At 37.3% G+C, this 72,089-nt stretch overlaps 3 protein-coding genes across 3 annotated transcripts; 2 read left to right on the forward strand and 1 right to left on the reverse strand.

Annotated features, from left to right (window-relative positions):
• Positions 1-1,276: 1,276 nt before the first annotated feature.
• Positions 1,277-6,091, reverse strand: LOC139738102 (NHP2-like protein 1). Its single transcript, XM_071648770.1, has 4 exons — positions 5,987-6,091; positions 4,156-4,273; positions 2,709-2,846; positions 1,277-1,901 (listed from the first exon to the last, which is right to left on the reverse strand). The coding sequence occupies exons 1-4, from the start codon at positions 5,987-5,989 to the stop codon at positions 1,777-1,779; spliced, it is 384 nt and encodes a 127-aa protein (XP_071504871.1). The 5' UTR covers positions 5,990-6,091; the 3' UTR covers positions 1,277-1,776.
• A 5,116-nt stretch (positions 6,092-11,207) lies between these two features.
• On the forward strand, positions 11,208-15,154 carry LOC139738103 (uncharacterized). The gene is made up of 6 exons (XM_071648771.1): positions 11,208-11,394; positions 12,170-12,268; positions 12,910-13,056; positions 13,299-13,465; positions 14,301-14,382; positions 15,073-15,154. The coding sequence occupies exons 1-6, from the start codon at positions 11,293-11,295 to the stop codon at positions 15,139-15,141; spliced, it is 666 nt and encodes a 221-aa protein (XP_071504872.1). The 5' UTR covers positions 11,208-11,292; the 3' UTR covers positions 15,142-15,154.
• A 22,928-nt stretch (positions 15,155-38,082) lies between these two features.
• LOC139738079 (sodium-independent sulfate anion transporter-like) lies at positions 38,083-58,346 on the forward strand. Its single transcript, XM_071648742.1, has 15 exons — positions 38,083-38,325; positions 40,195-40,411; positions 41,858-42,023; positions 44,236-44,290; positions 45,068-45,167; positions 45,965-46,116; positions 47,408-47,480; positions 49,672-49,722; positions 51,011-51,071; positions 52,234-52,430; positions 53,190-53,320; positions 55,562-55,735; positions 56,143-56,208; positions 57,445-57,625; positions 58,318-58,346. The coding sequence occupies exons 1-15, from the start codon at positions 38,083-38,085 to the stop codon at positions 58,344-58,346; spliced, it is 1,896 nt and encodes a 631-aa protein (XP_071504843.1).
• The last annotated feature ends 13,743 nt before the right edge of the window (positions 58,347-72,089 follow it).

Below are 72,089 nucleotides of genomic sequence, written 5' to 3' on the forward strand. Positions count from 1 at the left end.
ATACACACAAACACACATCATGCATATGTTTAAACACACAACCGAAAGAAAAATGGTCTAAATAAAAATTGAGATGAAGTTTACAATGCGATATTCATCAGACACCAACATGAATGCACAATGTACTGAAATTAATATCAAATACATTGGAAAGTTTATTTTGTTTATTCAGGCCTTTTTGTGTGTGTGTGTGTTCTTCCTTTGTGTCTGAATTGTCTTTCATACGTAGGACAAAATGATCATGTATTGTATGGTAGGATTCAGCAGTGAGCTCATGTACGTGACTATTTTGTCTTTTTTTTTTCAGAAAATACAGTGTACCTGGCAAAATCATTTGGGTCATCCAATAAAAAAAAAGGGGAAAAAAAAGCTGCACCCGACATTAAAACACGTACAAATTGTATTTTCTTTATAAAAATTCCAGAAAATATAAACTTAATCTCCATGTAACAAGTACAAGAGCATGACCCATACAAACACACAAAGAACTACTGACATACAGTGTTTTGTAAAATAGTTTATTACAAAATTCACACTCTTAAAAACGCAACAAACCACTGGAATATGGTTCAAAACGAGACTGATCTATGTACAATTTGACTGTCGAGTTCAAAGATGCACAGATGGAAATGAAGAAGTCTTTAGCAAGCGAATTCTTGTGCAGTTATTATGATCGAGCACTAGTCATAGTGAGATTATGCAAATCTCTCTCCATCTCACCACAGCAAATCTACTGGCTCAAAAGATAGTATGATGTCACAAACTTCTTGACTTCAGCTAAAATTTATTTAAGTATGCCCTCTGCCAATAGAAAGTCCTACTTTTGAGGATTTTTGACAACTTTCAAAGACCACCTGTACACATGGCCTCTTATCATCCCTCTCTTCTTGTTGAAGTTATCTGTGGGAACTTTCAAGTTTTTTACCTACTGCGTATCTCCAGTTTCTGTGGGAGACCCCTGTGACATTCATTGATTTTAAAACAATGAAATGCCAGTAATTTAGTCTCTTGCAATGATTGACATAAGTCCTTTATCTGGACAACAATTTATTATTTTTTTTTTTTTTGGGGGGGGGGGGAGGTGGGGACAAATGTACATACTATGGTGAAGTGTACACTGACAGGAACAAAAACAAACAAACAAACAAACAAAACATGAAAAAGGAGCTTTTGCAGTCCCTCAATCCAAGATTTAGATATGAAAACTTGAACAAAATTGAGGATGTACGGTGCATCCATCTTGCCTTGTCAGGAGACCCCCCCCCCCCCCAAAAAAAAAAAAAAAGATTGGCACAATTAGTACAGGAATGGCTTATTTAAATCATCTTCTCGCTCATATATTGGCACAATAATCCAACAAAAACGCATTTCTGATGACATACATATAGTGTCTCCTCAGCAAGAACAAAAAACAAGTGTTGAGTATGAATTAAAATGAAATTAATGAAAAAGTGTCCAGAAGATGAACAAGATAAATAAATGCAAAATAGTAAGCAATCTTACATCTATACAGTCATCATTACAGCTGTCACTTCCTCATACATCCTGCAATACGCTGACAGAACAGATTCTGTAATAGTGCAACATAATATCTCATTATGTGAGTGTATGTGAAATTCATTAGCCCTTAGTTACAAAATGGAGATTCTGATTTCAATGTAGAACAGGAAATGTAAAGATATGACTAAGTTGTTGTAATAACCACTGTGTGTAGAGAGAGAAAAAAAATATGAATCTTGTGAGAAAAATAGATAATGTGAGGTAGTAGTTGACTATTTAAATGAGAAGCTTCTCAATGGCCTGTTGAATGGACTGAATCTGGGGTTTGAGCTGCGAGCCGTCGTTGGTGGTCACAGAGCACGCGATGACTGAACGGGAGACACCGCAGGCACGGCCAAGTGCTGTTACAATGACAACAACAAAGACAAAATAACAAAGAGTCTAAAATCAAACCAGCAACTCCAGTGTCCTTTCTTTGTAATCCTTCACTCTGATCATAGTATAAGTAGTAGAGTTTTCAATTTAAAGTTTTATCTGGAAATGGTATTAATGAGATTGAAGTAAAGATATCACTATTAACAGTGAAGATGCTGGAAATGACCAATTATGATGCCAAATATTAATGCTTTTAATCACGTAGAGTGATCCACATCCTACAAGCTTTGCTTTTAAATATGATCTCTCTCTCTATCACCATATCTGTTTTTGTTACAACTGCAAAGTGATCATTGCTCCTTTCTTTTGCTAAATTATCATTCATACACATATTTTGTATTATACTTAAAATGATTTGTCCTTTCAAATTGTTAATGGAATTGATAAATGTGTCACATTGTATAGCATATTTCCATTTAATGATGGAAACAAATACAGTAATTGAATTGATTTGAACTGAAAATTGAAATGAATTAGCTGATACATTGTAGCTTCATAATACATTGTACTATGCAAAGTTTTGTCAAAATTTTCACTTTGCAAGTCAATGGTGAAAACTACTTGTCAGGCACAAAAGTTGATTTCACATCTTTGGCTTTATGACAAAATAGGAGACACACTAAAAACTGCCACTCTCTACTCTTCCACGCAAGTATTATTTGAAGTATCTCAACAAAAATTCTACCCCTGGAGCTCAGAAGTCTTTGCAAATGAAACATTTCTACCCCCATGCCACTGATGAACTTTTAGTTATCAACTGTCCTTTCACTTACCTTCCTTGGATCTCACAAAGACGTAGGGGACGTTCTTGTCTTCGCAGAGGAGGGGAAGATGAAGGAGAATCTCGAGGGGCTCAGCATCTGCAGCCAAGACAATGAACTCTGCAATTCCACGGTTCAGAGTCTTTGTGGCTATATGGGTGGAAAAAAAAGAAAACAACTAAAATCAAAATGAGGAAACAAACACTTTAGTCAGTTTAGAGGACAAGTTCAGCCTCATGTACATGTACAGTTGTATGTGTGGATTAGGTAAATGTAGCAATAATCTTACAAGACATAAGTGAAAGTTTAAGGAAAATCAGACGATCTGTTCAAAAGTTGGAATTTTTTATAGCCTTTTAATTGTTGCCACCAATGAATAAGAACACTACAGCAGTTTGTGACATGACTGCAGGGTGATATCAAGAAAACATAAAGAATTTTTTTTTAAATATTGTTTATATAAAAAGTGCACATTCCCTTGACTTGTTTCTGACACATGGTAGATATAATACTGCTCCCTCTGCTTTCTGATAAGAGGTTAATCAAGTGCTCTTTTATTTTGCAACAAATGTGAAAATATGTTGAATTCTGTTGATATTTTCTTTATATTATTGTCCTCTATCCAGTGACACCAATGACATGAGATCAATATTTCAAATCATAAATTACTATAAAATGTACTGTTATACAACCAATAATATGGACTGGACTTACACAAGGCTGACAGTGTAATCTGTCCAAATATCAGATGTGTGACCACAAAAGCTTCTTTCATGAAGACATTTTCTGAGGTTGTATGTCACAGAAAATGTCAGTCACACAACAACTTCCAATACTGTAAAAGTGCAAATTTTCGCGGTGTTGAAATTTTTGCGCATTCCGCGTAACCAGAAACTAGCGCGAAAATAAAAGCACGCGAATATTTTTGCTTGCCATATGTTCCTGTGCGTGATGTCTTGATTCCGCGGAATTAAAAACGCTCCAAACTCTTCTGACCTGGCCAAGCGCGAAAAATTAGTTGCGCGAAAATATCCACTTTTACAGTACTCGGAGCTCACTGGGTTTCACAAAGCTGCCAAGACAGTGTCTGCCATTATCTTACCCAGGACCATTATCTTACCCAGGACTAACCTGCAAAACTATAGACAGTATCACCCAAAGGGGGCCCTTTGTCGCATCAAATATCATAATAATAATAATAATAAATTCACAATACTTGCAAAGCACATTATCATATTTATAAAAGTCTCTAAGCATTAGCTGCAAAAAAAAATGTGCTTGAGCATGCAAACACAATTTCTGATGGTCTCTGAGACCAACACATTTTTCACTGACTTACAGTCTTGACAAGAGTAATATGTCGAATACACACCCTCTATCACAAATGAGGAATTTTTACTCCAAACGGTGATTCAAAAGACACTCAAAGCCTGTAAGGCTAATATGACCTTCATCTTACCTTCATTTGCACCCTTTCTCAGCTGCTTGTAGTTGAGAGCCTGTTGTACCAGACCCAAAAGCTTCTTGGACAATTCAGCATCTGCCAGTGGGTAGGCCTTGGGATTTACTTCATCAGCCTGACAAACACAAAGGGAAATAAAACAAACAGAATGGTGAGAAAACTTAGTACAAATACTGTGTTTTGGTTAGTCCATGTATCATATGGTCACCACTGTTAGTCTACAAATTGTATTTAAAACACAGCGTTTATCTTGTCTAATCAATATCAGGCCATTCGGATGAAAAAAAAAAAAAAACATTTCAATGAACATTGATTATTTGACCTTCATGTTTGTATAATGTCAGTCCAGCCTTATTACATACAGTAAAACCAGAAATTTTCACATGCATTTTAATTTCGTGAATTTGCGAGAGCCAAGATTAGTGAAATTAAAATGCTCACAAAAGTTCTTGTCTACACTACAGCTGTATACATACTGTATGCATTGAATGCCAGTGGAAATTCCCAAAAATTGTCTTGATTTACGTTGTGTTCACCCAAAACCTTTATTACAGCATGAATTCTAAAAGATTGTCTGTTTGAATATATTTTTCGGCAATGTTACCTCTCATTATTAACCCATTGAGGACGGACTGATTTTGCTACAACACGCATTTCCCATAGACATCTGCCCGAGTGTACTCGCGACTCGTCCTCAACGGGTTAATGTGTTCTAACAGTTCATACTGTATTGGGAGATAATGTACAGTGTACATATGAAACATAAAATAACTGGACATCCTTGAAATGCAGGGCACTACATGGCTACATAACTTTAATTTGCCACTTGACCTGTCGGGCAAGCAGCAGATTTTCAAATATGCTGCAAAACACTTGCCCGAACATTAATTTAATAATGAGAGCCGACGACGGCCTTATTCGCAGCATGAAATTTTCGCGAGTTGCCTCTAACATTCATGTATATAGCGTAGACAAGATCTTTAGAATCTTGTGTGCATTTTGATTTCGCGAAACTGCTCTCACGAAATTCGTGAAATTAGAATGCACTCAAACATTCGTTTTACAGTTTAGTAGTCATGGAATAGCACTGCATTTAAGAATCTAGACAGAGACTTGGCTGCAGATAGTAATTCTTAAGGGTCAATTCAACAGTAGAATCTCCATTCAACCACGTTCTACATAAACAAAGAGTGTTACGGTACTACTGTACTGGTACTCAAAAGTGGTTGGATCACGTTGACAGAAAGATCGGTCCGTATCATCTGGTCGTCGCGTCGGGGATACAGTATGTTTCGCGTAGACTGTATCTCGTTGGCCATCTGGCTTCACGATCCCCTTGTCTCCAGAGGAGAGCGATAACGTCAGAAAAATAAAGACTCCTCCGGACAGACGGATCTTTCTGTCTAGCATTAAGGATCATGTAGCTTTTTTTTTTGAATTAAATTAAAATTCTCTTGCCCGACGCCTCTGTCTTGGTCCGCTAGCACTTGAATTTTGCAATGAAAACAAATATCCATGACACAAAACATACCGTTATTACAGTGTTAAGATTGTCAATCCATGGAGGATAATCATTTGCTATGATGTGGTCAAATTTTGGGCTAATTTCGTTCGTTAGATCGACGAGAGTCTAGTTCTATACAGTGTCGACAGTTACAGATAATAACACGTAAATCTGCACTTCAGTCCCACACATAAGTAACCGGTGCGGTGTGTAGCAAATAAGAGACAGTTACTTAATTAGCTTTAACAAATCAGACTCAATTCAGGTGTAATGATCAAAATGGTTCCAGTCTACTGGTCATTATGATATCAATACTCATCTTACCATTTCTGTTGCAATTTACGATTTGCTAAGGCGGAGAAAAAGGAAGGAGAAAGGTCCTCTCGGCTTGCTGCTTCACTGAGGCCTGTTACACGTTACTCGCACGTGGTGTGAACGTTTTCCACCAAATAAGAGTACCTGGTACAAGCTAGGTAGTAGTACGTGTACAAAGTACTATGCAAAAAGTACTAGTGCGCCCTCTCCCAACGTCATTCTGTACAGGGTACTCGAAGTACATTGTAGGCACAGAACTCTTACACATAGAAGAATCACTCGCCACCCGTTTTGTCGCCGTCTCGCGACTCATTGTCACGTGACGTCCGCCATTTTGCTTAGCGGAACTTTTTTGCGTGCAAATCCCAGCAGACGCTATCCACATACAGTGACTGCATGTTGTACCGTGTTTTTCTGACGTTCCGAGACCCTGAGCGAGGCATTAAAATGCCATATTGTGCGGCTGTAAACTGCACAAATCACTTGACAAAAGGATTTGGAAACAGGTAAGTTTGACACCAAGCCATGATGAGAATAAGAAGTAAATTAATTCCCCAAGTAACGTTACAATTAGGCGGATCGGTCGTATGTTGGCTTTCTTGTGAGCGCAGTAGCAAAGGTAGTCCCAGACACTGGATTTTGTGTTTGCCGTCGACATATCTGTTTACCACCAACTACTATGCAAAATAAAAAAGATCAAGTAGGCCTAATTTAGGCCCTGGGGCTATATTACACTCTGTACGTTGTGTGTTGGGGCAAACAGCTTTGTACATGAAAAAAGTGTAAATTTATGTAAATTTGAGCTTAGGTGTAAACTTTACACGTAGATTTAATATATTCTTGTCTAGCTAGTTAGAGTCACAGTACCAGGGCAGTGGTGGGCCAGTGTCAGTGACAACACTACAGTCGTTTAGATACTAGATTGTCTAGACTGACTGTGTACTCTAGTATTAAAGTAACCCCGGGACATTGCTTTCGCAATATGCAATATTTGTCATACATGTATTTGCGAGACTTGTCTTGCCAACATATTGTTGCCACGTTAACATTTCGTACTATACCATATACGTGTAGTATGTTTTCACACTCATCATAAGGATTTCATTTTGAATTGTGCTTGAAGCGAACAAGTGCAAGTGAGATCTTGGATTATACAGTATTGCCTTTGATATTTTTTTTATATTCTTGCCTGTGTCCATTATTCATGGTTTTATTTTGCTGCCATATTGTATGCTAAGTGATTGTACATGCATTTGCTTTCATGATATACAATACATGTAGTTGTCTTATTTGTGACACTTGTTTTACCTACATGTACATACTTTGAGATGCAGTGTAGTATGTTTTCACACTCTTTAGATTTCACTTAGAATTTCGTTTGAAGCAAATGGGTGCGTGTGAAATCTTGCATTACACAGATGTTCATGTATTGCCTTTAGTTGATATTGTTATGCCAAGAATGCATTTGGTATTCTTGCCAGACAGTGTTCATTCTTTATGGATTTTATGTTGTTGCTATATTGCATGATACATGTAGTTGATTATACAGGCATTTGCTTTCGTGATATACAACATTTGTTGTATATCTGTGATACTTGTTTTGCTTACATGTTGTTACCAAATTATGTTTTCATACTACACAGTGTATGGGTTAGTGTTTGTTAAACTCATTACTAAGGATTTAATTTTGCATCATGCTGAGCTAAGTACAAGTGAAATCTTACATTTACAAATGTATTGCCTTTAATACTGTTGCCAGGAATGCCTTTGGTGTTCTTTTCAGTGTTCATAATTCGTAGATTTATATTGCCATAGGGCATGCGGATCAACACAATATGTTTTCATACTATACCATAGTGCGTTTTTACACTCATTAGGATTTTCTTTTTGAATCACGCTTGAAGCTATCAAGGGCAAGTGAAATTGTGCACTATATTGATGTATTGCCTTAGATAATCTTGCCAGACAGTGTTCATTATTCATGAATTTTATGTTGTTGCCCTATTGCATGTCCATTTTCACATAGATGTATATGCATTTGATTTTGTGATTACAATAGTTGTCACAAATTTGCGACACTGGTGGTCTTGCCTATCATTTGCATAATATGTTCCTGACGCATGTGCTGCCTGTGATTATAGCCGCCGTATTAGGTATGATAATGGTACGTGTACTTCAAGCAAATGGTATATCACTGTACTGTGGTTGATTCTCAGCAATCAATTTTGACCTTGATGAATGTCAAATAAATTGTAAAAAATCAGGAAAATTAACTCTGTCCAACTTAACTTTCTGTTTTTTGTGGAAGACAATCTTGAAAGGAGTTCATGCTTGTAATGTGTGTGTGTGTGAGTGTGTGAATATATATATATATATATATATATATATATATATATATATATTTTATATATATATACATAGATAATTACATATATATATATATATATATATATATATATATATATATATACAGTATATATATATATATATATTGAGTACCAGGTAGTCTACATGTTGGTGCAGCAATATCATGATATCGAAAGTAAAACAGAAACCAATTTCATGTTGATCACCAACAATTTATTTACAGCACACAAATATTTGAGCGATTCGCTCTTTCTCAAGTGTTGTTGCAAATCGCTCAAAAATTGGTGTGGTGAAATAAATTGTCGGTGATTAGCATGAACTCGATTTCTGTTTTATTTCATGTATCCAGATATACAGTGTATACATGCCTATAGGCATATTGCTTCCTATACCAATATGTGCAATAGTGGTAACTACATTATACTACACACTACTAATGATAATGATAACAGCAGGAATATAGATATTTAAGGTGATGTTGTCTTCCAAATTTCTAATATGTTGAACGAGTGTCAGATGGGGAAGATGTATTACATGATCATATCCACAAATCATCGATTTTTACAACTGGACTGACTGGAAATTTAATTTGACCTGTTTAATGGGAGAAAAATCAAAAGCACGAACACACATCTTCTTACAATATCATTGGAGGGGGAAAATGCAAGACATAGGGGTGAGAGGGGTATCAGAAAAATGGCAGGACACAGACAAGGACAGGCGCGCGTCTTAGATTATTTTATACCAAAGCAGATCACGTCTCCGAAGTCAAATAGATCTATCCGAAAGGGGAAAAAACACCTGTTTCAATACAGACAACTTTCAGGGAAGAGTGTGAAATAAATAACATAAATGAGTACATGAATCTGTGGTCAACGCTGGATTGAGAAGTACCAGTTTGACAGTTTACAAGTACAAGTAAATATCAAGGGCTATAGCGGCTGTCATACTGTCCGATCAGTGAGTTGACCGTACCGTACTCGCGAGGAGCTGCGGAGGTACCGCTAAGCAACATGGCGGCGTGTGCACTGAGGCGTCACATCCGGGGTGCGCGGTGGCGACACCGAGCTCAGCGGGTTGTGAATGGGTATGATTCTTCTATGTGTAAGAGTTCTGTGATTGTAGGTCTATCATTATTGTGAATAAAAGAGAGAGAGAGAGAGATAATATTTGGTTTGAAAATATACGTAGGGTGCCCACTGGTGATGATAACACGTTGTTCATGTACAAACTGTATCTTTGCAGAATATTTTGCATGCACGGTGTTTTTAACTTGCTTTCTCGCCTTACATGACTGAGGTTTCATATTTTGTCAGTTAGGATTAGAATAACAAAACAGCATGCAATTTCAGCACTTGCCCAAAAACTTATTTGAGAGATAGTCTACTAACATAATGATTGACTACCTTTTTGGCCTGAGAGATTGTTCAGAAGCCCAATCACAAAAAAAAAACCAAGAAAAACACAAACAAACATAATTCAGAGTATGGTGAAATCAGTTCAGAGTCCGGTAAAAGTTAAAGTTCTGTAGGGCCCTAGTTATATAAGGATTTTATAAAAACTTTGCAGTGGTGTCTATCATGAAGAATTATAGGCCTGCAGTTGAGGCCCTTTTTAGGTTTATTCAATATAATAAAACACTTGAGGAAGCAAGCAACAACAGACCGTAAAGGCAATACAAGTCTTCTCTATCAACTCACAAACATGTACAAACCCAAGTATATAGGGCCTACTCATGAAGCATGCACATATTTATTAACAAGCAAAGGTTTTGGAATTTGGTTGTGTTATGTTTGTTTATTGTTCTTCTGCTAACTGCATTCTATTCTTTTCATTTAATTTCGCACACCCTCATTTTTTAAGTGTGTGTAACATAACCTTTGTCTTTATTCTTTAATGCCTCAGAACATTAAGATGCCATGGTTTCATGCAAACCAGTCCTGTTGCAGCCTTTTTTCTTTTTTTTTGTTTTGTTTGTTTACACGGAAGCCTAAAATTCAGACTACTCTAGGCTCAAGTTGATAGACAAGCACGATAGGTACCTAAAAGAGCAGAAATTTATCATAGTTTCATCGAAAGGAGATATAAAATTTAATGATAAAGCAGTGTACATAACTTCAAGGAAATTGCAAGATTAATCATATTTTACACATTCTATGGCGCACGTAATCACAATAGTGACGTTCATACCAGCCCTCGCAAGTCTCCCAATCATATTACAGTGTTTAATGAACCTTCTGCGTGCCACCTTACATTCTTGTTCATAGGTAGTGTGTGTGAAATTGTGCTTATTTGACTCATTGGCGCAAAAAGGGTTAATTTCCATTTGTAAGGTTTTTTTTTTTTTCAGATAAAATTCCATAGACTCAAACATTTGTATTCTTACTTTTCATACTATCAAACGATTCTCAGGCCCTTGCTATTGTTGGTGAAAACAACTTGATTTAGTACATTCATGTAGGACCTACAAATTAAAGGGAAGAATCATCATTTGATGATAACATTTACACATCATTTTATCTATAGGCCTATATACTTATCATTATTTCATCAAAGCATGAAAGTCCCCCCCCCCCCACAATGTTTTATTGTAGGCCCTATGTAGGCCCTATTGTTAACTTTGAATGAATCATGGCGTTCGTGCCATTTTACTTGCTTATGTTTGTGATGGACCTAAAAATTAAATAAATTATCATTTTTTTTTTTATCTTTTCTTTTTATAGATTACTGATAGGGCCTCGCTGATCGGTGGTGATGACTTCGGAGCGCTTCGGAGACAGTCATGAGGGATATCTTTTTAACGCTTGATGGCGCAATGCAGCATGTGTTTATAGTCTGCTAGTGCCAGTGCGATGCACATGCAATAGTGCATTGTCATTACCCGATATTCTCAAAATTTGCATTGATAATGATATCTGACGACATCAAATGATATCTGTATTGTCACCATGGCTACTGAAGGCGTCTGGAAGCTTGCGTATGGGGGTGATGTCAACATTCTGAAACACAAAGCAACAAGTGATAAAAGTCTGCTCTCTAAACTGGACGATGTATGTATAATCATGGCTGCACTACAATGTGGTCCCATTTACTAAAGTTCGTGTTGGCTAGTCTTTTGCGTAGCGAGGAGGCTGCTGCATGCTGCGCTGCGCTGTTAGTGTTAGCTGCATGCGCGAGCGTGGCTATCCTATATCATTGAGTTTTCTCATGTTAATACCTTGTTGAAATGCCAATATTCTCGAGTCCAGACATGATTTGACGGCCCTAGCCGTAGTCATCTCATAACTTGTCTACCAAATTACTCTGAGTAGATTTCTATTAACTATACACCGTTTGATGATACACAGTGTCACAGCCCACCCAGTCGCTGTATAAATACAGTACTAAATCACTAGAGCGAAGCACGGCGTCTGGTCGGGCTATCTGAGTATCTGAATAATGAAAGTTGAAGTGAAATTGCTGTTTCTGCCCAGCAGCAAGTCAATCCATCAGAGGATTTGTGAGTCATATAATCATTATATGCCGAACCTGTACCTGTCCATGAATTGTAGCTGCACCCACCCAGGCCCCCTTCACGAATAAATGGGTAGGTTATGGAAATCTACCCAGAGAAGATTTTGGTGTGTGTCTGTTAAAACAGTACCCCTTGCGTTCTCCTGCGGTTTTATTGCCTGGCGCGGGGCAAGGAATTATTTTTGTCCATACGTTGTCATGATGTTTTACAGGGTAAAACAGGGCTTGAGTCTTTTTTACTGTTAGTTATAAAATTTGATTATACCTTCACAGCATTATAAACAAATCAAATTTTGTTCTTTTATATTGCAGAATGAGAGAATGCCCCTCCATTGGGCAGCCTCAGGAGCCAAGTTTGAGGTGGTTGAGTTCCTTTTGGAGAAGGGTGTTCCTGTCAATGTTGTTGATGATGTAAGTCACATTTCCAGATTACCATTACAAAATAATAAAAACGTTTGTGATAGTGAATATGTCATTCTTAGATGGAAGGCTACTTGTAATGACCTTGTAATCACTTTTCTTGTTCACGAGTCCCTAATTCAAAGAGGATATTTATACGACAGTTGCAATCAGTATTGTATTGTCACTTTCTATCAGGTTACCCAAGGAAGTGTGATATTTAGTTTATCCCTGAAAGTGATATCCCAATGAAAGTATAATATATTATGTATTTTTTTTTCATTATTGAATACAAATGTATAATGAATAATTGAAATATCTAGAGCATTTCTTGGCTGATGTACCTGCTACATCATCTTTGATTGGCAGTACCAAGTCTTTTTTCTATCAAGTAAGCATTGATAATTCCATATGCTTGACTAGGATAAGCTCTGTATTCTCTGATTTTTAATTGGTATGTATGCTTCCATAGTGATCATGACAAATGTGGACTTAAGATTATTTATCAAATTCATATTCTGATGTTGGAGGGATCAGTTATCATGAAAAACCCGTATACTAGTAGATGACTGTATATCAAATGCATGTGAAATCACCTGAGAAATATGTTTTTCTGTATTTTCTTCTCCATGGTAACCTGGGGTGAAATTCAGTCTGGGTGGAGTCCTCTGCACATCGCAGCTTCTGTTGGTCACGCAGGTATTGTCTCTGCTCTGATTGGTCAGAAGGCAGAAATCAATGTAGTCAACCACACGGGCCAAACGCCACTGCACTACGCCTGTTCAAGGGACAGGATTGAAGTAAGATCTCAACGCAGTTTGACGGATGATTGAAATGTGCATATACTGAATGCAAGCCAATTTTGTAATACTTTGAATATAGTCGGCATGCATTTGATGTTTTTATGTTCACAAGCTTTTTTTGTGTGTCATCAGGAACAACCATTGTAAAGTTATACTTGCTATTTGATGATGTCAATGACACTGTTATATTAAATTATGTGAAGTTATGCGAGTATCATTCTATCTCCATCTGTATTCAGGTGGCAGAACTCCTCCTTGACAATGGTGCAGATCCGAGCATCAGCGATGGAAACGGGGCCACGCCTCTCCATCGTGCATCGTCGAAGGGGAATCTGGAGATTGTCAAGCTTCTTCTGCAGTTCAACTGCCGAGTGGATGCCACAGATAAACAGGGAAACACTCCTCTGTAAGTCTTTTGTCCACTTTTATTTATTTCTGCTTGAATGTTTGTATTCTTTTTAGTCTAAAAACTAGAAAAAATATACCCTCAAGGGTCATTAAACTACAACTTGAAGATGTTTCTTGCTTGTCATACTGATTGTATATCAGTGTAATTCAATCCATTTGAACTGATGAGACAAAAATATAATACGGAAGTACTCATATCAAACACCAAATATTGAAAGTACATGTAATTAATATTACAATAATCATTCACAATCAAACTAAAGAGTGTATTGTTGAGCCTTTACTACTATTTCTCAGCAAATGCAACATTCCTGGCATGTAAAAACTTGTATTTATACCTGCATTTATTTTTGGTATATTCAGTCTTCTGAAAAGAGTTATTTGTAACTTTCTCCAATGATGCAAAAGATGTGAAACTTCTGTTCCCATTTTTCAATTTTCCTAATCATCAAATCTACTATGGTAGATTTGGCTCTACTGCCAATAAGGTCTCACAAGACAATGTTGCTTGTGATTGAATTGATCGTAAATGGCGCTGGCAAAATGAGAACAAATATTTTTCCTCAGAAAGAAAATGCTGGATGCAATATACAATTCATTTGTGAAGTAGAATATGCAGCATATACAATACTAGTATGCTAATTAATGAAGATTATCTAAATTTTTCTTTACGAGTATGAAAAGGTTGATATCAGCTTGTATGTGTAACTTGCCATCTATGTCTAACATTCATTGGAATTGTTCATATTGATAAAAGGTATAATCAAAGTCTTTGAATTTGATTTTTGTTTTTTAATCTGTAATATTGTTTTTTTTTTTCTGTCTACTGTCAGTCACTTGGCATGTGAGGAAGAACGGAAAGAAGCAGCCACCACATTAGTAGAACATGGAGCAAGTTTAGACATCTTAAACAAGGTGTGTACTCATATAAATGTGCTGTAGAACATGGAATGTTTGCGTGCACTTTAATTTTGCAAATTTCATGAGAGCCAACATTCGCAAAATTGAAAAGAAACGCAAAAGTTCTTGTCTATGCTACATGCATCAAATGCCAGTGGAAATTCGTGAGGATTTCATGCTGCAAAAAAGGCTGTTGGTTCCAATTCGTGAAAATTCATGCTGCGAATATGATTTATATCTGGTTTTACAGTAACTTGAATAGAGGTGTCCCTGAAAGCTATGTGATAAGAAAGAGCTCATAAATGTGTACTTTTTGACTATCTTAGATAGTCATCCTGAATGAAATCAAATAAAATCTTTCAGCAATCCAAATGAATAGTGGACACTGACTGTATTTCATACTGTATTTGAGTCTGTAGGATCCTTTTGTCTAATCATGAAAGTTACACAATTTTTTTCATTTTTTTTAAAGTGTGGGGAAAAAAGAGTTAATTGCAATGTCAAGAAATCCTAAAACTAGACTTGATGTGGTCAGTGTTGGTCAGCTTGCTAGAATTGCCTGAACTTTTTGTCTTTATTGTTTCATTGAAGCAAAGGAAATAGTTTTAATGGGAACATTTTCAGTGAAATTCATATGAAACGATCAATATCATCTTGGTTTCGATTATCTGGATCAGAGCTTTTGTGCTCTTTTTTTTTTTTCAGGAGGAGAAGTCACCCCTTTCTCTTGCACCACCAGGATTGGCAAGATCGCTTCAAAGACTGAAAGAATAGCGCCCTCATCCACAGTGATTCCAATGTCAACAATAAACAAAGAATACATGGTCATGCAACTCGCAGACACAATGCAAACTTGCAATGCATGTTTCTTTTAACTGTAAGACATAGCAGTCATATGTTGGTTCAAGTTACTTTGTAGGAGTGCAGAGGTGTCCATCCTTCACCCATGAGAGCATCAGTGTACATGCTCTTTCTTTTCAGTTTACATGCTTGTTACATATGTTTGTATAAAGTTAATCCATTGAGGACGGTTTGATTTTGCTACAACACGCATTTCCCATAGACGGTCACCCGAGTATACTCGGGACTCGTCCTCAACGGGTTAAAGGGACTGTACAGTACTGGTTGAGGTGGGGATTCATGTTTTGAACATACCTAAGTGAATTTATGAGAAACCTCTTATGATGTATGAAAGAGCATGTAATTTTAAGGAGGATACAATGTTTGTTTGATGAAAATTGGTTTTCAAGTGGCTCAGATATCAAAAAAGCGATAATAATAAAAAGGCGACAGGCCACGCCTTTTATTAGAATTTCTTTGTTTCTTCTTGTTTTTGGATATCTCAGCCATTTCAAAACTGATTATCAAATAAACTTCTGATACCCCTTAGAATTGCATGCTCTTTGACATCTCATAGAGTGGTTTCTGAATATCTCGCTAAACGTTTAAAACTAAATCCTCACCTCAGCCAGAGCTGTACATACCCTTTAAAATGTCATGTAATTTGTACATTTACTTATAGTACAGATATTTTGCCATGACAGTAATTGACACCATATCTTTTCATTGTATCCTTCTGACAAAAAAAGTGAAAACATATGACCACTCACCATGAAAGCCTGATAAAGTTACCTAAAATTGATTTCCTGATTTTCCTTATTTTCTTAGTATATCTGGCAGATTAAAGGGGAATTTTGAACCAGCTAAAAATCACTCTGAAAAGAAAGATTAAATCTTTTCTCAAAAACAGCAGTGAAATTTCTATCAAAATCTAATTAAAAGTGTCAAAGTTACAAAGTTTTAAAGATTTGCTAATATTTTTATGAAAAATGTTCTCAAACGGTTGGCGTGGAGAATTCATGAATATGCAAATGAGTGAGCTGATAGGGCCATCACATATTTTGTACAAACTAATGACAAAAATTTAATTGTGCTATAAGAGTGTAAAACATAATGCTAATCCTGACTGAATATCTTCAAAATAATGATCAGTTCAATTAATTGGGATTTGAGATTGGGGCACAATTGTGTTTGAATAAAAGACCAGGAAGTTTCGAGATTTTTGTACAAACTATATTATGGCCAGATATTAGATGATGACATAATCAACTCACTGTTTGCATATTCATGTTGACTGTGTCAGAACCGTTTTGTGAAACATAGTGAAACTTTAAAAATTCATGATTTCCTTATATCTTATCAGATTTCAATCAAATTTTCACTGTTGTACCTCTTCCTTTTTGAGACTACGTAACACATCCAAAAATCCCCTTTTAACTTACTCGTATTCTGCATGTTATGATATTTTGGGGGGATTAATTGGCATGCTTTGTTTTTATCTCATGATGAAGAATAAGCACTCAAACAAGATCTGTTAAATAAATGTAAATAGTGCATAGACAAGTTTTCTGTATGTAATTTGTGTCTTGTAGTTTTTCTTTGAAATGTGTATCTGTGTCTTCAGATTAAGTTTTCATATGTGAAAAGCAAGTGGGCACACTGTGTGTTTATGTGTGTGTATGGAACAATTTCAGTACAGTACATACAGCATAGTGCAACTCTGCTGTAATAAAGAATCACCCAGATTTCCCAAATATGTTGCTCTTGGTTATACTGTAATACCAGATAATGTGAAAGTTTCCTCCTTTGAATATTTCTGGTTTTATAGTAAGCTTTGTATAAGTTGATACATGTATATAATATATATATATATATATATATATATATATATATATATATATATACATATATATATACATATGTGTATAGTATATCTACACACACACACACACACACATATATATATATATATATATATATATATAGATATATATATGTGACATGTATACACATGTACACTAGGTAGATATACTTGTAGATGATTATAGATACATGTATTACCTCTTCTATCTTAATTCTTTGATAACAACATGTAAATAATTTTTCATATCCTAATACACACTTTGTGTGTGTGTGTGTGTGTGTGTGTGTATGTATGTATCTATTCATTTTTATTACTTTCACGGGATGTTGAGTCATTAGTGAGTTGAATAGTGCATTGTGGAGGTCCCGAACGATACAAACATAAATCACAAATATTGAAACAATACAGGATCAAAATAAGCAGATGCTAGTATATGGAAATATCAACATCCTGGATTACATATTACAGAGAACATTTTGAAATAATTCAGTGTCAGAAACCATAGATTATGACAAATTCATGTTGCCATGCTGTAATTGATAATAACCTTGATTTCCTGTAGACATTGGCACTTTTATATGCTTTATGATTCAGGCGACTTCCATTATAACGAAGTCCTCTGGACCGGCTGTTTTCTTTCGTTATCAGTCAAAATTTCGTTACATCCGAACAAATAAAGTGCATTAAAGATATCTAGATGGCAATTTGTGGACCTGAATATTACTTTATTATATCAAAATTTTTCGTTACAACCGTGTTTATTAAAACAGGAATGCACTGTATCATGATAGGTAGACAGCGAAAAGAAAAAGAAAAGAAAGTAAACACCTTTTCCAGTTCATATTTTTCATAGAAGATTTTGATAAGAATCATTGTGTCATATACCATATTAAAGTTTATTTAATTGGCTATCAACCTGGTAGGTTTATACAAAGGGAAACTTTATGCATGAGTGAACACATTCGCTTTTGTCCTCCAAGGCATAAAATTAAAAATTGCAGAAAATGACATTTTGTCATTCATTTGCAATGCCCTTCAAGATATCTTATGATAACAAACTTAACGCAATGAGAGACAGGAATGAAATAGCAGAAATAAGTTTGCGTTCCCTTGTATCTCTTTATATCCTCAAACAAAAACAGTTGGGGAACTGAAGGGGAAACATGACAATTTTCTTTAAACTCAAACTTTAAATGATATAGAAGTAAGCCTCAATTTAATGTGATAAAATGAACCGAATCTCTTAATTTAGGAATTGAAGAGTTCATGAGACAAATTCAAGAACCAAATATAATTTGCAATTTTCCTAATTTGGATTAACATATCAAATTTCTATCATCTTTGTCACTATTGCTAATTCTTCTCTTATGTCTTTTGAATATGGATTTGACAAAGGATTCTTCATTTTCCTCCGTTATTTTTTGCATTTATCTTCGGAGGGCTACGGAGACATAGAAATCACAAGATGACTTTTTTTGCCAAATTAATTTGCATTTCTTATTGTGTTGAATTCGTCTTTTGTTCTCATTGTTATGTGGAAGAACACATGCGGATGAATGACAACTTGTCCATTTATTCAATTTTTACTTTTGTGTCTCGAAGAGAAAATTATTCTGTTCATTCATGCGTAAAGTTTCCCTTTCCATTGATCTACTAGGTTAAAATCAACTAAAATATTAGCTTTAACATGGTATATAAAATATTGATTTTAGCCAGATGATATATGAGAAGATGAATTTGAAAGAGCGTTTTTTTTTTGCTGTGTGTTCATAATCATAATACAAACCACCACAAGATATATATATATATATATATACATATATATATATATTCCTCTATTCAAATCCTCATATTAGAGTGATTAGATATTTTCGATCTGCTATATCGTCTTTCATCTGTGACGTTGATTCACGCGACTGTCGTCTGTTAATGCTGTATCAGTGAGACGGTTGCGAGGATCGAGGCTTGCTTTGAAATTCGTTAACTTTCCACACTTGCAATCAGACATGGCACTTAGGAGAATCGATTATCTATTAGTCATTATCACTCAGTACTGTGGTGAAAGTTCCTTCAATGTCGTGCCGACGGGAATGCTGCGTTTAAAGGCATAATTTACCATTTGCAGATGAAACAAATTAAAAACTTAACAATAGTGCTGAAAAAAAAAATGTGAGCATAGGCATAGAAACAACTGATGTAAAAATTTGAACCAGCATAATTGATGTTGCGTATTGGTAAATATACAAAATAAGAACAAAAGTTATAATAAAAGTGTTTCCAGACTATAAAACCGTTTATAGTTATGGTTTGATGAGAGAAATAGTGAAATCTCCTTGTATTTAGGCTTTATTGCAATATATATATATGGTATAGGATGTTTTGTAATACAACTGACCTCCACATACGCATCAAAAGTGATATCTTAAAAAACTTTTAAATCACTAATCCCAAAGGTAAGCAGGACTTTTAATATTAAACATGTTCCCGGCGGCCACGTCAATCACGTTTCAGGCCACCGTTAACAAAACGGGATGAACGTGAGACAACTAGATGGGGCGGGATGGGCAAAAAATGTGACAGACCATGATTGCCGTGGATGCCGTGTCAGATTTTTTTAACTGTCAAAAAAAAAAAGTCGCCGCTGTTCCGGAGCCAATGACAAACTTTTTTAGGCCGTATTAGAACGGGGTGAACGCAACAAAGCGTGACACTGACAGCACGTATAAACTAATCTTTGAGGCGGTCATTCCGTAGTGGGACGCGACGGAAAAGTGTGTAGTCTAGCCTGACCAGACGCTGTGAAAACGGTGTCTGATAGCTGTAAGGATGTTCACCGGAGCGAGAACTGAAACGAGTTAAGCCAGGCTGACACTTGCACGACTTTGGGCCACGATTTTGTCGTGGCAAGTCGTGACCAAAATTTTGAACAATTCAAAGTTCTCGTCCCGACATGGCACGCAGGTCACGACGGGTCTACGCACACTTCACGCTAGTTTACGACTAGTTTGCGCACTGGCACGACTCGAGTCGTGCCAATGCGTGCCACAGAATCGTGCAAGTGTCAGCCTGGCATTTACGACTGTAAAACAGGAGAATAAATACATGCATATCCCATATGCCACGGCGCAATGCTTATCAGGCAGACGGGGCTGACGTGCAACATGGCGTGAACGTACCAGAACATTGTGTAAAATCAGCAGAAGCACCATGCCCAGCAACGCCCTCATGGCTGGGATAATGCCGTTAACTCGCGTTCTGTCAATGTTACAAGGTCACTTATACCCCCTCCAACCGTCATACGTTGACCCATAGATCTGAAGATGTGATGATGTCACCTATAATGCGAAAGAGCAATACTGAAGATAATAAAAATCACTTTATGCGTTACGCATTATTGCATGATTTAAGTCTTTCCATGTTCATGCATGTTGCCGAATTTAATCGCATCAATGAATGCGTCGTTGTTATTTTAATTTCTAAGGCGCGTGTCATTCAGTTGTGAATACTTATTCTGCGTCTATTACCTATTAAACATTTCATACTGGTATCTTGTTTTCATTTAAAGAAAACAAATTCAAATCAATAAGAGAGAGAAAAAACAACGCTGCAATATTGCCGATTTTTTTTTGAGATTTTGAACAGACTGTTATCACCTGTCCATTCCGTTTTCACGTATTTTCTGATCACGACCTGCGCCTGCGATCTGGCGCGAGTTGATAGCGATAGTTGATCGAGATCGCACCAGATCGCACCAGATCACGGCGAGTTAGTGCGATCTCATTGCCTACGTGCGATCTCTTGGGTGCCCACTGTCTGACCTCTTTTAATTCGGTGCCCACTGTGTGACCTCTTCGCGATCTAAAGGCGACTTCCCTGGGAAATGTCCTTTGACCTATTTCCTTCACGCATGCGTGCATGGTCGAAGAATATGTGAATTGCGCATTCTTCCGCACACCGAACTTGCCGTGTGTCCAATGAGGGAGCACGATACTGGCTTTTCATCCAAGAACAGACCGTCTGTGTACATTGTAATAGGTTTTTTAATGGATGTTTATTTTCTAATTGCCTAGTAACGAAACATTAACCCATCATTCACCTACTCCCTCCCATTGATAGCATAGAAGGAATGAACCAATGTAGTCTGGCTTCCAGACCGTCTGTTTCACAGTTTGTACTAGTTACCTTCCCAGAATATCAGCGCCCTCAAACAAACAAACAAACAAAATGTCGGGTTCAAGGGAAGAGACTTCGCAGCGGAGGCCCACTTCGTGAGAGGAGTACAGGTGGCAAAGGGTCTGGAAACCAGACTAGAGCCAGTTCGGCGTTAGCTCATGGGCACATTCGTGACATTGGTACGAATAACATTTCTTTTCTTCTTCTTCTTTTTTTCTTAGTCGGTTAGGGGCTCTTAACTCGTTTTCAGAGCAACATAATGCACAAGATATTTGTAACAATTTATGAGATTCATCAATCCTGTTCGAACAAAGAGTGAACTTGGGTAGATCATTAATAACCAGAACGATCCATCAATTAACACTTGGAAAAACATCAATTTCAATATTTCGCATTGCATGGATTAACAATCTCTTTCTATAAGCCCTACATTATCAAATACCACTTTCGCTGTCAGGTGGATGTGCTGGCGAATGCACGTCACGAGACTGACACCCCCGAATCATACAGCCCACGAGTCATATATAGAGCTCACAAGTCATACAGCCCATGAGTTATACATATCACGAGTCATACAGCCCACGAGTCATATAGCTCACAAGTCATACAGCCCACGAATGCATGCAACCCATTCAGTTTGACACTAGGCTTGCAAGGCCCACGAGACCGACACAGTAAGCCCTGTGTTGTATCTGTTGAACTCATGGGCTGTTTTTACCTAGAGTAGAACTCATGGGCTTTATTTGCCTTGTGTCGAACTCATGGGCTGTGTGACTCGTGAACCGTATGACTCATGGACCTGTTTTCAATGTCGAACTCGTGGGCTGTATGACTCGTGGGTGTCGGTCTAGTGGGATGACTCCATGCTGGCAAGCAGCATGTAAGGATTACATGAATGATACACCAGTTTCTTATCCAAGTGAATTTAAAATCCAGCATGTCTGTTGGCGAATGACCTTTTTCTCTTCATGCGCAAAGCCTTTGAGGAACTAGGAACTGACTTATTCGCCTATTAAATTGTCCCTGGATCGGGCGAGTCTCTGGCAAGCTTTGTGGTTGTTAAAGGCAACTTTTGTGAACAAGGTATGCATAAAATCTGAATACATTACAGAACTGGACACTAAATTGGTCAGGCTTGCTTTGCTTTATCTCATTTTTTGTATGTTTGTTTAACATTATTATCATCACCTTTGGAAGTTTGTTTTTTCCCCGAGGGTTTCTGCACTGCAGGTCAACCATATAATTAGTGGTCCAATACCACATGTCCAGCTTGGAGGCCTGGAGTGGTATCCAACTGCTTCCAAATTGAAGAGCAGCTGCTCTATTAGTGTTAGCTATTCTGCTCAGGATCTGCCGATAATGAGAATCTTAATGGAAAGGACATTTTTTTACATTGTTGCTTTAAAAATAGTTGTGGCTGAAATGGAAATGAAAGTGCAATTGAAAGTTAGTCTCAAAAGAAGGGATGAAATTTTCTAGCAAAAATAACGAAAACTTGATCAGCATATGCATTGGATGAACAATAATGAAGTTATGAAATTTTTAAGTTCGCTGATTCTTAAGGAAACAGTTTGTGAGCAGTATATACGAATTAAGCAAAAAGGTGATGGTGCCATTTCCTCACAACTTGGCATATAGATTGTACATTATTATTCAGATTTCTAGGTTTTCATTCAAACGCAAGTTTGCCTGGGTCTCAAATCTTTTATGTTTCACCTGATCATTATCTTGATTATTCACGCAGAAATAGCATCATGTTTTATGCACTTGACACATTGAATTTTGGCCATTTTTGTACACTAGCAATGAAATTGAGAGGCAATGAGTCAATGACATCATCAACTCACTCATTTGTATATTAATATCAACTTTACTAGAACTGTTCTGCAGAAATTAGTGAAACTTCACAATATAACTTCCCTAGATATTTTCAATTTTTGATCATATTGCTTACTTGTAAGATCCCAATCTTTTTCATTAGACTAGCTTATAACTGGACTGGAATTCGTTTCTGAAAATCAACTTTCCCAAGAATTCTCTGAGATTTATACCCTTTTTGGATGGGCGAGCAGGTAGACCTGAACGTGTGTGATCTTGTCAGGCGTGCGATCAAGGCCGATCTGGAGTCGCTCACTGTCGGACCTGTTTGTGAGTTGTCGCGACCGAGCTTGGAGATCGCAATATTTTTTGACCATGTCCAAAACCTTGCGACCTCCAGCGACCTCACACTTGCCACCGCGAGCTACTGCGATCTGCTATGTGACCGTTGGGCGCCCACTGTGCAACCTCACCACAGCTTGCAGGAGGGCGAGCAGGTAGGCTTTAATTCTTGCGACCTGACTGCGAGTTGGTGCGAGCTATTAACGAAAGGTCGCAAGATTTTTTGAACAATCACTTGTGCGACCTCACCGCTCCCAGCTCGCGCCATCTCGCAAGCTCAGGTCGCACAGCGGGCATTGGGCTTTTCTCGACCCAAGTTATTAATGGACCCCCCTGCTCTCTATTCAGCGAGTTAAATAAATCATGGGCATTTTCTCTGGCATTGGCAGTGTGAACAATGCAGGTGTGGGTGGCGCCCTGTTCTAGTGCTTTTTTTGACAGCAGCGCACGGCGCCACTATTTTACCTTCTTCGTATTATATGAGCTGTAGTTACATCTCCCTCAAGAAGGCCTTGAATGCCTCGAGGGAGGGTGAGTCAGCCGGGTCTACTGGTAGGTGGTTCCAGTCTCTAGCAGTTCTGTGGAAAGAGGATGAGCCATACACTAGAATGGTGCATAATGGTGTTCTGAAGCGGGAATCATGCCCCCTTGTAGAAGAGCCCTGTCTCAGTCCCTGTACATTCGCTTGTGACAACTGAGTGATAACACATTTATTCTTCAGTTTTTGACAACATATTATGCTCATTTACTCTTCAGTTGGAACACATTTACCCTGATTTTGCAACACATTTATTAAGGAAAGAGCTTTTTTGGTCGCACATTGTGCGACCTCACCGCAGCTCGCTCGCACCAGCTCGCACCAGCTCGCATCAGACAGGTCGCACAGCGGGCATTGGGCTTTACCCGACCCAAGTTATCAATGGAGATGAGATCTCAACTCCCCCTGTTCTCTATTCAACGGGTTGCGTAAATCATGGGCATCCCTCTAGCATTGGCAACGTGAACAATGAGGGGATGGATGGAGCACCCTGTTCTAGTTGACAATCACAACAGTTTTTTTTTATTTTCATGTGTCACCCAAAGTATGGGTATTGAAGGAACATTGACCAAACACTGTATTGAACAGATATTGTAGAATGAGTTATTACATTATGAATACAGAAAATTGATGTTATCCGCAAAATATACAGAATGGCGCAGGAACCGAAAGAGAGAGAGAGGAAAAGGGGGGGGGGTGGAGGGAGGAAGAGAGAGAAGTAGGACAAACAAAATAAGAGTTAAAATAGCAGGGAAACAATAACGCAGATAAAAGCAATTTCAACAATATAAAGCAAAATATTATAAAAACAGATTAACATTAACAAATATCAAACAAATGATATAGGGAATACTTATTTCTTATATGGAGGTTCAGGAGTTTATCACAAATTTAGCTTAATATCAACTCAATACAATTTCTGGTATTTAATGATTGTGACATCTTTAAAGTGTTCAGCCATATTCTATGATAGGACTTAAATATGATTTCTTTTTTTAGTCCATGTATGGCATTCAAATGAATAGTGAAATTCATCACCGATTCTATGAAATTACAAGTTCGGTCACAATGTTCAATTCTCACATATTTTTTTTTAATCTACCAGTCACAATTGGCAATCTGTGGTTGGCACAACGAATTTTTTAGAATTCGTCTGAACACGCTAGGAATATCTAACAAGTATGGATCTAAACACAAATTCGTTTTGAAGATCCTGTAATTGGCACAACATGTACTGTTTCTTATCTTCGACTGCCAATTCTGTGCAAATGTATCACGTAATCTAAGTTTTATCGAAGACTTAAACCACAACGAATTTAAGTTGTCAAAGCTATTCCTATAACAAAAGACATTCCCAACTCATTTAGTGTATCATAAACATTCAACAACCATACGGCGATGAAGACATCTTGTAATAATATACAAATTAGGTATGATTATTTAACATACAATGGTTGTCATTTTGCTCTTTCCTCCAGTGATAGATTTTAACCAGTATTGAGCATTCTTTTCTTTCAAACCTATACCTATTCTCCCAGAGCCATGATATTCATAGCATGGCCGGCGGAACTTTTTGTGCATCTTACAAAGCAATACATAAGGTGTCATCACTCCCCCCCCCCCCCCCCCCACCTTTTTTTTTAACCCGAAAGTACGTAAGTGGCACTGAAAAGAAATAGATAGAGATCTTAAAGTGTGAGCGCGGTAAGGTTATGTTTTTCCCCTGAAGACCCCCCCCCCTTTTTTCGTTTTGTTTTTGTTTTGTTTTTGTTTTGTTTTTGTTTTTGTTTTTTTACTTGTCAGCTGAAGAAACCCGGAAGTGCCCCACACTTATGAAAACGCTCCACCGGCCCCGCATAGTATTTTTGTTAATCCCAGTAAATGTTTACAGTATTGAGTATGCAGACTTTCTAAAGGTACTAAATTTTCATATCCTCAAACTCACTTCCATAATAAGAATGGGTACAACAAGCCGGTCAAACAAATCTAACTGGATATCCGTCGGAAGTCGCAACTTTAGAGACTTTTATGATGCTGTATATAGACTATTACAGCAGCGCGCGGCCCCACTACTGTACCTCCCTGTACAAGGGCGCCGGAAGCGGTGGGGGGGGGGGGGGGAGGGGCAGGGGGCATTTGCCCCCCTCCCCCCCCCCCCGGGCCCCTGTAGGCCTAACAAATAATCAATCAATTATCTAAAGACCAACATAAAAAACAAAGGCACTTTTCTTGTCTGAAAGTTGTCAATATCATATCTGAAAATTGCAATACACTAATGATATGCATTATTATATTTATACACTAATATCTACTTTTGAGTAAATTTAGTGTATAGATGGTAGCCTCTCGTCCTTTAGTGTGCCCCCTGAAACAAACCTTTAGTAAACCTTTCATTTTTCCTTTTCTTCTATAATATGCTTTCTAGCAACATAAGAATAATTTTCATTGCTCGAACAATGCGATCACGTTTAAGCTTCTAATGAATACATTTCAGAGAAATGGCAAAGTGAAAGTGGCTCTCTCGCTCTACCCGGACTTGTAGTGAAATGAATAATTTTCATAAATGATGATTCCTTATAGTCCTTCGCAGTGATTTTTTGATTACCTTAAAATGTGATTCAAAATGCTCTATAAACGCGACTTTTATGCTCTGCTTTTACAAAAAGTCCTTACCGTATAGGAGGGGGATACCTACGGGGGGGGGGGGTTATCCCCCTCCCACACCCACCCTTTCTCGGTTGCTTTGCTCCTTCGCCGAGGATCTCACATAGTCCTTGTCACTGACTTTTTCCCCACTATTTTTGATTCCCTAGAAATTTGCTTTTAATTCCTCTATAAACGCATTGTCTGTAACACTGTTTTTACAAAAATCCCTATAACCGTAGGAGGGGGTATCTCCCCTCCCACACCCACACCCTCTCGATTGCTTCGCTCCCTCGCCGAGGATCTCATATCGTCACATCACTGTGCTCGCGTCGAGATTCCCCCCCCCCCCAAAAAAAAAAAAAAACCCAAACAAACAAACAAACAAACAAACAAACAAACAAGCAACAAACAAACAAACAAACAAACAAACAAACAAAAACAAACAAAACAAAACGAAACAAAACGAAACCCAGAACTGTTCCGTCGCGCTTGTCCCCGTATAGAAACATTGCTTGTGACAGTGGATTGACAACACATTTACTCTTCAGTCTTTTTACAACACATTCACGCTTCAGTTGGAACACATTGACTCTGATTTTGCAACTTATTTACTTTGGAAAGAGCTTTGGGCGCCCACTGGTGCGACATCACCTCATCCCAGCTCGCACCAACAAGCTCAGGTCGCACAGCGGGCATTGGGCTTTACTCGACCCAAGTTATCAATGGAGGTGAGATCTCATCTCCCCCCCACCCCCGCTCTCTATTCAGCGGGTTACGTAAAACATGGGTATTCCTGTGGCATTGGCAATGTGAACAATGCGGGTAACGGTGTGGGTGGAGCCTCGCTCTGGTGCTTCTATTTGACAGCAGCGCGCGGCGCCACTACTGTACCTCCCTGTACATTGCTTGTGACAGCTGATTCGGGACGTCGCGTCGGCGCCGCTTCGATACTCCGCTTGCGTAGGGCTGTGTACGGCAACTGCAGTGCTTTTCACTGTCGCCGGTAACGAACAAGCGAAAGCAGAAGCTGCGCTGCAATATATTCGAGTCGTGCAGCGAATGCAAAAGAAGGCACATCTTACTCTTAGTTCATTGTTGTTGAGATCGGACAGTCGTAGACGCAGACGACCGTTTCTGGTAAGTTCAGTTGAATTTTAAAAGTGTGAACATTATGATTAGTGAGCATGCGACTCTTGTCACGTCAAGAGATTCGTAATTTATCCAGGTGGATTATTGACAGGTGCGTAGCTGACTATCCACTCACTGTCACTGACTGCACTGGAGATGTCAACCGTAAGTAACGATCTCCTATAGGGAATGGGGTCAGGCCGGTAGACTATAAACGATCTCCCGTCTTGCAGGTAATGGGGGCCAGGTAGGTATAGACTGGAATACATGGTAAATTAGAGACGAGTGTTTTAACACATAAGTCTCCAGCAAATGATAAATAAGACCTCAACACTTTCGACTGTGTTATTGTTGCTTTTATGTTTTAGTGAATTGAGTAGAAATAACATAAGAAGTCATAACATAATTAATGAATACATACAATGTATGGAACATATGTACATGTAAGACCTAACATTACAGTGTAATTATAAGGCTAGAAAAACTGCAAACCACCATGTAAACTCATTTGGAATCACCCCTCCCCCTTGAAGTAGTAATTGTCTAAGTCAAAGCTAACACTTAAAGGCAGACAATTTACCATTTGCATGCAGATGAAAAAAACAACACCATAAATACTTTAAAATAGTTCTAAAATGTGAGTTAGGGATAGAAACAACCATTGGCACTTTAAAAATTTGAATTGGTAAAATCAATGTTAAGTATTGATAAATACACAAGATGTAAACAATAGTGATAACCATATTTCCCAGTCTAAACCGTCTCACAGTTACGGTTTATTGAGAAAAATACAGATATCTCCTTGAATTGTATATTTTAGGCTTTATCGCGAACATTTTATATGATAGGATGTTTTGTGATACAACAGACCTACACATATTCATTAAATTCTTGATTTCTTGATATTTTTTTAATTACTGCTCCCAAAGGTAAACACAGGATCTCTGAAGGGAGTATAAGGTGGAGGTGTGTTGTAACTTGAAGGCATAATTCACCATTTGCAGATGAAACAAAAACCCAGCATTAGTGCTTTAAAATAGTTCTAAAATGTGAGTTGGGGATAGAAACAACCACTGTGAAAATTTGAATCAGTAAAATCGATGTTAAGTGCTGTTAAATATACAAAATTTGAACAATAGTTATAATCAAAATGTTTCCAGACTAAACCATATACTGTTACGGTTTATTGAGAAAAAACACTGACATCTCCTTATATCTTAGGCTTTATTGCAAAACTTTTATATGGGAGGGTGTTTTGTGGTACAACAGACCTACACATATGCATGAAAAGCGATATCTTGAACATTTTTCAAATGACTGCTCCCAAAAGTAAACTGGACCTTTAAATTTCACTTGTAAACATCATTACTTTACATTCCTGCATTGCTGAGATGTTGCTTGATACAGCCACAAGTCCTATCTGTGACCCAGAATTAAAGCTTTCCGAGTCTTCCTGAAGACTCATGGAAACTTCCCAGAAAGTGACAGAATATAATCAGCAAGTTGATTGTTTTCGCTCTTGTGGAAGTCAAAAGAATGCATGCAATTGCTCCAATTTTATTTTTCTCTACAAAAATGGCAAGACAGCCACTATGTAGTAAGAAAATTTATAGTAAAGTTATAGGTATTGGTTTACAGTAGATCAAGTTAGAGTAAATGGAAGCATGTGTTTGGTATACAGTCTAAAGCAGAGAGAAGGAAGGAAAAAGAGAAAGGAAATGAATTTCCTCTTTTCTAATCTGGGTGCTTTAAACCAAATAAGGGTGTTATAATTGTTTTGGAATGCACTGTGCCAGTGTTTAAAGGTCCTGTGTACCTTTTGGAGCAGTGATTAAAAAATGTTCGAGATGTATATCACTTTGGTGCATGGTGTAGGTCAGTTGTATCACGGAATATCCTACCACATAAATTTTTTTCATAATCCTAAAATATGAGGAGATATCACCATTTTCCTCATCAAACCATAACTGTAGACAGTTTAGTCTGGAAAAAAAAAATTATCATAACTATTGTTTACATTTAGTATATTTAACAATACTTAGCGTTGATTATATTGCTTGACAGTTCTATAAACACATTGATTGTTTCTATCCCTAACTCACATTTTAGAACTATTTTGGAACATCAATGCTGGGTTTTTGTTTCATCTGCAAGTGGTAAATTATGCCTTTAATGGTGACATGCATGCATATGTGAGATCAAATGAAAGTGACCAGTGTTGTGTATTTGACTGTACAATTTGAGCTTATCAATACTAACACAAAGTGACAAAGGGTATTGTTGAATAACCCGTAATCTACTTTTGACACCATTATTTGTTTAGATAGGCCCAACAGCTGAGTTAAATGAGCACTATTAGTAGAACACATTACTGAAAATTGGAGGAAAATTGGGCAATCTGTTAAAAAATTATGAATTTTTGAAGTTTCTGGGCTGTCATTGCTGGATAAGGAGACTAAACATTGTACCCGTACTTCACTGAACATGACATTATCACAACAACAAAATGAAGAAAATACACGGAAAGATTAACATATTTCCACCTGATTTACAGTGTACCTCTTTCAGAAAGCAGGTGGAATAAAAAGTAATATATATATATATATATATATATATATATATATATACTTGGTAACTATATATCATGTCATTAACAAATCAATGAAAATGTGTACTTTTCATGAGAAATTACCAGCAGATTTTTTGAAATTTTCATATTTTCTTTACAAATGGGTGTCCAAAATGACCTAATGAAGTTACATGAAAGAAGACTTCTTATCCTGCAATGACAGCACTGCAACTTTAAAAATTCATAACTTTTGAATTAAATGTCCAATTTTCTGTACATTCTGATATTGCTGTTGTCACTCAATCCACATTAATTTTTGGGCTTTGCTGTCCTTTAACTCCTTCACTACTGAGAAATACATGTACAATTTGTCACATATACAGTGGGTGATTTCAAGTTTGGTGCTAGTGCTAGTGCTATCTCAGCACTAGCACCGGCGATAAAACCGAACTTGAAATCAGGCAGTTTTGGGAGGTTGACCTAAAAATTATTTCATTTCAAGTTCGGTGCTGGTGTTAGTGTTGCCGCCATGCAAGACTCACATTCACTTCCATAATGGATGCATGTTTTACGTGCAAAGTCCATGCTAATGCAGTGGTCGCCCACGTAAAGAACATGAACACTCCAGACATGGCTATATAAATCTGAGCCTGGGAGCAAAATAAAGGTAATTGTGTTTTAAAGAACGGATGAAATTTGTGGCTCATTATGTCTAAAACTAAGCAGTCATGACTACATCTTTTGATATTTGACTTTAACCATGCGCCATCTCTTTTTTCATCACGCAAATCCAGTGGACCACGCAGTGCTATTCCAACACATAGTGCTGGTGATTGATAATTTTAATCCGTATCGCCTTGTTATTCTGACCGTCCGTGTTGGAGCTCGATTTAAGGCTGATATTTGGGGGCTATAGCACTAGCACTGAACTTGAAATCACCCCGGGTAGATGTCATTCGTTTTGTTGGCTTTTTTAAAAAGATTTAGAATGGGGCAGCATTTCACACGTTGCTGGTATTACAATGTATGAAATATATGCCATTACTCTTTTGAGAAGTGATGTGCACGTGAATGTTGTACTGTAACAAATCGACATTTCTTTCTGACATTGATATCGTTTCTGTTATTGATTTGTTTCTATTGTACAATTTTGCAATAGTGTATTCTAGTCTAATAAGTACTTTGGTCACAAAGAAACTTTTGGGAACCAGAATGTTTTTTTTCCGAGGCATCTCAGAAGTATCATTTTTCAAAGCCAAGGTAATCAGCACTAAGATTTCCCTTTGTTCACAACAAGTACATAGGTGCAGCTGCCCAAGGCTATATTGGAAAATGTGGGAAACACCCATATGATCTGAAGACACTGCAATAACTTGTCTATTGGACTGTAACCAAGGCACTGGCTTAATGATGTGCCTTTGTGAGGGGCAATAACTGTGAATGCATGTCATTGCTTGATCCCGTGCTACTTTCATGCTAGCCAGACAAATATCTATTCTTCAAATTGTTATATCATTCCATTGCCAATTTACTCAAATTTTGTTCTTTATGCCTCTGCCACGAAGTGTCGCCGGAGGCATTATGTTTTCAGGTTGGTATGTACATTACTGTACACGTGTGGGTGAAGTTGTGCCTATCAACTCTTGGGTGCACATGCTCAAGGTCAAAGGTCGAAAGGTCAAGGTCAAATGCTCAAAATTTCACTTTCCCCCATACAGTGTACATGTATCTATGCAATGCCTGAAGGTTTTTTCTTGAAACTTGGTGTATATAAATGTAATACTAAATAAAGATTCTCCAGAGAGAGATTCAAGTCTTGATGTCAAAGGTCAAAGATCAGAGGTCAAGTGAAAATGCTAAAATTTCACTTTTTTCCTCCATATCTCGAAAGTGACTCAGGGTATGTATCATCATGAAACTTAGTACATATATTTATGAATGTTCTACTGACAGTGGTTCTCTTGGGAATTTTAGGGTCATGGTCAAAGGTTCAGGGTCAAGGGCCAAGTTCAAATGCAAAAATTTACTATTTGATACTGAAATAACACTTTTTCTCCATACAGTGTACCTTGAAAGTTACTCAGTGCATAGACTTTTAAAAGGGTCAAAAGTCAAGTTAAATCCCCCAAATTCCTGCCCTCTTAGGCAGTATAGCCGTCCATCTAATTAAACCTACAATGTAGTTCAAGGAAAGTGAACAATGAACACATTTGTGACAAACCTGTCATTTTGATATTTTGCCGATAATGTGAAACTATCTTCACACATTGTCAAGACATTGTACTAATACTATAGACCTGTTACATTGTAGGAGAACCACGCATTATGGCAGAGGCATACCTGTCGCCATAGTGACATTTCCGGTTTTTCTCAATCAAACTAAAAAAAAACACACACTACAAATCAGACAAATATGACAATGCCTGTACATTGTATTACAGTTGTTTTTCTGACTGACAAATTTAATAAAGATACAAAAAAAAAAGAAAGTGAGAAAGTTGAATACGAAGATTGTACTAAAATGTGATCAGTGTTTTAGCAAAAAAAAAAAATGTGTTATTGTCATGAATATATATATATTTCTGCAAATTTATGTAGCATGCTAAGCCCATGTGGGGTTGAAGAGCCTTGAGAATTTTCATACAGGCAGACATGGTGCCCGAGGGCAAGACATGAAATTGTCAATTGCTGTTTCTCAAAGTCTGGTGGTTCTACAGTTTTCTGTCTGGTGTCACTGATGATGATGTGATACCCCTGCTGATTACCACCATCTTTTCCTCAGGCCCATAACAGTAGTATATTGTCTGTGCACCTGCTGGCAGCAGGAGACATGGTCTTGTAGCATAACAATGATAAAAGACCCCCCCCCCCCCCACATCTCAAGACAGCATATTCACACCGTAATTACAGTTTGGTGGGATTACTGTGTGCATCTATAAGCTTTGATGCCTTCCCAGTAGAGGGATAAAAAAAGTGTCTGACTTACAGTGATAGCTATCTCCAACTGAGCTGATACTAGTGGAGGTGCTGGTACCCGTTGAAAATTGCTAAGGATGTAATGAGGTGGTGTCCAGACACTGTTTTGGGGATTGGCAGATGCTGTGCATGTGTTACACGTATGTAATATTCAAAATGTCTGGAAGCGTTTGTGTGCCAAACAAATCTGCTGGTACCGTGCCTGTCAGCCAAAGTGGGGTTCAAAAAAATGAAACTTTGTACTCAATTTGTTCACCTCTTGCTTATTAGAGCTTGAACCATTGAGTCCTGTAATACAAGGTACTGGACATAACAACCAGTGGTATTTATCAGGCATGTAAAACCCCGAACATTATAATACATGCTGTCTTCAAGGTTGGTAGGCTTATTTATACTGTGTCATTAAATGTACGTATACCCTGGAAATCAAGTTTGTGTACAGCCATAATTCACATGTCTGTGATAGCCCTTGAAAGTACATTGTATATACATGTATATTTCAATATTTTAAATCAGATCATATCTCTCTCACAATTGGGCAATTGTGCTCTGCTGGTTTAAATTCTGTTCCATATGAGGATGCGCCGATACTGATGTGTACGCATTCTGCTGTAGCTACAGTTTGTATAGCATGACCATTTGATTGAAAGAATATGGTAATTGACTAATCTATTTCAAGTATTTTTTATACTCTTTAAAGTGTACATTTAAACCTCATTAAATAAAAATCAGAATGACAAAAAAATTCAATAGTTTGCAGAAGGCATGTCTTATAAAACAAATATAACAAACATAATACTTAGGGAATTAGTACACTTTAAAATGCTGTCGAGAGTACTGTCAGGAAAACAAATTCAAGGAAACATATCAAATGCGCCTACATTGTACATGTAGGTGTCAGCATTTGAAAAGAGCTGTTTGACTTCCAAGCGAGTTATTGTGCATTTGAATAGAAGGTTACAAAATGTACTGGAAGAAGAATACCTCCGATATCTAAATATTGTAAAAAGAAGTGAGTTTACAAAATTTTGAATTCTAGGTGTTTAGAATTTGGCAGCAATATCATAGTAATTAATGAATGCACTGACATATTCTCTCTAATTTGGGACAATTGAATAAAAGGATAGCAAACTTTGTTTTCAATACTCTTCCATGCTTAGAAGGGTGATGTTGTCTTTGTAAACAGTGACAGATGACACTATTTAATGTGTTGTACTTTCAGCACATATTGACATAGTGTGCAACAGATTGCATACACTTTTAATGGGTCACTTGTTCCAACTGTTAGTAGACACAATAATTAATTTCCAGCACCTTTTTGTTTTCAGCTTGGATTTTTTTTTCTTTTCAACCGAGCAGTGGCTTTGACTCTTGTAGAGTGAATGCATTAATCACCCATCCATACTGGGAAATATCAAATGTGTGGTTGGTAGGGAGATATAGTTCAAAGGTATTAGAGCATAACCCACTCTTTTGTGGGTACAGTGCAGTGTGAGAGGTACCACACGCTTGTACTTGTATGAAGTGCATTGTATAAAAACCATACCGTTTTGTGGCCTTGTGATGTCTGTTGAATGCAATTGATTGTACCCATTACTCATAGAGGTACAGATTTTTGTATGAGTGGTGTTTGCATTGCAGTCAATGGTCACTTGACATATTTATTGATTGCAGTTATTAGAGAAAGCAATCATGAGCCTTTATAACACCTCGGTGACATGGACATTTGCTCCTGCAACAATTGCCCAGATAGCATTCTTATTTTCTTCATGGACTTAGAGTTATGGATTTGATAGGGTTTTAGGTTTATTTTTGCATAAGGATTAGGGTTAAGGGTTATGTTTGTGTGTAGAAATTACGCTTGACGTTATGATATGATATGATATTTCATGGGAACAATTGTCATATTTATAAGCAAATGTCACAGAACCATTAAAACCATTTTTGATATTTGGTTGTTGATTGTAATTTTAATTTGATGATAACATCATTTAGAACTAAAGTTTGTCATTAAAAAACATGCTACATAGTAGGTAGTATTCTTGTTTCCTTCATAGATCCATACTGATATTCACTGTTACCAGACCCTTAATTCACCCCTCCTCTGACGGCCACCTGTTTTCCAACTACCCCTTTATGCTATTTTGTAAACGCAGTCCCCATGATTAGTCTTGGGGTTTCCCCTTCCAGCTAATCATCATTGTAGCCTCTGTCCCATTCTTTTTTTCTTTTTTCGTTTTTTTTTTTCATTAATGATGAGTATTGAGACTGGTCAAGTCCCTGAGAGTGTTAAACCAGGTGTAAAAAAACCCCACACACAATAAAAACAATAAAAAACAAAGAGAAAGTACAAAAAGTGAACCTGCCTGTATAGAAGTATTATTTTTGGCATTCCTTCCTTTTTTCTTCCTTTTTTTTTTTGAAAGGTGTGTAGGAACATGAAAAGACATTCATGAAAGGACCATGTCTCAGGAGAGGATAGTCTGGTTTCCAGACCATCTGCCTATACTATTTTTGCTTTCCCAACATTGACACCCTCTAACAATGAAAGAAGTGGAAGGTTTAGCTGGTTGGTCCTGCCTTCAGCAAAGGCAATTAACTCTATTGCCATGAGAGTGCATTTTGTGGAAGGGAATTCAGTTGGCAAAGGGTCTGGAAACCAGACTATTAATGAAGAAAGTTACTAGTATTCTTCCTAGGACAACTTTGTAGGGACGTTGCCACAGGAATTATTGGCAGTGTCCCACCAATGGCAAAACCTATACAGGGTGGACTGGCTCTCACTCTAAACCAACATTTTCTTCCACAATGACTCAGATACTTGTAGCTGCTCTATAGCCAAACCTCTTTTATTCCATTCCTCCTACATTTCTCTTCTCCACTAACTTCTAATTAAATCTTTGGGCTATGTGTGCACATGTATGCCTTAAAGTAAAGTAGCTTCATACATGTATATCGCTGGGGTTAATTTGCCTTCATCACATTTTCATGCTACATGTACACCATTGTCTGTAAAGGTTAATTATTACAAAACCATTATTTGAAATAGTACCCTAACATTACATGTACACTTCGAACTGAACTGGGATCCAGCCACTTGTCTTTTGTGGCAGAAGAGATATGCTATATTGTTAATGCAAATGAAAAGATGTTGTGTTTCTATGTTCTAATTGAGCATTATTATGACCATGACACATACGAAAATACAATAATTGTATGGTTCATTTTAGTACACCTGTATATGTGCATACATTTTGTACTTGTATTTTAGATTGTAATTAGTGCATTGGTGTACAATGTATACCTGTAAATGACATGCTGTTATGTACAGTATATTGATATTGATAAGTCATACAAAGTGTAGGCATGCAACCTTAAAGGGATGGTATAGTCTTGGTTGAGATGGGTATTCAGGTTTTAACTTTTTGCGAGATATATTAGAAACCACCTAAAAGATCAGGAAAGAGAATACTGTTCTAAGTGGAATCAAAAATATGTTTGATGAAAATTTAGGAAATGGCTATAAATAGATATGATAAAAAGTGGTCCTAATAGAAGGTATGCTCTTTGATATTTCATATAAGTGGTTTCTAATTATATCAAAAGAAGTGAAAACCTGAATTCCCATCTCAACCAAAACCGTACCATCCCTTTAAGCTCTTGTACGTATCCAGAATCAAGCTTGATAATGAATGGGAAGTATGGTTACTGTGGCTTTGTCTAAACAAGTGAATGGTCTCTGTCCCAATTAATTTCCTCTTCCTTGAAACGACAGGATGAGGGACCTCTTTGCCAATATACAAGTCTGGGGCTTTTGTATGATGTCATGAGGACATGAACCAATAGGATTTGGACTGGTCAGTTGATTTTTTGGCAGGTTCTCTGTTGCGGAAAGTTTGTGATGCAATAGCTCCATAATAATGTCTAAAAAGTAAGAAAGCCAATGGCCTTGAAGCCAAGAGACATATCTGCTTTCTGCCAGTGCTTTAATTGGAGCCTGCATCCATTCTGCCTGCATTGATTTTGTCCTCCAGAAAAGTTCTGTGCCTCTGGTTCAACAACACTTTAATCTGCTCAGAAGTTACTTGAAAATACTGGTAAACTCTTACAAGTACTTGTGCTTCTTGTGGCACATCCACCTACTACCTTGTGAGTAACTTGATAGCAAAGAGTCTTGGCTTTTATTGACGAGGAGGTAAGTCATGTCATGGTATTTCTCATGATGTGCATGGCATTTGAAAGTGTTTTGTAATGTGAACCATAATCAAGTTATTTGTAGAGTACATTTTTGGGAGACTCGGTTCCAACACTGTGTACTACATAATATTCTGTAGTTGTTTATCAAATATTTCCCTTTTGAGGAGTATGAGGGAATATTTAAGATGAAAATAATTGATATTGATATGTTTATGAACATTGTGTCTGTCATCAACTGTACAATAACTGCAAAAGTAGATATTAAGGAATTGTATGAATTGTATGCCTTTTTTCTAAAAACACTTTTTAGTGGGACTTCATCATGAATTATAGACATCCCAATGGTATGAAACTGGTGTTATGAAATAAAAATAAAAGGCTGTGAAACTAGGACTGTAGACAATGATGTCTGTGGTACTAGTTTTGGCCTAAGTCACATATGTATAGAAGGATGATTTTTGTTCTTGTATCCAGTATTCCTGCACGCTTGTGATTACATTTCTACATTCTATTTTGCAGAAATGGCATAAAATGGAAATTCCTATGTAGTACTGAAATTTTCAGCTGAGTAGGATCTGGATTCTGGAAAAAAAAAGCACTTGAGAGCACAGCTGAGTTGACAATATGAGTTCATCTTCGCGCAATCAGCGACGTGAATTTGGGAGAAAGCTGCGAAACAGGATCCGTCGTAAAGGGTCTGACTACTGCTCCAGGGAGAGATGGATGCAGCGGTTTCCGTTCACCTCGTGGCTCCCAAAGTACCGCCCTAGGACGGCGGTCAACGACCTCATTGCTGGACTCACTGTTGGGCTCACCGTTCTCCCGCAGGGGCTCGCCTATGCCAGCATTGCCAAGCTCCCTTCAGTGGTGAGTTTGCGAGAGTAAGGGAATGTGGTAGGGGGACTGTGCAATGAATATGTCTGTTCATTAAAGGGATGGTACAGTAAGGGAAGTGTGGGAGAGTTGAGCCACTGGGAGAGTTGATCCAGGCCACCTCACATCTTCATAGTAACTGACAGCAGTCAGCTGCTGACATTTCTTGTTCATGCCTATCCCTATATACCAGTGTATGAGGCAGCGACATTGGACGAACCATGACAAAATGATCAAAGAAAAACCATTTTTGGTCACCAAAAGTGAATGTCCACTTGTCAGATATGTTGTTTTCTCTCACTGATGGTAGAGGATAAGTGCGAATCAGTTGGATTAGCAGATAGTCTGTATATCATTTGTTTCTTTCAGCAAATTTCAACATGTTTGGCGTGGTCACTTTCATAGGTTTTGAGGGTTAGTTTAAATGGCGACTGTGGGGAGAGTTGTGCCAACGTGTCGAGGGAGAGTTGTGCCATGGCTAAACCCTGTATTCCAATGGCTCAGCCCTCAAGTGGCTCAACCCTCCCTTCAAGTGGCTCAATGAGTGTCATTTTTTGGTCAAAGAAACGGGTCTGCAATTGGATGAGGTGAGGAATATTGGAAAGGTATGTGGTGTTCTCGCCAGGGGTGACGCCCTACAGGCGGTTTCTTCTTCCTAACACCAACAGTTGACTTATTACGCAAATCCAATCAGGGTGCATCTAGAAATCCTGATCATGTGATCGTAGGTGGACCCCAACAACATCCACATTATCCATCCGATGACCCATAAGTCAAACAGATGCCCCGCCCCCTCTGTTACCATTACACCATCTTTCCTTAGATAGGTTTCCATAGTCATTTTCTTTTATAAGCCTGAACTTCTTAATATGATAAGTAGGGCCTATAGCATAGTGGCTCAACTCTCCCAAACCCGTGGCTCAACTCTCACCACATCAAGGGAGACTTGAGCCATTTTGCAAAATATTTTTGTTGAAGTGTCACCCCCAAGTTGTTTGTGCTAGGTGTCTTATTGGGCTATCATATTATGCCTGAATAGTTGTAGTATATACCAGCGAACGAACAATCCATCAATTGTGTATAGTTATTGAACAATATCACTAAATGTAAAAAGTGGCTCAACTCTCCCACACTTCCCCTATTGGTGGAGGCAAGGATTAAGCTTTTCACTTTTTGCGAGATACCAAGAAAACACTTATGGAATAGTACAGAGAGTACCATTCTTAGACGAATTCAAGTTTATTTGATGAAAATCGGTTTTTGAATGGCTGAATAATCCAAAAACAAAGTGATATAAAGCGATCATAATAAAGGCAGGTCCCCCTCTTTATTTGGATTGCTCTATTTTGCATATCTCGGCCATTTCATAACCAATTTTCTTCAAATAACTTTCTCTTGGAATTACATGCTCTTTCATATTTCATAAGAAGTTTCTCATTATCAAACCCAAAAATGTTAGAAACCTGAAGTTAAGTCCCAACCCAAGCTATACGATCCCCTTTTAAATAATCAGTTTTTCTCACTCTCTGAAAGGGACTTTATTTTATAGATCAGTAAAAAAATACAGTTGGTCATTGTCAATGGTATCAATATTTTCACTACCTGGAATAATACTACCATAAAAAAAAAAGAAAAATGATGAACAATATACATCGTCTGAAAACATGATACTTACATGACTATGAGGTGCCTATTTGTATTCATACATTTAAAGGTAAATGCATCATATATATCTTCAAGATTGAAACTGTATGTGAGCATATTGATTTTGTTTTTGTTTATTGTTTTTCTGGTGGTGAAATTTCATGGTTTTCATATCTTGCACATTCTCTCTGGTTTTTTAAATTTTTTTTCATGTTTCAGTATGGATTGTATGCAGCTATCATGGGTGGCTTCGTATATGCCATCTTTGGGATGGCAAAGGATGTTAGTGTCGGCCCAACTGCCATAATGTCCCTCCTGGTCTCCCAGTATGGAACACCCCTTCCTGAGGATGAGGAGTTGAATGACCCTACCTATGCCATTCTCTTGGCTTTCTTCTGTGGAATCTTCCAAATCATTATGGGTGTTCTCCATCTAGGTATATTGAAGGGATTTACACTTGTAGTAAAATCAAAATGTCATGTGCTTAGCCTTACTCTATGCATTAGCAGAAGACAAAAAAAAAAAAAATCAAATGAGGCCTCTTGCATAACACACTTTACCTGAGAAAATCTTTGGTAAGAACTGAAACTCAGATTAGTATGATTCTGTCATTGACTGTAACACAGGAAAAACTTTGTGAAAAATCAACCTGAGTTTTCTCAGGTAGAAAGTTTTATGCAACTGTCCCCTGGTATGGCTCAGTTAAAATCTCTGATGCAGTTCTATGTTATGAGCGTGGATGAGACTAAGTACTCATGGTTTATCTTGCTGTATTTTTCTTTATTTAGGAAAATAGTTTAAAGGGATGGTTCAGTTTCTGTCAAGATGAGGTTTGAGGTTTCCAACATATTTGATGAAGATTTTTTAGATAATGAGCAACCTGTTATGAAAAAGCACGTAATTCTAAGAGGAATTCAGGGTGTATGTGATGAATTGGTTTTGAAATGGTTGAGATATTCAAAACAAAGAGATCCCAATAAAAAGTGGGACAGACCCACCTGTTATTATGATCACTTTGTTTTACTCTGTTCTGGGATGTCTCAGCCATTCCAAAACCGATTCATCAAAGAATCTTTGAATTCCTCTTAGAATGGTATGCTCTGTACTTTTTCATAAGTGCTTTCTTGGTATCGTGCAAAAAGTTAAAAACCCAATCCTCATCTCCACCAATAGTATACCATCCCCTTAACTTTTACACATCTAGTCCCAAGCCTAGCTTTAGATCTGACACTATACTTCGAGAAGCTAACAGATAGAAGTTGGCTATGAGTATGCAAAAGATTGGTCCAGTGAATTGGTCAGGATCACACTTACACACACAATTGTGTTCACTTACTGAGTAAAGGAGAACAAAAATGAGAGATTGTTGTATAAATGTGAGCTAAGAGGCCAAAACTGTACCTAGGTTTTCTTGTGATAGGTTTTTCTCTCTGTACATGTGGGCATTGCGATAATTATGAATCTTGTGAGATGATTGTATTTTCATGTATTCACAGTTCTCTTCAGGGAAAGAGAGCAAAAAGTTCCTGGGGTTGTTTCTCAAAAAATTCAAGTTGAGTTAAAAGTTAAGATTTACTTGAAATTATGATAGGCTGTGTGACTTTAATAATTAATACATGTACTCTAATTTTCATAATGAAATAAAATTAAAGTAATAAACAAAGGTGTTTTTTTCTGTCAAATTTGATAACAATTCTAAGTGGATTCTGAAAACATTAGACTGTAAAGCTGAAAAGACAAACTAAAAAAGTTTAAGTTGACTCAAATTCTTCATGAAACAACCCCCAGATATAAAGATGAAAAGTGATTATGCCAAGATTCCTTTTTATGTTTGCTTGGACTATACGTACGCTGTACATGTATTCTTTAATGACAATTGCAGGCTTCATCGCAAACTATATATCAGCTGTCGTCATCTCTGGCTTCACATCAGCCTCAGCCGTTACCATAGCGATGAGCCAGGTCAAGAGCCTTCTAGGAATCCACTTTGCATCTGAGACATTCATCCTGGACCTCATTGAGACGTTCAAACACATCACCCAAACCAGGTGGGCATGTAATGAATCTTGATATCTCCCAAACTCCAGACGTCCCCTCGCCCAAAATATGATATGGCGCACCGGGCACGCACCCCCTCTTTATTTTCTGTTAAAACAAGAGAAACTAAAAGAAAAAATGGCAAGGGGCATGTGCCTCCTATTTATGGAATTCCTGGATCTGCCCCAATGTCTGTTCATCCATGGAAATCCATTAAAAAATAGAACAAAAGAAAAAAAGATGATGATAGAAAAAGGAGAATCTTGTGCTGTCATGTCAAAAAAAAAAATGATATAATGCGTTATTATTAAGATCAAGATTAAATCCACTCATAAAGGCAGTGACAAATGTTCCTTGATGGTGACACTGAATATTTCTACCAGTTGTACTGAAGTGATGAGATAAATGTTTTCATCAAGTTGACATGTCATGCACAAGTGCAAAATGCAAAATGATTGATGCATCCCATCAAACTTTTACCCCACGCCTTTGACGCGCCCCCTCTATATTTTCTGTTAAAACAAAAGAAACTAAAAGAAAATAATGGCAAGGGGCATGTGCCTCCTTTATGGAATTCCTGGATCTGCCCCTAATGCCTATTCATCCATGGAAATCCATTTAAAAAACAAGAACGAGAGAAAAAAAGATGATGATAGAAAAAGGAGAATCTTGTGCTGTCATGTATAAAAAAATAATATAATGCGTTATTAAGATCAAGATTAAATCCATTTATAAAGGCAGCGACAAATTCTTTTTTTTTAAACCTCTACAGAGGTACTTTATTCATTCATTTCCAAAGCTTTACATCAAACGATTTCGTTTTTGTTTAAAAACAATGAATGAGCACATACTCAAAAAGTACAGATTCTTCATTGGTTATCAAGTAAATGATTTCATCATGTTTGTTACAATCTCAGAAACATTATCTAACAATATTTCATTTCTAAAACTAATCCATATTTTCAAACTATTGTATGAATGCCCTTGAAATAAATGCATCATGTATTGTTTATAAATTGCATACTGCGCATATATCAATATCTTATTTATATTCGTTACATTTGGACTCTGTGATTCCACTCCAATAATCAATAATTTCTCGTTTAATAAGATTGTTTCTCTAAAAGCGAACTGAATAAAATCAGTAATCTTTTTCCAAAACATAGACACTTTAGGACACTCCAAAAGAACATGACTAAAGGTTTCTGTTTCAGAGCAAAATATACACAAATTATCACTTACAATTTTCCATTTGAAAAGATTATATCTATAAGGTAGAATACGATGTAATGTCTTGAAGTAGCATTGCTTAACGTTGTTGTTCCTTAGTTTCCGAAACGTTTGTTTCAAAACAGTATTCCAATCAAAATCAGTACTCAAATCAAATCTGTCTTTCCAATATAACAGTATAGTTAGATCACTTTTCTTACTCTCACATAAAAAACTATGAAATTGTTTCGACGTTGTTCTAGATAATCTGATGTATTCATTGTCCTTTATTGCATATAAATCAATATCGTAATCTTTGTGCGCGTTTTCACATTGATCTACTTCTAATATACGTTCCACCCATATCTTTGGAATTGCCTTTTTAAGTTTTGAATACTTAAAATCCACTAATAGATTATCACAATTGAGAGCACAACAAATTGACTCGCGAGATTTAAAACATCCATTTTCGACTACATCATTAAGTGTCAAGATACCTTTCTTGTACCATTCTTCAACAAACAAAGTTTTTCCATTAAAGCATATATTACTGTTATACCACAATACTTCATCTAGTATGTTGCTCACATGAAGAAAATCAATATATCTTAATTCACACCATGAAAGTAAGCAATGAGTGTAGAAACGAAGTAGTTTATGCTTCTTGCATAGTGCTAACATATCTTTACATGAACAGTTCGTTTTCATTATCAGAGGACTTGGACCTATTTTCTCTACCCAAAATTTGAACATAAACTTCCATGGCGAGTCTGGATGACAATTTTGATAATTTGCGAACCACGACAAATACAACGATTGAAATCGAAAGGCAGTGACAAATGTTCCTTGATGGTGACACTGAATATTTCTACCAGTTGTACTGAAGTGATGAGATAAATGTTTTCATCAAGTTGACATGTCATGCACAAGTGCAAAATGCAAAATGATTGATGCACCCCATAAAACTTTTAGCCCATGCCTTTGACTTAGTCTTCCTTCTTGTTCATTTTACAGATGGCAGGATTTAACTCTTGGTCTGAGCTGTATAGTAGCCCTAGCTGCTATGAGGGTGAGTGCAAATAAGGTCTAAAATTATCATTCCAAGAAAGAAGTTGCCTTGGTAACCTGATGTGGTAATGAAATTGCTTTGAAATTGACTATAAACTTCATTTTTTTTCATTGTTTGTATCAAGTTACTACTCTAGCTTGAAAGTGATCCTTGGGTGAAAACTGAAAGTTGAATTACTTTTTTTTTACATCTATTATTGGTTTTACAGAGCATGTGTTGTGAATAGTGGTTAGATCAATATTAATCTATTGTAAATTTAAAGATTTTGCACACATTTTCGGTTTGGATGTACTCTAGCTCTTGGCATTTTAGCTGTTACAGCAACAAACTGTGTTTCAACTTGGAACTAATGGGGCTCATTTCATGGTACGTGTCAATTATTGTGATTTTAAGTAATGCTACCTATCTGTGTTTGATCTATCTTTTAAGCTCAAGAGAAAAGCTTTTTCTTATTTGTATTGGTTTCAACATTGAATGTAGCATAAAGAAGGTGAAAAACACTTGATTCTCTTTTCCTGTTAATGTGTCACGTTGAACAACTTTTGACCACAATATCTGGTACAAAGCAAAAAAAGAAATTGTACCGTCAATTCTTTTCTTTGCCTTACTTAATCACAGCTTCTTCCATAGAGAGAGAACTTGGCACGAAAACAATGAAACCTTAATGATCAAGTCAGTGAAAAGTTTTGCAAAAGTGAATGAGTTAGATTACACCTGACTTACATTATTTCTCTTTCCCCTCTTTCTCATCTCCTTCTTTGTTTGATCCCCATTCAGTTCATGAAGAACAAAGCCCAGTGCAAGCTGGAAAATTTAGGAAAGAAAGCCCCCATGAAGAGCAGAGTACACTGGAAAATTCTTTGGGTTTTTGGGACTGGTAAGTGGAAGGATGGAAGGAGTTAAAAGTCTATATGTTTGCTTACTTAACCTCTTCCGTATGGGAACATGGTGGCCTGCGTATTAATTCTATGGGGATTTCAGAATTCAGTAGTGAACGGTTTCTTTGGTCTTAGCAGAACATATTCCCCTGTTACTATATAAAGCAATAACTTGTTTACAATACTATAGTATTCCAGATGTATCAAAACGTTGAATGCATTGTCACACTGTGGAATTTATGCATCTGTTTGTTTGTTTGTTTTTTTCCCATCATTCTCATGAAGTAACCAAAGAACATCCTGAGTTCTTCAGCAACAATGACAACAAAATTTGAGCAAATTCATTGGAAAATTTCATTCATCTTTGCAATTTAGGCTTCAACATGAGCTGAACACACTAAGACAAAGGAAAAAGGTACTTCGTGAATTTGTGTCTTTGTCATGCAGTTGTGCTGCAGAGTTGGAGGTATGATATGAAAATGTCCATCTGAGGATAATCCTTTCAATCTCACAATTTCAAGTGAAAAACTTAACTGACTTCATCAGGAATGGTATGACATAGTCCACTGATATGATATGGACATTAATCATAAAACAGACTGTTCATGATACTGCCCTGCATATACATTTTTAAAAAGTAGCTTACTCATTGGGTGTATAATGAAGTCAAAAAGTGCAAATGTGCACATGCATGGGACGTACTGTCATGAACTTGACCAATAACGAGGTCACATTACATGACACTGATGTCATGTATCATGCTTATTTTCTGGTTCTCATATTTTTTATATTTCAGCCCGTAATGCTGTCATCGTAGTTGTGGCTGCAGCCATAGCGTATGGTGTTCACACGCACCATGAGGACAACATGTTCACAATCGTGGGCAATGTCACGGCTGGCCTACCGGCCCTAAGTATACCTTCTTTCGGGGCCGAGAACATCTTAGGGGTAAGTAACATCCCTGTCAGTCAGTTATATGCTGTGTCATTTTTCTGATTTTATTGATGCCTCTCATCAAGTGAAGTGTAGAAAGATGCTTTGCCCTCATTTTATAGGAATTCTAGATTTGCTCATCAAGTGCCTTAGCTGAATTGTGCTGGTTATGAGACAAATCATTTTTGCTGAAAGTGACACATTCTCATTAGTCTAGTAATGTTGTCTTTTATTTTTGGTGTGTATTATTTGCAAATTGCATGCCACTCATTCACACATAGCTTCTCACAAATAGATGGCTTTCATTTTGTATTCACAGCTTGAGACTCATCACTTGTAGTGGCATCACACTCAGTGGCCATCAATCATGATAAACCACATGTCCCCCAAAAAAATTACAACGGGACCCTCCACAATGATAACTTCAAAAGTAGTGAATCAATTCAAATACAATTTCAGGGTATGAAACTATAGCTCATTGCCCACATCTTACAGAAAAATCCATTTGATGTGCTTCAGTGCACATGGTCAAAGAGAAATAAGGAATTTTGTAGAGCATGTCAGGAATCTCTTCCCTCCAAGTTCTGGCTATTGTAATATGCAGTTCCAAGCATCCAAGTGCTAAACTTGGAATAATCAGACTAATGACGTACTTCTCAACAATCCACACTTATCTGTGACTGGTAAACCAAATTGAATGTATTTTCTTTTTTGCAAAATAGAGCTAAGATGTTATATTTTAAGACCCTAAAATAGCATTTAGACAATTTAATCATATTGGGAGTTATCAATGCAAAAATGGGGGGGGGGGGGCATACTGTATGTATTTATATGTGTTTCTTCACTGAAATTGCAATCATTTACTGTATATGTTTTCATATTATTAATTATTTGGACAGGACAGAATTCAGTTTGAAACAGACTTTAACAGCATATTTTTGAGTGGCTTTGTGTAGTTTCTGGATTGAAAATAAAATCCATAAAAAAAGGTTATAGTGACATGGGAAAGTGATGAGAAAAAATGAATATCATTACTTTGAGCCAAATCACACTACAGGTGATATAATGAATGAATGATGATAAATATCATAATGAATATCTGAATATCATTTAAACATCATCTTGCAGAGTTTGAGTGTTACCTGAAATTATACCTTCTATTTCCTGCATTTTTTTTTGCATCATCTGCGTGTCCAATGTGTGAATTCACCTAACATTGGACTGCTTTTTTTGCTAATTTTTGTTTATTTGTTTGTTTGCTTGTCTTTTTCTATGAATTTTGACTTTCATTGCTGTCCCCCAACAGAACTTAAATGTTGGTCTTATAGTTATTCCCGTGCTTGGCTTTCTGGAAAATATTGCAATCGCAAAAGGCTTTGGTGAGTAGTGCATTCATACTCTTCATATAGCAACTCTGAGGAGAGTAGTTTAGTGTACTATCAAACTGTGTAGTTGTAGAGAACCCACCTGAAACTGTTAAGTTTGTGTAATATAGAGTAAGTTATTTCTATGTCCAGAATTGTACGGTCTTGTGAAATTATGGGATATTGTAGAATTCAAATTCATTTTTGTGTGTGTGTGTGTGTGTGTTATTCTGAATCTTGCAAGTCTTCAGATGTGGTGAAATTTTGTATGAGTGTGTGCATGTTATGTGTTTTACTTCCTTGTTTGGGAAGTGAGAGAAAATCCGACATTGATTTGCTTTGGTAAAAATGTATTTATCTGCTTTGAGGCATTTTAGTCAAGTGATTGTTTTCCTACTGAAGTTTTTGTAATAGATCGATTCAGGAGAGGGATATAAGCATGAACAAGGGTTTCTTAAAACAAGTGAGATTTTCAGAAAAAGCTATCATCGAGAAGCAATTATGAGCATTTCATTTAGAAAGGACTGCTTTGTTGCTCAGTATCCTTTGTGGCTTGCAATTTCAGTTCAGCTCGCAACTCATAAAGTTTTCATTTTGTTTATTTACAATCACTCTGAAAGCATTTGAGAGCACTGAATTGCTCAATGTATAACAAATTATTAATTTTCCTAGCACATGTTCATCCAATTATAGCAGTTAGGGAAGCAACAACAATCTGGAGGTTTGTATTATGTATGGTCACTAGTAGCAGTCTTTGTGGGAGAGACGATTAGCAATCAAATGTCAGCCTCCTCAAAATATGTGAGTTGCAAAGTTAGAGCAGTTTTAAGAAATGATGAGTTAAAATGATGATAATACACAAACAATAGTTTGTTGAATGGTCACGATTTAGCAAATCGCTGTCCTTGAATATTATGGTAGTAACATATTACATCATGTAGAAATGGATCTTCTATTACCTCTAGCATTAAAAAAAGTCATTAAAATTGGATCTGCCTTGAAGATTATATTGCCATATAAAATCTCCTACAAATATATAGGACAGCATTGTTATGCCCATCCTTCATTGCACACTGAAAATATTTTTCTTCGGAAGTACCAAAAATAGGTGTTGAGCTTCTCATTTTATATCAAATAATGATAGACAGTTATGAAAGGGCATCACATGCTTACACATCCCTATACATGCAAATGGCTCATAGTCATCTGTTTCATTCATTCATTTTGTAGATTTACTCAAGTTAGTATTATAGTTGTTGCTAGATAGTCCAAGAAGCTTTTGAAAAACATCAAGCTATAGTCCTGGTATCATTATGAGTGCCTGGTCAGTATCAGTGATTTGAATTCATTATCATTTATTGGTACAAATGTACTACACATTGTGTAATTAAATATCAAGAATGATAGCATTAGTTGTTAATTTGCAGCTATTCCATTAAAGTTTGTTTTGTGCTATAGCATATCTATAGGCTATATACACAGGCCCTACTTAAAGCTTTACAGTGATAACCTTTGGTTCAACACATAAGACTAATATTGATGAAAGTAGTGATGATTATGACATTAATATGATGATAATGAAACTAATGATGATGATAATAGTAATAGTAATAATAATAATAATAATAATAATGATAATAAAAATAACTAGAAAAACACTCTGAGAGCGCAGACCTCTACCAAGCAGCTACTTTCCATTGATGATCTTGCTCTTCCCAAAGAGATTTTTCTCCTCTCCACCACTAGGGAAAAGCTCTTTGGGCTCTTCCATGGAGATCAATGATTTCCACCCATATAGGTATACATGCTGAAAATCGGCCAATTTCCCAATATAGAAGCCTTTGTTACGTCATAAACCCTCAGCTGCATGGCACGCCTCGCCCTAGCAGAAACTACGAGAGGATGCACTTTAGTGTGCGTTTGAAAGCCTCAAAAATGCACAGCTTGAACTCCCAAGTTCATTGACTCTACCTGTCAAAATATAAAAAATCCTTCATAAATTCCCCAAAAATTCTTGGATCACTACCAAAATTTAATTATTTGTTAGTTGTGTCATTCTCACTTTTCCTGTAAGTTTCGTCCAAAATAATGACAACAATAACAAAGTAGTAAAAATCTGTGTACTACTTTGTTATTGTTGTCGTTATCATCATTAACAGCATTGTCTTCATGAAAATTATCATCATTATTAATACTACTTTTGCAGCTCGCCAGAATAACTACAAAGTGGAAACCAACCAGGAACTCATTGCATTAGGTGAGTATGGCTGGTTATATAGCCCTGGTTGCCTATAAGTAATGCTTGATGCCTATAAACTCAACTTAAAAACTTAAAGGAAGCCAAAACCTAAAGAGAAATGTGGATTATGTGAAAGCAGCAACATTATTAGAATACATCAGTGAAAATTTGAGGAAAATCAGACAATTGATGAAAAAGTTATGAATTTTAAAGTTTTTGTGTTAGAACTGCTGGATGAGGAGACTACTTGAGTTTATGACATCATGTGTGGACAACAATAATATAGAAAATGTAAAGAAAATTAAACATGATTTCACTTTCTAGCATAATAAAAGAGCACTTGCTTGACTAACCGCTTTCAGAAAACAGGGGGAGTAGTATACTACCCTTAATTTGCATATATCAGTATCAAGTTGATGGAATGTGTAATTATAATGAAAATGGATTTTTGTGGAATTCCCTCTATATTTTCTTTATATTGTCTACACATGACATCATGAACTCTTGTAGTCTCCTATCCAGCGGTTCCAACATCAAAACTGTAAAAATTCATAACTTTTGCATCAATTGTCTGATTTTCCTCAAACCTTCACTGATGTGTTCTACTAATGTTGCTGCTTCCACTCAATCCACATTTCTCTTTGGGTTTTGTTTTCCTTTAATGTACCAAATAAAATGTATGTGGATCTAATTATGTCCCAGATGCAATAAATTGTTGATAGCAGTTGTGTTTTTGTTTACATATTCAAGCGCAGTTTTCATATTTCAAAAAGATGTGATATAATAATATCATTGCAATAACGTATGCAGCCTAAGATTTATCATTCATTAGTGATTATGCAATGATTAATGATTAAAGTCAAATCACACATTTTTGCTTTTATTTGATGTGCCTTTAGATTTTTTTGAAGAAAACATTTGATTATCCGTACAAATAAATTCTATGAGAGTTTTGTATCGAACTGGCTTGAGACCAGATTTGCATATAATTGATCAAATCTCAGGTTCAAAAAAATAAATAGATAAACATAACACGGTGTAACATTTGACAAAAGTTGATATTATAAGGTATGACAACACCACTATCATTCACTAGATCTTTAAGGTTTTTTTTTCCCAATTGCTGTCTCAAAGGTCAGAGGTCAAAGGTTAGCACACAAATCACTTGATGAATGACCTATGGGGAAAAAGTCTAACATTGTCCTTCAGGCATACAAACCAAAATTAATTGCATCAAAAAGACATAATGAGCTGATTATAAATGCCTGACATCTAAAGTTTTCTCTATATTTAATCATGCCAACAGGTTCTTGTAATATTGGTTCCTCATTCGTCTCTGGTTATCCAATCACTGGCAGCTTCTCTAGGTGAGTTCAAAGGTGCTTGCATTTCATTCATGGTGGTAAATTTCAGGTAGTACATAGTTTGTTGTATTAGATGAAAATGCTTGACATGTCCTTATTGTTTACATAGATGCTCCCTTGATATGTATTATGATATTGGTATTGGAAGCAATTTGATGTATCACCTCTGTGTTTCAAACAAAAAATGCTTGAAAGCACTTTAATGATATTTTTAAGCACTTGGATTTTCACAATGAAATGTGGCATGTGAACTGTTACACGAGTGCATGGGAGAATGTCTGAACAGAAATCTGGGGTAGTATGCCCTATACTCACCAAAGCAGCAATCTCACAATGTACAGGTACACACTCAAAATGTGTCTGCATAAGTATGCATTTACGCATGTGATGGTTAAGTATGAATTATATGTATTCATGAGTATGCTTGATAAGTCTATACATATCTGAACACATATGTTTGTTTGTGTATACATTATCGTCAGCTGAGGACTACAAGGGTGCTGTTACATTCTAACATTTGAGTGTAAATATAAAGGAAGCAATCAATTTTCATAAAATAAATAGTTTATTCAATCAAAAGTGGGTATAGATTTACAAGCATTGTAATACAAAGTTTATCTAATCAAATGTGGTTATAGATTTATAAGCATAATTGTTCTAAATGATTGGAAAAACAGTGCCATTGTGGTTTTGATTTTTAACATTATACTGAAAATGAACGTAATGCAAAATTGATGCCATATTGTATGGATCAAGCTCTAAAACCTGATACCAATAACTCAATGCCCTAAAAAATTGTGATAATGCCCTTCTCGTTCTCAGCAGAGGATATGTATGTTTTGTAAAAACATCTGAATACTGTATAAGCTGTTATTTTTGTGAGGGTTTAATTTTTTTGCAAATTTTACGAATCACAATTGGATCATGTACATGAAAATGTCTAGATGCATTTGGATGATAGTGCATTTATGTTAGCGTCGGCATCAGTTCGCAAAAACAACATCTTGCGAAAATGTCTATGACCTCCTCATTTGCAAAAGTATCTGTATGCGAATATAACAGTGTATACAGTATGAGGTACGTGGTATGTATGTTTGCATGTATGAAATGCTGGATATATAGGTACATTGTACGTAAAGCCCAAGTTATTGTTGCTCACTTCCAGGTCTGCCATCAACAATCAGAGTGGGGTGGAGACCCAAGCGGCTGGACTGGTCACTGGTGTCCTGGTCATTCTCTCTCTGGCCTTCCTCACCCCACTCTTCTACTTCATCCCAAAGGCCTCCCTGGCCGCCGTCATCATGTACGCCGTGGTCTTCATGATCGACTACCACATCGTCGTGGACCTGTGGAGAGTCAAAAGTGAGTGAGAAAGCATGTAGTGTTGTCAGGTGATGTTGATCTGGAAGTCAGTAGCTAGCCCTTGTTTATTTAGTCATCGGATAGAGGATGGGGAAAAGGCAGCTCCTTTAAAGATATGTTGGATTTATCAGTGGGGGAGGATGTTTTACACAGTAGCTATCATTTGAAACATTGGAAGTGCAACCATATCAGAATGATAAAAAGAAAAATGAAGCAAGTCTTAAAGCTTTCACAATTCGCTTTATGTTTTTCACAGTTGATATCAATTGAAACATTGGAATTGCAATCATATCAGAGTGATAAAAAGAAAAATGAAGCATGTATTAAAGCTTCTGCAATATGCTTTAACTCATTTTCTGTTTAAATATAACAAAATTATCCAAGCTGGGCACATTCAAATATAGGTGAATCTCTGTCATCTAATGGTCTAATGTATGGAACTAATAAAAGGTATATCTTTTTCAAAGAGGATACTCTTTTGGAGGAAACAAAAAAACTAAAATCCAAAATGAACAATATTCCATCCTGATCATTTTTTGGATAAAGAATATGGCTTATTGCCAATAAAATGGCTGGTATAATAATACAGATTATAGTGTTATCAAGATTAACTACTCGGTAAAAATCTTCTGAATATTATGCAAGATCATAGCTTATTGTCTTTAATATGTGCCTCGTCTCTGTTTAAGTGCTGGCTTCCAGATATTTCGCTGTGTTTATAGCGCATCATTAAATCATTTTATTTTGCTCTCATTACAGAGCTGGATTTGATTCCCCTCTTTGTGACTTTCTTCCTGTCTCTCTGGCTCGGAGTGGAGTATGGAACCATTTGTGGCATCGTGGTCGACATAATCTTACTCTTGTACCCGTATGGAAAGCCTGGCTTTAAGGTATGCATCACAATAATCTCGCTTGCACATCCACCCCCTTGTTGCCTTGTGTGATATGGTTGCTGAAATGGTTACAGTTATTCCTGACCCTTATAAGCAACATGGAGACAGAAGATGTAAGTGCATATGACCAAGTGCATTCCTCTGACTGGCTGACAGCTATATTTTATTTCATAGTCTAATTGTCATGTGACGTTTTGCAGCAACCAACAGGAGAGACCTTTAGCTCACAAGAGATTCATTCCTATAAAGCCCACAAGGCAAAAAACTACCCATAAATTGATACATAAATACACCGTACATACCTACTCCATGTTATAAGGATTAGAACCAGCACTGGCTTTCAGACAGAAGCTCTGTAGTCTGATGGATATGATGCCTGTCAGGTAATCAGGAGATTGTTGGTTCGAATCAAACCCAAGTATGTATGCCATTGACTTTTTATACCCCCGCCAAACGAAGTTTGAAGGGGGTATATAGGAATCAGCGGACGGTCGGTCGGGCGGTCGGGCGGTCGGGCGGTCGGGCGGTCGGGCGGTCGGGCGGTCGGGCGGTCGGGCGGTCGGTCCGTTGCAAATCTTGCGTCGCGAACTACTTCCTCAGTTTTCAACCGATTCCCATAAAACTTTGCACAGATGTGTGCCTTGGGTTGTAGATGTGCAAGACGTATTTTTTGACAGTACCCATAAGTACGTTGCCATGGTAACGGCATATTATGGGCAAAAATGGGTACAAATCTTGCGTCGCGAACTCCTCCCACAGTTTTTGATCAATTTTTATGAAATTAGGTACAGATGTTCATCTGAATATGTTAATGTGCAAGACACATATTTCCGCAGTGGCAAAAAGTGCGTTGCCATGGTAACGGCATGTTATTGGTAAAATATAGGGCAAAATGCTTCATGGCAAAACTGCTTCATCAGTGTTCTTCCAATTCTCATGGAATTCATATTGAATGTTTGTCTTAGGATATAGGTCAGCATGACACATTTCTTGACAGTGACAAAAAGTATGTTGCCATGGTAACAGCTCACATATTATGAGCCAAAATGATGGAAAATTTTGTGTTGCAAACTACTTCCTCAGTTTTTGCCCAATTTCCATGAAACTTGGTACAGATGTGTGCCTTTGGTTGTAGATGTGCAAGACGCATTTTTTGACAGTACCCGAAAGTACGTTGCCATGGTAACGGCATATTAATGGCAGAAGATCAAGGAAAGATCTTGCGGATTTAACTACTTCCTCAGTTTTTTGACCAAAGCTTATGAAATGTGGCACACACCTTGATCTTGGTGGGAAGATGTGGAAGACATATTTTTCGGATGTGTCGGAAGCTGCGTTGCCATGGTAACGGCATATAAATGGCAGAAGATCAAGGAAAGATCTTGCGGATTGAACTACTTCCTCTGTATTCGACTGAAGCTCATGAAATGTGGCACACACATTGGTCTTGGTGGGAAGATGTGCAAGACATATTTTTTGGACGTGTCGGAAGCTGCGTTGCCATGGTAACGGAATTTAAATGGCAGAAGATCAAGGAAAGATCATTCCTTGGGTAAGACTGTCGTCACGGGGCGGGGGTATTAATCACCTTAAGTGATATTTCTAGTTTTCAAGGCTACCAGGAAAACACTGATCAGTGCTTATTTACGTTGATGGAGGACAATTTGTCCACCAGTTGAATTACCAATGCTCAGATGGATCATCTAAATAAGGAAGCACTTTATTACCATCTGCCGAGGAGGATATGTTTTTGCTGGCATTTGTTTGTTTGTTTGTTTGTCTGTCTGTCTGCTTGCAATATAACTCAAAAAGTTGTGAATTGTTTTAGATGAAACTTACAGGAAGAGTTGATAATGACACAAGGAACAGATGATCAAATTTCAAATTTTGGTAGTGATCCAAGAATTTTTCTGGATTTTTGAAGGATTTCTAATCTTTTGGCAAATAGGGTAAATTAGCTTGGGAGTTCAAGCTGCATGTATACGAGATTTGCACATACACGCACTGAAGCACATGCTCTGCTCAAGGTGCCACACTGCAGGAAGCTGATGAAGTAAACACAAGGCTTCTTTGGGAAATTTGGCAATTTTTAGCATGCAAGTGTGGGTGGAAATGAGCTGCTTGGCGGAGATCTGCACTCTCTGAGTGCTTTTCCTAGTTATAGTTTGTTCTACTCTATAGAAAGTAAAAAGGGAAAGTGGTGCAGAGTTAGTGAAAATTCCCCAATTTTCTTTTCAGACCAGAGAGGATCAAGAGGGAGTCCTGATCATCACACTGGAGCAAGGCTTAAGGTACCCAGCCATGGGTACCCTCCACAACCTCCTGGACGACAAGGGACTCCTCTGTGAAGTCCCACGCTCTGCCATCATCGACTTCTCACGCGTGGCATCCCTCGACTACTCTGTCGTAGAAGTAAGAATTTTGAAAAAAAAAATCATGTCTTTGATGCTTCACCGGCATTTATCAAACTTGTATGACTGTCTGAAAGATTTATTTGATTCTAGTGGCCCTTGTCTAACACCAGGGGGTAGACATTGTATTGCAAACTTTCCCTCTTGTCACATTTAGTTTGAAATTCAATGCATCATTTATCATTTTCATTTGATATGTTTTACAGAAGCACCTCTTATATGTCATCAAATGACAAAGACTTGATTGTTTAAAGTTTAACTCAGTAATGAGGTTTCCCTTTACTATCTCTGGCAGGCCCGGGACATAGGTTTAAAACACCATTACTCTTTAATAGTGGAATACCAGATGTTGATTTGAATGATAACTCTCGTTTCCTTGTCTTCCTTGTTCGTTTTCTTCAAAACTAGGGATTAAAAGATGTCGTGAAATCCTTCAGGAAAAAGCAGCTAAGCATCATGCTCACAGGAGTAAAGGTAAGGTGATCCATGTCACATAAACAGTCTTGTAAAGGAATAAACATCCGTATTATTCCTGGATTTCCAGGAATTACGAATCCCAAGTGAAAACATTCAATATTGTGGTAAAAAGGGAAGTATTTGAGAACTGAATGCAAGAATCTCTGTGACTTGAAGATAATTGCACCAGCCACTGAAGTGTCAACAGTGTAGTTTCTGTTTCTTAGATGTATCCCCTTTGTGATAACAAAGGAATTCTCCAGATAACAGTTTGTATCATATTTTGTGTGTAGAAGATTAAAAAAAAAGAAACCTACAATTTCAAATTGACTGTGATCCTTTGAAAGTTTGTGTACTGCACTGCTACAGAGGTATATACATGTATGTGCAGGGAAAAGAAAATAATATTGAATTTCTACTGATGGTAAGATATGTATGTCTATGGTGTATAACTTAACTCATTATCCTGCCTGGTAAGAAAACATGAGTGAAAGTGGAAACTCTTCTCCAGTATAAGGTACTCTTACATATGAGCTCTTCTCTCTGATAAAGTAGTATCATAAGGGTAATAAACATAAACTGGTACATAAAGATATGTCTTTATGCAACATAAGTTACTAATCAAACATGTTTTAAAAAGTTGATAACAGGCTCCCCCTCCTGTTTATTATTTAAAGATTTGCCATATGTATGTATTATTATATCACGATTGTATATTTGTAATGTGAACTATTGTTTATATTTTCATGACTTGTGAATAATATGTTGATATATTGTCATTATTTTTCTTTTATATACAAGTGGAGAAATAAAACTTACTGAAACTTGCTGAAAAACGGTAAAGCAATAAACAACAAAATAGCAAAGTCAACGATAAATGAAGGAAGGTGTTTACAAAAAAAAATTTATAATTGTTCTAAATGTGTAAAGTCATCAGCTGTGTCCAAAGAGTCTATTTCATTTATTGCTACAACGCGTTAACATGTACAAACAAAATAACATCAGCAGCACAATTCTACTATAAACAAATGATGATATTGTTAGTGCATAGTGTTAAGGAACAAGCGAAGGCATTTGAGTGAGAAACAAGGTTTATCCCAGATGAAAAAAGCAAAAACAAACAAACAAAACAAGCAATGTAATGGTTGTATTTCTTGAAGTGAGACCAAACAAATAGAAATAAGAGAATTGCAAGGTGTTCCTGGTCATGCCTGTCACAGTTCATTTTTTTTTTTGACCCCCTTCCATCCACAGCCTGGAATACATTCGATGCTGGACAGGGCTAAGATAGAAGGGGTCAAGATACTGGACAGTGTGGACGATGCCCTCCACAAGGTCAACCAGGGCCTGGAGGAGAGCCAAGGAGATGCGAGCACTCACCTCGTCGCCATGGTGATGGGAGATCGTGAGGAAAATGAAGTGGCAAAGTCTAACGGTGAGTTGTGGTGGTTGGAATTGCTGGGCTACCTTGATATCTTACAGTTTTGCTATTCTATCTTTCTATTGTGCTGTCATGATTATTCTATCAATTCTTACTTTTCTAGACTCAAATTATAAACGTAGCTAGTGATTTTAGTAAAAATAAAACATTGTCTGTTAATGTTGTGGTGAACTTACATTTTGATGACTAAAACTGTGAAATCGATCACTTTTTACCATAGGAAATGAGTAATAGACTGTCTACGTAATCTTGTAATGGTTATGCAGTGCGTGTCTATAAGTTTTTAACAGTTTGCATCTTCTGAACTCTCTGAAGATGCATGTTACTATACATTTTAGAAATAACAATGATAATGATAATAAGAATAATAAGATCTGATATATCCGGGGTAGCCTCTTCAGTGTTGCTACTGCTCTACCAGAGGGCCCTGCCATTACAATGTCCATAAGAGATCAATCTTTTCATTCTTGAGAAATTAGGAATCAGATTGATTGTAGCTTTTAACCTGTTGAGGACGGTTTGACTTTGCTGCAACACGCATTTCCCACAGACATTTGCACAAGTTACTCAGGACTCGTCCTCAACAGGTTAACTATCTTTCCTTTTTAGGCCGTAAATGAGATTATTTGAATACATTTCATCTTGCATCTGTATCTGTTTCTTTGGTGTGTCTAATCTTGCTTCAGAGCACAACATTGAAGACAGTGCAGTGTGAACACGACCGTGGAGATATAAGGAGGTAACCATGGCAACACCCAGATTTCATATGATATGCTGCGCAGAGAGGGCAACTGATGAGGAACATCTTGAATCTCTGTCCCAGAAATATACGTGCACTTTTGCCTTGGAAGGGCGTTTTGGGTGTATACAGATATTTTTCAGGGGAGGACCAAAACTGACCATTTTGGCTACAGCTGCAAAGTAATAATGGCACATTCCATGTCACTGTTCTTCCCTACTTTGGTAAAATCTCTCCAAATCAGCATCATGCCGAGATTAGAAATCTATGTTTTGTTGGTTTGTTGCCCAGTGCATTGCATCGATGATGTCTTGATTTAATCACCCACCGTTGTATCATCAAATTGTAACATGGACATTTAGACTCACAGAGAAAGGGTCCAGTGTAATACCTTGAGAGTAGAGTTGTACAGGAGGAACAAACTTTGTTTTTATATGCCAATATACTTTCATTTTATGAAGATAGATGTTGTCACATTATCAATTAACTGTACAGAAAATTGCAGAGGTTGATTTTTGCATTGCAACAAAGTAATCATTTGATGATGCTGAGAAAATAGTGATTAATCGAGCTGAAAGTGTCCCTCCAAAGATTTTGTCCATATCCCTTTCTCTGCATCAACAACATTTCATGTTCCCACTTTAATACACTATCACTAGAAATATTAGATATGCAGTTTTTTTATTCAATTTCTCAGGAATCTTGTGCACAGCATGTAAACGTAGAATTCATGTTTTTTATGTTTTCTCAGAGGTTTGTGTAAACACATACAAACTCCAAGATAGTAGGCCCATAATTCATCTATTGAGAATGAGAAGGGCGTTAAGTTGTCTCGAACACTATGGGTTTAGTGGCAACTTAACGCCCTTATCATTCTCAATCGACGCATTCATGAGTACTTCCAGTGTCATCTAAACACTCTATGTATAGTTGTCAAATTTGCTTTCAGCGCAAATTGTATCCAATGAAAGCTTCAGCTGCCAGAGGAGTTTTGTACAGGTGAATGAAAGAATCCATTTTATTCCATCTCATTTATTGCTACAATGCTTGTGACATCTGCCTGTTGCCTTATTTGGATGACAAGTTTCAGTCATTGTTTTAAATGATGCAGCAGGCCCTAGCATTGAATGTTGCATTATCTCTGCTACGCAAACTGGCAGTTTTAGTAGAATTAGCTCATTTTTGTTTTTAAAAAAAAATGCGGTGTAGGATTTTTGCTGAAGAGGCTGTGCTAAGGGGATGATATTATACAGTATTATTATCATTATTGTGAGAAACTTTTTTAAAGTTAGAAATATGCTGCCAAAAAATGTAATCAAGACATATCCTATAAAGACACTACTTTTAGACAATTAGACAATGAAATGAAAAAAGAATGGTCTTGTATTATGATATATTCACAGGTTCTATAGAATTTTACTGATGTACATACATTCTTTGTTTGTAACGTAGTGTTAAAGGGATGAGTCTGTTTTTGATACAGATGATTCTAATTATGTCATGGTACTATGAATCCTGCTGTGTGTGAGAGATACCATTTATTGCTTGGAACTTGGTCTTTCTTGCCTTAGTAGATAAAATACAATGCACTCCCATTATAATGAACACGGTTATGAAGAAATTCCGGTTACAACGAAATAAAAATTCAGGCCGTAGCATTATTGGCTCTATGTTTTTATTGCTGACTTGTTCGGTTATAATGAAATTTCGATATAACGAAAGAAAACTGCTGGTCCCGAGGACTTCGTTATAATGGAAGTCCTCTGTATAAACAAAATATATGAGAGAGAGAGGGAGAGAGAGAGGGAGAGAAATACGAATGATGATAGCAGTGATGATTGGATGATTATTATGATGATGATGATAATGATTTGGCTGATCAGGTGTCGGTGATGTCATGTAATCAAAGATTGCTTTTAAAGATGAAACATGTGCCTTGAACACTGCATCTATATATCATGCATATATCTTTAGAAAAAATATTAAAGGTATAAATGTGCAACAAATACATGGTGATGACAACATTAAATGTGTAATTAGATGATATGCTTGTACCTACAAATGTTGTAGTCTGCGATGAATTATGTACAGTTGAACCTCTCGTATTCGGACAAGTCGGGACCGGGGCTCATCCGGATAAGGGATTTGGCCGGATACGGGAGACTCAATACTTTATACATGTACATATACATACACATGTACTGATGTAGCCCATTGTAGTACCACATGTAGTAATGTGTATACTGCAACCATTTCATTGTTACATTTGGGGATGTTTGGGGATGTTAAAATGTCTGAGGGTAAGCAATTTGGAAGGAAATTCGATGTAATGTATGTTAATCATGTTGGAAGTAATATGTAATTCATGTGTGTTTGTGTAGGAGTTCTCAAGGAGTTGGGAATCCCCCTTTCCTCCCGTAATTATAAAAAAAAAAAAAAAAAAAAAAAATCACGGCGAGATTGCGTCCGTATAATAGAGAGATCCGGATAAAGGGAGGCCGGATAATAGAGGTTCAACTGTATATAGATTTCCATCGCGGTAGTGTGGTCAAGTACATAGTAAAGACTGTGAATAAATCTTTCTGAAACCGGGATATCATAGTGTATATCCCTGTCCAACTTAATTGTCCTCGTTCATAGCCACTCGTGATGTTCAAACTTTTTTCCAGCTTCCGTGGACACAGATTTAGGGGGGGGGGGGAAATGGAAAATGTCTACTTCTAAAATGTTAGTCGTTATGTCTTATGTTGACTATATCAACCAATGCTTTTCAACCCAAGCTTTGCTATCAAACCCAGGCATTCAGGCTTATTTGAAATGAAGTTATACTGCTAGTACTGAAATTAATTTTCATGAAACTGACAGTCAACACTTTTCTGATCTTAGAAGTCATACCAAAGGACTTGATTCTCTCCTATTTTTCTATAATTTCAAATTAAATCTGGCTACAAGTGAGGAATGTCAGGTTACATAAGAGACTATTTTCCGTAATTAAAACTTCGTGTGAAGATTCTATTCATCTATTGCTCAAAGGAAGTTGTTTTAGTAAATATCAAGTCCTTTGAAAGTTAAAGATCAGATATGTGGCATACTCGGTCTATAAGAATGTACTGCAAAATGAGGATGTGCGCGGACATTTTAATTCATGAATTTTGAGCCAAGATTTTCAAATTTTAAATGCACACGAAAGTTCTTGTCTACACTATATGCATTGGATGTTAAAGGCAACCTACAAAAAATTTGAAACCGCGAAAAAGGCCACTGGCTCCAATTTGCAAAAATTTCGTGCCATGAAAATATTGTGTTTTACAGTATACGCTATCATAATGTACCCAAGATCTTCAATCAAAGCTCTGCATGTTTGAAGCTCTGTGTGAGAAAAGACTGCCCCCTGTAGTTGAAGAAAGTAGAAATCTGCAGCACTCAGCAAGCTCATTTCTGCCTGTGCATACTGCATCCTACCACCATGCCCATGTTTTAGAGCAATGCAAGTGTCTGTTTACTCTGTTTGTTGGGATATTTGTCCTGCAGAAGTATAATTATGGTGTTTAATTAGAACTTTACCTCATGTGAAAGTTGTGTTGCATGTAAATGTCAGTCATAAAGATGTCTAACATAGCAACTTTATGATACAATCACTTCCAATTCATGTGGCCAAGCCATAGAGCCTGAGTGTTTTCCAGAAAATGTCACAATTTTCTTTTTTTTTAATGAATATTCCCTTCATGATTCTACATTGTGACAAATTGTGGTTGTCATATTCTTACTCATCCCCTGAAGGATGAATATACCATGTTAAATATTTGATGTGGGAAATATTTACAAAATTATATTTTGGCTTCGTTCACAATGCAAGCATTATGCTGAAGACACAGTACTGATGTGAGGAAACTGATTCCGTTGTTTCTTTGTTATTGTGCACATAGGATGTTGTGTTTACATGAAAAAAAATTCATGCAAATCTTTGCAGATTTGATGGTCATACTTAAGTCACTGTTTCTTGGGGGGGGGGGGGTTGTAGTAGACTTCTTACAGTAAAGTATTGTTCTAAAAATCTTACATGTATCTAGGGTGAGGGACTTTTCTTTCTCAAAAGTGTGTGTTCTTTGTGCGCTAATGTTTGTGCTCATAAGGTATTTAGTAGACATTGTTGGGTGTGAAAGTAATGTGTTGGTTTTTGGACTCGTTGGCCACCAAAAGACTCTATGTCATTTCAGTTGCGTGCTTTCAGTGAGTGAAAGATAGTTCAAAACCAGAACTGTATTTATGTCATTGCCAAGTGCAGCTGTAATATTGTGCTTTATGCTAATCTTATAGATTTTACCTGGGTTAAAGTTTGCCAGAAGTACATAATAAAGGTGCTGAAAACGCAACAAAGAAATGCAAAAAAAAAAAATGGTTGACACCAGTATGTTCCATAATGTGCACAGTGCATTCTTATGGGCATTTTATCACACTGCTAACATTTAGTGATGAGATATGTATGCTCTTCAACATGAAATGGAGTTATGATCATCCACAGAATTGATCATAATAATTGCTGAGGGAAAATTGTATTCAGATTTTGACACAAGAAAGCTTTTGAGCGTTCATGGTATACAAAGTCAGTGTGTGAAACATTTTTAGAAATATGTATCTTTGTTTATATATTCATATATTCATTAACTTCTATACCGACTTCTGAATGAACTTGTTTGTACTTCTCTCTTTGGCCATCTGTCTGTCTGTCTGTTATTCTGCGTCTCTCCCGGTCTTTCTCCCACTTTCTCTTTCTGCTTAGCTCTGCAAATTACCGGAAAGAATTGTAGTTCATGAATTAACGATTGTCGTCATAGAAATTAGAGGGTCAGAGGGCACTCTTTTTCACGATGCATCGCCTTCAGTGTGTGATCATGCATGAAATGATATCATGAAGATATTTGCAAATGACATGTATGATATTGGTGGTACTTACCTAGAGGTTTAATGTACAACTTTAAGCAAAATTTCTGCTGGTAAATAATTGATCTGAACAGTAATGCTCCTTTTTTTTTCGTGATGCAATGTGAAGTGAATTGAAGGAGAAAACAAAAGGACGGATGTCAAGTATCAGTTCACTGTGTTAAGACAGTTCATCTTACGCTTAATTTCTGTTTAATGATTTTGAGCGACCCATTTTTTAGAAAGTCAAGCGTTGATGCTATGCAAAAGTTGAAAACATTGCATTTGGTAGACTTTATCATGTTGTTGTTTGTTGAGAGCCGTCAACGTTTATTTTGTCCACCTTGTTCTTATCTAGCAGAAAATAATTCTGTTAAAGTTTTCCTGTCACAATTTTGACTCTCGGACCGTTTTGTTGGGTGGTATGGGTTGTGATTTTGAAGGTGTATTGTTTTCAGACACAACGAGGTTTTTATTACGACTCCTTGGTTTTCTTAGCAGCCACTTTCTGCCACGCTTTGGTGATCATGTAAATTGAGCTTACATTATAGAGATACATTGAAAAATAAACGCGCTGCGGTGGTATATTGCGATATTTGCAAGGTTTTGCGTTGTTCAGTGCTTGGGTACAGAGTTTTGGGGTGCGGCGTTTTTGAGTGCAGAGAGATATTAGGTGCATGGTTCAGAATGATGGTGTTGTCATTGATAATGGCAATTATGATGCTGCTACTGCTGCTGCTGATGGTGATGATAATATGGAGGAGGAGGAGGATTAGGAGAGGTTTGTGCTAACACCATGATGTGTATATGATCTTTGAAAGGACAGTTGAATGATGAGAGATGAACCAAGAGAGAGGAGAGTTGAGGAGGGAAGCGACACCGGGAGAGTGTTAAGGAAGGTAAATAATGACAGTCTTAAAGGACAAGTTCACCTTCATAAACATAAGGATTGAGAGAATGTAGCAATATTAGTAGAACACATCATTGAAAGTTTGAGGAAAATCAAACAATCCGTTCAAAAGTTATGAATTTTCGAAGTTTTTGTGCAGTACCCGCTGGATGAGAAGACTTCTGCAGTGTATGAATAACTTAGATGTCACATGCGTACAACAATATAAGGAAAATATAAAGAGAATTTCACAAAATTCCATCTTTTGAAAAAAAAGTACACATTCCCTTGACTCGTTACCGACAAATGTTATGGGTAATATTATTCCCCCTGCCTTTAGAAAGAGGCAAGTCAAGTGCTCTTTTATTATGTGAAAAAAGTGAAAATATGTTGAATTTTCTTTTACATTTTCTTTATACTGTTGTACGCATATGACTCACAAGCTGTAGTAGTCTCCTCATCCAGCGGTTCCAAAACAAAAATTAAAAAAATTCATACTTTTGCATCGATTGTCCAATTTTCCTCAAACTTTCACTGATGTGTTCTACTAATATTGTTGCATTTTCTCAATCCTTATGTTTATGAAGGTGAACTTGTCCTTTAAGGGCTGCGGTGAGCAGGGAGTTGAGTTAATGGAGATGGGAGACAGGGACAGTTGTAAGGAAAAATAGAGTGAGAATCAGGTAAACCTCGGAAGTCGATGGGAGGGGAAAGATGGATCAGAAATGAAGGAGGAAAGGGGATAGAACGTTTGAAAATCATGTAGATAAGAGAGCTAAAGAAGTGAAAAAGAATGTGAAATTAGGAAGATGTATCAGGACGTGAAACGAGAGAAAACGGGAGTCGGGAAGCGATTGAGATCATAGGATCATAGGAAGGGCTCCTGTAGGAAAGAGAGGGAATCGTAATTAGAAATGTAGTCTTGAAAAGGACTTCCGTGGAAGAAAGAATGAAGCAGATATGACAAAGAAAAAGAGAGAAAAATGTCATGAAAGAGTACTATTAGTAAAACTGAGAAAGTAATCCCTGTAAATAATGGTGAAGTGATCCTGAAAAAGACCGTTGGGTTGAAGAAGGTAAGAGGTGAATCGAGGAAAAGTTAGACTCTATATAGAATAAGAGAAAGAAGCGAAGAGTCGTGCAAACGACTATAAGCTCTACACAGAGATCTAGTAAAACTAAGATGATGGTGGAGATGATGATGATGATGATGATGATGATGATGATGATGATGATGATGATGATAATGGTGATGACTGCGAGTAGAGAGAAGAGAGGGACGAGGATGGTTGTGTGAAACGACGATGCTTGCAGAAGAAAAATAGTTAAAGCAGCCACGAGGATAGGAAGTTTAAAGAGAGACGGAAGCTGCCCTCTTCTGATTCTGATGCACTTATTCTTCTCTTCTCTTCTCTTCTCATTCTCATTCGTACAAGAAAAAAATAGAAGGTGACAAGAAGGAAAGGGGGGGGGGGTGAATCGAAATAGGAGAGGGAGAGAACTCCAATTGATGACCTGACATTGATTGAAGGAATAGACAGCTCTGCGATGCCAAGTGAAGACTATTGTATGTGGCGTCTTCGTGTTTCATTGATGAGATATTAAAGAATGATGTCCGCAGAAGCATCCAAGAATTACGTAATCATCTACTCGTCAGTCTACTTTTCCCTGTATTTCTGTGAGAACGTCCGGAAAGAAAGGGAGGGGCTACAAATCAAAGATGAGGGCTCACCATATCAAACATCCGGTATTACGTTCCCCATCTGTTACGTAACCCCAATCCGTCATTCCAGGGAAACGTTTTCGTTCAAACATGCCACGGTCGCCTTTTGTGTATTTCGTTTATCTCGTGTCCGTCTAGAAAAGAAATAACAAGCCAGCTAATGAGGAGAAACTTTTGTGATTTTTGTCTTGTAAAGACTACCAGTTTATTTCATGAGAGTTATCTGATGATAGCATCTTGTGTCGGAGTCTATAGAGCGTGCGAAATGGTGAGTCAATCCTGGAACCCGAGTGTAGCAGTGAGAATAAAAGCTGAGTGTTAATCAAATTTCCTTTACTCTTTTCCCCAAACAGATTACGGGACAATGGAAATTGATGAGGAGAACGGCTTTTGTCTTAGAGCGACGAACATGCAAGGAGATTGTCAAGCTACTACACGTTGTAACATGCACTATGGGTCAAGAATGATCTTTGAAAATGTACACCAGCGCGTATTGCCACAGACAGAACGCAAGTTCTATACTTGTGATTCCTGTAACGAAGGTTCTTGCAACAACAACAAAACAAACAAACAAACAAACAAACAAAGAACGCCACGTTAAAGGACAAGTTCAGCTTCATAGACATGTGGGTTGAGTGAATGCAGCAATATTAGTAGAACACATTAGTGAGAGTTTGAGCAAAATCGGACAATCCGTTCAAAAGTTATGAATTTTTGAAGTTTCTGCTCAGTCACGGCTGGATGAGAAGACTACGATAGCTTGTGATGTCACATGAGTACAACGATATAAAGAAAGATTAAAGAAAATTCAACATATTTCCATTTTTATCGCATAACAAAAGAACACTCGACTTCTCTCTTTCAGAAGGCAGGGAGAATAATATTACCCTTAACATACGTCGGTAGCAAGTTGAAGAAATGTGCACTTTATTCAAAAAGTAAAGTTTTGGGAAATTCTCTTTTTATTTTGCTTATATTGTTGTACGCATGTGACATCATACACTGTGGTAGTCTTCTCTTCCAGCAGTGACTTCGCAGATACTTAAAATGTCTGTAACTTTTCAACGGATTGTCCAATTATCCTCAAACTTTCACTGATGTGTTCTACTGATATTGCTGCATTCTTTCAATCCTTATGTATATGAAGGTGGTCAGTGCCATGAAATGACTTAAAGGGAAGATAAACCCCAAGAACAATGTGGATTGAGTGAAAGCAGCAACATTAGTAGAACACATCAGTGAAAGTTTGAAGAAAATCGGACAATCGATGCAAAAGTTATGAATTTTTAAAGTTTTGGTGTTGGAACCGCTGGATGAGGAGACTACTAGAGGCTATGACGTATGAGTGGACAATAATACCAAGAAAATATAAAGAAAATACTACAAAAATCCATTTTTCATGAAAATTACAAATTCCATCAACTTGATATTGACATATGTTGAGGGTAGCAATTATTCCCCCTGCTTTCTGAAAGCGGTTGGTCCACTGCTCTTTCATAATTCTAGAAAAGTGAATTTTTGTTGAATTTCCTTTATATTTTCTTTGTATCGTTGTCCACTCATACGTCATTTCCTCTAGTAGTCTCCTCATCCAGCGGTTCCATCACCAAAACTTTAAAAAGTCATAACTTTTGCATCGATTGTCCGATTTTCCTCAAACTTTCACTGATGTGTTCTACTAATGTTGCTGCTTTCACTCAATCCACATTGCTCTTTGGGTTTACCTTCCCTTTAAGGCTGAAACTTTTCAAAGCGGCATCATAGATGAAATGTCTCCCCTTTCTACCGTTCTGGTTAGTTTGATATTTCTCCCTTGACTGAAAAGAAAGTGAACATAAAGCGGAGTTTGCGCCTTGAACGAACAAATCGACAAAAATACAAGATGCAATTGATTTTTTTTTATTTTTGTTTATTTATTTTTGAAACACCAGCTATCTCGGTATACGAGGTCCGCCGCTGATTTCTTTCTGGATAAGTATGTTCCTGAAAAGAACCTACTACTAGTAATTGAAGTATTTATTACAAGATTGGTAGGGATTGTTTTTTTTTTTGTTTTTTTGTTTTGCTTTTGCTCGTTTTTGTTGTTGTTGTTGTTGTTATTGATGCTGCTGCTGTTGTTGTTATTTTGTTGTTGTTGTTGTTGTTGTTGTTGTTGTTGTTGCTGCTGCTGCTGCTGCTGTTGTTTGCCTTTGTTTTGGTCTTCCCGTATATACCATTCTGACCCAATGGAGATACACGTAATTCTGCACCACTTCTCACCACACCACCCACGCGGAGAATATACCAGCCTCTCGGGACCACTAACTCAGAATCCCACAGGCATTTCGTATGATCAGATCGCCTATGGCAACGCCAGGGTTAATGGAAACAGGCAACATATTTCTCATTCTCTTTTATCAAACATACTTTGATGAGAATGTCTTCCGATCACGAAGACGATCTGCTCTGGCAGACGATCTTCCAGGCAGAAAAACAAAAACAAAATATATAAAAGACCATGCCCTCTCTTTATGCTGGGCTGATACGGATCACCCTGACTCTTTATTTTATGACCCACTGAAAAAGGGGGTTGAAACAAGAAGACAGAGTTATTTATAGTACATGTAATTTGCCTTTGCATCGTTAGTTTGTTAATTTGTATTTCCTGGTCACTGCGTATCACTTCTATTGTTACAAAGAAAGCATGTTCATCACCATTTATGTAAAGGCGTTAATAGGAATCTGCTAGAACAATTATTAACACACCCCGTAAAATTTGATAACACCAATTTGTAACCGTCAAACTAAACTGAACAAAAAAAAAAGCAACAACTGTCGAATATCTCAAAGAGTATCTTAACGAAATACCGTCACCTTCCACTGTTCCGTCTAAATGTGTAAAGTCAGATAGGACGAGGACACAAAATGATATAACCTCTGATACGAATCTCAGTCGTCAGGGATATAAATCTTAATAATTCATTCGAAAACACCGGCGAAAACTCCAGTTCCTAAGAACCATCAATACCTTATTTGTGCGTGGAATATCTCAGACGTCCAAAGAAGAGGTTCCCCTTGAAACAAAAATGTATAATGAAATTAAACCATCTCTATAGATTTACATCATCAGGAGCGTCGACTTCACACGCGCATGAAGAGATAGCATAATTGAAGATGACTAAAACATATGGACCATTTTGATTGACAGCAAAACTGTTTAGGAAATCTGGATATTTTTCATTCGCACACGATCAGAACCAATAGAGGAGACAGTGCTAGCCTAGTATGTTACTGTGTAAACAAATTACTGCACTGCATGACTTCGTAAAGTTGAAAATGCTTGAATTGTCGGTGCGTTCACGATGACTACCCTTTCGACGTGGTTGAAAGGCTAACATTTTTGCCCATAAACTTCAAAATCTAGTCACCCTTCGATCCTCCTTTTCTGCCAGACCCCTCCGTTCATCTTCCTCTCTCCAATTACTTCACGGTCTACGTACAAAAACCCGTTATGATGTAGGAGCCTTCTCTTCCATTACCCCGACCCTTTGGAATAAACTCCCTCTTTATATTCTGAATGCCTCAATCATTTAGAATTCTTCTCGAAACTCATCCTTTTGATCAGTCGGTTTGTTGTTGTTGTTTTTTTTTTTTCTGGAGGCGCACACAGTCAGTTATGTGTATCACTGTATCGCCTGTATTGTTTCTTCAACTTTTCGCTTCTGTTATTTTGGTTTTGCATTGTCCTTACGTTATAATGTTTTCTAGTTTTCCTGTATAAAAAAGCACAAGTGCGTTTAGAAACATCCGTATAAAGTGAGCGCCATACAAATGCAATTTAACTGTCCAGAGATTCGACATTCATCTGAAACTCAGAGTCTTAATGATTCAATGACTTTGTCCAACAAGAATACAATTATACTATCATAATAGTGTGTGGAAGACTGGCTTGAAGTTGAATTGTGCAGGTAATAGTTCAGAAGTGCTATTCCCGGAACCTATTTTGTAAGACATTGAAAAAGTAGAACAGAACAAAGCAACACAAAATAAAAACCAAGAGCAAAACAAACGAATGAACGAATACTATCAGGGAGGTGACCTCCCTGATACTATGAATACGTACATGCGGATCTTCAACTATGCTGAAAGTACAATGTAAGTGTAAGCAGGAGCCAAGGGCGCTGTGTGTACACCGAACTTCGGTGGGTGTGTATCGATAACCTTCGTTTCCATTGGTCAAAGAGTACAAACTGCTCAGCCAATCACAGGGCGTGATAGTGAGTTGTGCCTCTCATCGGAGTCTCACTCTGTATGGTACGTGGGATAGGTCACCGCAGTAGGCGTGTCTTCATCAGCCCGAAGTTTCAAAATAGCGCGCTATCTTGCGGTTACCAAACTAGTCCGATGTCAAAATAGCGCGCTAGTGAAGACGCAGATAGCGCGCTATTTGATCGGGAAAATTTCCCCCAAAATCTTGGTCTAGTTCGTCAACTAGAGCGCTAATTCGTGAAATAGCGCGCTATCTTGGGTGCGTCTCCATCAGCCCGAAATTTTCTCGATCCCTCCACGCTTCTGGTTAGCCAGCTGGCAATGGAAAGCGCATGTACAAGCAGCTAGTGATTGTGTATAGTACATTACACGCACGGTGTATTCAAGGATCACATGTGTGTACTATAGGCCTACTGTTGTTGTCATCTTTAAAACCAGGGAGGTGATTTCTCTCACCTCCCTATTAAAACTCAGTGCCGTGCATGCTAGCTGTTTTTTTTTTTTTTTGTAAACTTCTTCTTCTGGTCCACTCTACCTTAGCTGAAGATTCTTGCAGATTGTGTGCATTTTGGAAGAAAAATTTGGATTTGTTTAAACATTGCAATTCGTTAATTTCATATAAGATGCCTCACTGGACAGAAGAAAGAGTAGCGTCCCTTTGGAGAGAATTTGCTGTACTGCTCACCTCCCTGGTTGTAGAATCGTACATACGGTGACATAGGAGATTTTGAGCGGGGAAATCCACTTTCGAACCGCGAGCCAGGCAGAGTAATATTGCAAAGTGCGCATGCGTCAATTTTCGGACTAATTTCCCGAAGCAGGCTGTTCGAGCTGATGAAGACGCACATTCGCTGTATCGGGCTATTTTATAAGACCGCAAAATGTCCCGCTAGTTTGAACTTCGGGCTGATGAAGACACGCCTAGATAGCGCGCTATTTTGACATCGGACTAGTTTGGTAACCGCAAGATAGCGCGCTATTTTGAAACTTCGGGCTGATGAAGACACGCCTACTGCGGTGACCTATCCCACGTACCATACTAGGCGTGTCTTCATCAGCCCGAAGTTCAAACTAGCGGGACATTTTGCGGTCTTATAAAATAGCCCGATACAGCGAATGTGCGTCTTCATCAGCTCGAACAGCCTGCTTCGGGAAATTAGTCCGAAAATTGACGCATGCGCACTTTGCAATATTACTCTGCCTGGCTCGCGGTTCGAAAGTGGATTTCCCCGCTCAAAATCTCCTATGTCACCGTATGTACGATTCTACAACCACACAATCTGCAAGAATCTTCAGCTAAGGTAGAGTGGACCAGAAGAAGAAGTTTACAAAAAAAAAAACAGCTAGCATGCACGGCACTGAGTTTTAATAGGGAGGTGAGAGAAATCACCTCCCTGGTTTTAAAGATGACAACAACAGTAGGCCTATAGTACACACATGTGATCCTTGAATACACCGTGCGTGTAATGTACTATACACAATCACTAGCTGCTTGTACATGCGCTTTCCATTGCCAGCTGGCTAACCAGAAGCGTGGAGGGATCGAGAAAATTTCGGGCTGATGGAGACGCACCCAAGATAGCGCGCTATTTCACGAATTAGCGCTCTAGTTGACGAACTAGACCAAGATTTTGGGGGAAATTTTCCCGATCAAATAGCGCGCTATAACTTTATCAATCAAAATACTATTTTCCCGATCAAATAGCGCGCTATTTGCGTCTTCACTACACAGATAGCGCGCTATTTTGACATCGGACTAGTTTGGTAACCGCAAGATAGCGCGCTATTTTGAAACTTCGGGCTGATGAAGACACGCCTACTGAGAGCTTTGGATGACTTTGTCTAGACCGAAAAAAAAAACCCCAACAAAATACTACGAGAGAGAAAATTCAAAGGGTAGGCAGCACACAACAGCATTAGGTTTGTGCTCGCACTCCGA

Source organism: Diadema antillarum, unplaced genomic scaffold (assembly GCF_040938485.1).
Source record: "Diadema antillarum isolate AM-2024a unplaced genomic scaffold, OU_Dant_1.0 seq00000720_RagTag, whole genome shotgun sequence".
NCBI classification, from domain to species: domain Eukaryota; kingdom Metazoa; phylum Echinodermata; class Echinoidea; order Diadematoida; family Diadematidae; genus Diadema; species Diadema antillarum.

Bases quoted from the DNA above. Each gene is read 5' to 3' on its own strand.
- LOC139738102 (XM_071648770.1), bottom strand. The intron at 2,847-4,155 runs GTAAGATGAAGG...CCACCCATATAG, and splicing joins GAGAAAGGGTGCAAATGAAG to CCACAAAGACTCTGAACCGT. The intron at 1,902-2,708 runs GTAAGTGAAAGG...TCATTGTAACAG, and splicing joins CTTTGTGAGATCCAAGGAAG to CACTTGGCCGTGCCTGCGGT.
- LOC139738103 (XM_071648771.1), top strand. From the start codon at position 11,293: ATGGCTACTGAAGGCGTCTGGAAGCTTGCGTATGGGGGTGATGTCAAC. The intron at 12,269-12,909 runs GTAAGTCACATT...GGTGAAATTCAG, and splicing joins CTGTCAATGTTGTTGATGAT to TCTGGGTGGAGTCCTCTGCA. The intron at 14,383-15,072 runs GTGTGTACTCAT...TTTTTTTTTCAG, and splicing joins GTTTAGACATCTTAAACAAG to GAGGAGAAGTCACCCCTTTC.
- LOC139738079 (XM_071648742.1), top strand. From the start codon at position 38,083: ATGAGTTCATCTTCGCGCAATCAGCGACGTGAATTTGGGAGAAAGCTG. The intron at 42,024-44,235 runs GTGGGCATGTAA...TTCATTTTACAG, and splicing joins AAACACATCACCCAAACCAG to ATGGCAGGATTTAACTCTTG. The intron at 57,626-58,317 runs GTGAGTTGTGGT...ATCTTGCTTCAG, and splicing joins TGAAGTGGCAAAGTCTAACG to AGCACAACATTGAAGACAGT.